The sequence below is a fragment of the Crinia signifera genome, chromosome 6, assembly GCF_055691185.1.
Source record: "Crinia signifera chromosome 6, ASM5569118v1, whole genome shotgun sequence".
NCBI lineage: Eukaryota > Metazoa > Chordata > Amphibia > Anura > Myobatrachidae > Crinia > Crinia signifera.
The window spans coordinates 98,083,371-98,145,213 of NC_139222.1; the positions used below are offsets into that span (position 1 = coordinate 98,083,371).

Consider the following 61,843-nt stretch of genomic DNA (forward strand, 5'->3'; position numbering starts at 1 on the left):
CATCAGTTCGTGCCAGATTTGATCCGTCTGTGGATCTGTCATGCCTCCGGTGCGGGAGATCGAGAGCTGATTTATATCACTGCTTTTGGGATTGCCCCAAGATAAGACGCTTCTGGAGCAAGGTATACCTCTTCATCAATTTAAATTTCTCCATGTCTCTAACCCCATCCCCTACTGCTAGTCTATGTCTCAATTACACTGAATGGTCAGAAAATCGTGCTACGATACCTTTATTCCAAATGTTCACAATGCTATTTACCATAGCTAAGAAATTGATTCTTAAACACTGGACAGTTAAAACCGCCCCCAATATGCTTCAATTGCACAACATGATGTTACAACACCTCTACTATGACCGTAAGACGTGGCTCACATCTAAGCCAACCACATCTCACAAATTTGAACATAAATGGTCCCCATATATATCGACCTTGTCTCAGGACCTCAAAGATAGGATATTGTTGTCTTTTGATATCTCAAAGTGGTCTACCCTATCATCAAATATTTAAATGTATCTATTTGTATGAAATATTCTCATCCCAAATATTTATATGTACCTCTCTTGGGCTATTTGAACCAGTGATGACATGTATTCTCGAAACAACTATGCAGGCATGTAAAGCATATAAAGCCGTAAACTCTGTACAATATTCTATAGTATGTTATTAGATCCTACTATACTGTTGTAAGATAGATACCAGGATAATGGCCACAATTACTGACTCCCCCCCCCCCCCTCCCCCCCCTCCTCTATCTCTACTCTCTTTCATATAATTCTCAAGCACCCCATGCATAGCTTGATAGTCCTGCCTTTTTGAGATACCCATGGACTCGAGTAATGTATAATTTGTAGAAAAGAAAACACACTCATTGTATGTTTTAATGTACATTGCTTTATTTACACAGTTTGTATCACAGCTATGCAAACATATGTTTGATTGTTGTATTGTTTAACTTTAAAACAATAAAAAATTGTTATTCAAAAAATTATCTGTGTATTATATGGCAGTCACTGATAATGTTATTATTTGGAGATCACTGCAATTAACAATGCCAATCCCAGGGCATTTTTTTCAATCCTGGGATTCAGGATCTAATAAAAGGCTCAACCCCATCTATCCCGGGATTGGCCACCCTAACTGCAATCTTCTCTGTATTACAGTATATAGTGGCAGTGGCAAACGCAGGATTTTCAGAAGGGGGTTTCCAGAGGGGCGGAGCAAAGCACGGAGATAGACATTTAGGTGTATGCCGGGTCAGTTAAAGCATACCTCCCAACATGACCCTCTCCAGGAGGGACACAATGCTATGCTCCTGCACTTCCCTCTGAATTAATAACTGACATCACCTGTGTTTAAAAACACCTTTCCTATCAATTACCCTGTTTGGCACAGGTGATGGCAATCATACATTCAGTGGAAAGTCCAGAAACAGAGCATTGTGTCCCTCCTGGAGAGGGTCATGTTAGGCGGTATGGTTAAAGTATTATAGATAGACCAAATGTAAAATAATAATAATAATAATAATAATAATAATAATAATAATATACATACATACATACATGTTAGGAGGTATGGTTAAAGTATTATAGATAGACCAAATGTAAAATAATAATAATAATAATAATAATAATAATAATAATATACATACATACAGGTGTCAACAGCAGTGTAGACCCCTGGGCATAGCAATGTATTGGGGCACCTACCGATCCTCCAGCTGTAGGGGTGGGGAAAGCTTTGGTGTCCCCCGGGTGGTAGGGGGTAGTGTATCAACCACTCAGCATGTAGGGCCTGGATCAGTAATTTCCACTAATTACCCCTTTACTGCACAGATGGTGGGAGATGGGGTGGGAGAAGGGGGCATTGGGCTGAATAAAGGGGCCCTGATACATAACTTCCAGGGTGGTAGAGGATGTTTAATATGCAGAGCAGGGGTGTATAGTGGAGTGGGCTTGTTATTCATAATTTTGGTGGGAGGACAGCTTGATGGACTGCAGATATCTCCAGTTCCCAGAAATAGATTTCTTAGATTTTAATGGAATTAAAAACTAGAGGATCCCACCTACCAAATGGTACTGGGGACAAGGGAACCAGAGTTCAGGAGGCAGAGCAATCTGCCAAGGAGTATATAAAACTACATACCAGGTGTGTGGAGCTGGAGCAGTAACCAGCTGCTTGAAGGCTGATATCTCTGGTTCTGGGAACAGTAGAGACAAGCTACTAGTGTCCATCAAAGGGGGAGAGTCCCAGCTTTTGGAATATAGCCTCAGAAAAACTATAACTCAGACAGAACCTGAAATCTCTGACTGGGAATTGCAATTAACAGGCTTGGATGGGGACCACTGCTTTGAAGTCCGATATCTCCGGTTCCCTAGGGCCTATTTTTAAAATTCTTGTACCCATGGAAAGAGGGGACCCTCAGCTTTCAGACTAAGGTCCTTAGACTCCTAGGGGGTTTCTGGGTACTCAGAAACCCCCCCTGCGTGCGCTACTGAGTGGTCATTGGTACCTTCTATAGCAGGCATGTCCAAACTATGGCCCTCCAGCTGTTGTGAAACTACAGTACAAGTCCCATCATGCCTTGCCACAATCTTGCTATTAGGGAATGCTAAAACTTTGGCAAAGCATGCTGGGATGTGTAGTTTCACAACAGCTGGAGGGCCACAGTTTGGACATGCCTATTCTACAGTATATGGAGATGACTGTAATGCTTTCTGTATTATATGGTTGCCATTGTGGTGCTCTGTGTATTATATGGCAGCTCCTGTTTAGCTTTATGTATTATATGATGGTCACTGATATCGGGAGGTAACTTGTGTGTTTCTTGATCGAATGCGTTAGGATGAGCACCTTTTTCCTGAGCGCTGTATTTTCCATTAAAAAAACACTAATTTGTAGCGTAAAGTTATTCAATCAGCCGCAGGCATTCATTTAATGCAGAATATGGTATTAACAAGTCTATTTGTTGGCAACTTAGGGTGCGGGTTCATTAGCAAAATCATTACATGGTCATTTTCAATCACAATTAACTAGTACCTGATAAATTTGAATGTGGAACACAGGGAAATATTAATTTAAGTGATTTAAAAATATATATATATATATATATATATATATATATATATATATATATATATATATTTTTTTTAGCTTTTTAAATATAAATGTTTGGTACAGTATTGCTGTGAGCCTACATTACATTCGTGGCATAACCCAAAGCACACTATAGTATTAGGCGCTAATTAATTCTACAGGGTGATTTAAAAGTCTCAGTAAACCCTGTGCAGGAAATGGGAAAACTGAATACTCCAATAAGGTATGTATATATAAAATATATTGTTTACATTTTCAATTTTAAATATCATAAAAAGCAGCAGGTTTCTGATGTGTCAGTGTGCACACATCTACTTTTGGCCCTGCTTCGCGCACATACTGTATGTGGGTCACAAGGTCAAAATGGAGAGAATACTTACATTAATGGAAACACTGCGCTAATAAATCTGGTTGCACCATGGACTGAACACACAATGAGAAATCAATTTAATCACTTATAAATTCATCAATACATGAAATAAAATAAATACATAAAACATTTTACACATAAAAAACAAACAAACATATATTCAATACATCGCTATTTAGCTATAAGCCTTTACTGGTCAGTTTTTGTGCATCATCTATAAATATATGTCTAGTGTCCATAAGTCTCTGAAAAACTGCCATCTGCTGGTAGAGAGTGAAACTACATCTCTTTCTCACACATGCACAAACACAGAATGTAGCAGACTCGCTTTATAAGCTTTTGCTTTGAGTGGGCTTACAAGTACAGTAATTCATGAATATTGATACTAATTTTAAGTCTCTTTTTTATTTTAAATTAAATACATACATTGTGTCCATTATTCAGCACTATGTTGCATTAGTAGTTGGTACTCCACAAATAAGGTAGTAGATCCCAATATCAGCTTTCCTCATGAGTCTCCAGGCAGGGGTGCCGAGAGAGGGGGGGAGCAGGTACAATTTACCCGGGCCCGGGCCTGTCAGGGGGGCCCTGGTCTGTACACACAGGGTTTTTTTTATTTGGTGGCAAGTACCCCCAACATGACCCATTCCATTAGGTACAAAATGCTCTGTTCCTGGACTTCCCTGCCAGTGGTAGTTACAGAGGTTGGACTCCAGCACAGTCCAAAATTCAAAGAGGGGCAGTCACATCAACTGCCAGTGAGTCCAGGACAGTGATGCTTGGGGTGGCATTATATATGACCCCCCCTTTTTGAATATTGGACTGTGCTGCAGGCTCACATCTGTAACTGCCACTGGCAGGGAAGTCCAGGAACAGAGCATTTTGTAACTAATGGAACGGGCCATGTTGGAGGGTATGTGTAAATCCTTTGCAAAGAGCATATAACCCCTGGCAGAGCATGTAAATCAGGGCAGACAGGTTAATCCCTGGCAGAGAATGCTAACCCCTTGCAGAGCATGTTAACCCCTTAATATGCAATGAGCATTACGATGTTTGGCATAACGTGTAATGAGCATTATGGCATGTGGTATAATATGTAATTGGTGTGTGACATGTGTAATAGGCATTACAGTATAAATTGTTGTACGTGTATCCACCTTGGAAGCAGTGGCGTAACAACGGGTCTGTAGAGTGTGCGGGAGCTCCGTCCATGGGGGCCCCAGGAAGTTGTTGTACCGGGGCCCAGGATTTCTCTTGGCGGCCCTGTCTCCAGGCAGGCATTGCATTCATCTGCAGGACCCCCACTGTAGGTGTTTCCTCCCGGCACCACAGTGGAAAAAAACAAGCCGCCAGATTGTGAATATCCCTGGGAACAGACTGCATTTAAAATGGAAAGTGAACAATGTTTTGTACACTATATGTTACCAGGGGCTAACTTTGAGCCTGGGGGGCAAGTCCAGAGCCCTGGCACATAAGTAACAGCACATCGTTAAATGCACAGGATGCTCCCACTGAATAATACAGGACACCAGAGGGTTATGCGTGTGGAACGTAAATATGATAGGCTTGCCTGAAGAGGTGAGTTTTCACGGATCGCTTGAAGGTTTGGAGACTAGTGGACAGTCTTAAGCTGTGTACACATGGTGTAATATCGCTGACAATATGGTCACTGAGCGACCATATTCCCAGTCATTTGTTTGTGCCGCAGCGATAAATTGCCGGGTGCACGTGTTCAGCCCCTAATGGTCTCTGGTCGCAGTAGCTTACTTCTGCAATCAGCTGTTTCCCTCTGCAGCTCCCCCAGAAGAGTCTCCTGTGTCTCCCCAGAGATGGTCGCTGATGAAAAGGAGACATTCAGCAGTATATTGCACCGTGTGTACACAGCTTCATTGTGCACATAAGTGCATTCCATAGGGTAGGAGCAGCCCGATGAAAGTCCTGTAATAGTGAATGGAAGATAGTGATCTGTACAGCAGAGAGATGCAGATATTGCACAGAGCGGAGTAGTCGAGTTGGGAGAACTTTTGAGATAAGTAAAGAGATATATGCTGGTGCAGTATGGTTAATAGCTTTATATGAGAGTAGAAGTATTTTATATTGAATACGGTAAAAATACAGGCAACCAATGGAGGGACTGGCAGAGCGGATCAGCTGACGATTAGCGCCTTGCTAGGATGATCAGCCTAGCAGCAGCATTTAAAATGGATTGCAGTGGCGAGTCTGTTCTTGGGAAGACCAATTAGAAGACTTTTGCAATAGTCAATGTGGAATATAATTAATGCAAGTATAAGAGATTTAGTAGTGTCTTGTGTACCATGGGTTCGTGTTTCGGATATGTTTCTTAGGTGCATGAAACATGATTTGGAGACAGATTGAATGTGGGGAACAAAGGACAGTTGAAAGCCAAGGATGACCCCTAGGCAACGAGCTTGTGGGGTAGGGTAGATTGTCAAGTTATCAACAGTTATGGTAAGTGCACTTCAGGATAGTGCAGTTGAAGTTTTTCCAAAAGATGCAGATGGCTGGTAGGCTGCTGGAGGAGTTCAATCCAATCAGATAGTATTGCAGCATATATCCTCAACTAGATGCGGTTTAAAGTGCAAACGGTGTGGAGCACTACTTGTAATCTAAGTGCATGATGAAAAGGCTGTCTGGTTCTGTACTACCATGATGTGCACTTCAGTTTACATCTTCATCATTCATGGCGGCAATCTCAGACCGGGGCTATATGGTGACTAATCACATCGATCTATGTCCACAGTTATTGATTTTCAGTTTTTAACTGTATTATTTACCAATTAATCCTTTTTTTTATTATTCTCTATTCTTTTATTGGTACTTGTGTAGTTTCACGGTGGCACTTCCCAGCGGATCGCATGCAAATTGTATGCAAATTGCATGCACTATTTGCATATGAATTGCACACGATTTGCATATGATTTGATCTGTGATGCAATTTAGTACACCCCCACTATCCACATCAACCCGAAGCGTGGCGAGCGCCGCACGCGCGCTCCTGACCTGTTCATACCCCCTCTATCCACGTCAGCGTGGAGCTGATTTTATAAAGTGTGGCGAGCGCAGCGAGCCACCGAGCCCGAAGCATGGCGAGGGGACGCGTAAAACGACCCCGAAGCATGGTGAGCGGATGCGGAATACACATCCAGTAAGCCGTGTCCGCTCGCCACACTTCGGGATTGTTTCCCATGTCCCCTTGCGGGGCTCGCTGCACTCGCCACTCTTTGGGCTCGGTGGCTCACTAAGCTTGCCTCACTTTATAAAATCAGCTCCATGCCAACGTGGATAGTGAGGGTATGAACAGGTCACGAGAACACGTACCGCGTCCCCTCGCGGGCCTCGCTGTGATCGCTACGCTTAGGGGTGACGTGGATAGTGGGGGTGTGCTAAATAGCATCACGTATCGAATCGTATGCAAATTGTATGCAAATCACATGTAATATTTGCATGCGATTTGCATACAATGCGATCTGCAGGGAAGTGCTGCCGTGAAACTGCACAAGTACCCTTTTATTTATATGTGTGTCCATAAATTGGTTATATCCTCCCTCAGCACCACTTATTATTTATCTTCTGTAAGTCTCTCGAGTAGCTTGGAAGACAAGGGAGCTGAGAGATAGGACAGTAGTTAGAGAGTTGGAGTTAGAATTGTGTTTTTTTCAGAATGGGAGTAATCTCTGCATGTTTGAACAGAGAAAGAAAAGTACCAGTAGCAAGAGAGAGATTGCAGATTTTACTTAAGGTTGGGATAAGCACAGGAGATAAGTTTTAATGAATTGTGCAGGTATAGAATTAAGAGAAAAGAGAGACCAGTAAAAACTGTAGAGAGCGCTTGCCAGGGCTGTTGAACCTCAAAGAGCTGCTGCACTGGGGATTAGTCAGATCCCACAGGTATATATAGAGAAAAGAGGTGAGTTGTGCAGCGCTCGTATTTCAATGAAGAGTGAAACATGTACAAAATAACATTATTTAATAAAGAACAAATAATATGACAAGAATAAAAATATAAATATATTCATGAATATAAATAATTATATATACGTATAATTCATGAATTATGGGATAAAAAATGATAAAAATATTCAGTAGGACCTGTCAATGAATGGTGATTCTGCTCCGGACGATAGCTGTCCAAGTCCAATTTATATCCAAGTCAGTGGAACCGAATGTGAGAACCAAGATACTTGCTGGAGGTGTCCATACCCCTTGGGGATTGTGTGAATCTTGGGGATCCTCTCTGGATGCAAATTACTTGGTGCAATATGATGGAATGAGTCAGACCGATTTTGAGAACCAAGGTGTTTGCTGGAGGTGTCCCTTTCCCTTAGGAATTGGATTAATCGTGGGGATCCTCTCTGGATGCAAAAGACTTGGTGCAATAAATGGAGGGTTCCTTGTAGCCGCTGGAGGTGTCCCAGTCCTTTTGGACTATTTTTGCATGGGGGTCCTCTCGATAAAGTGTGCTGTGCTTGGAGATTGGAAGGATAGGGTTAACAGTCCAGAATTGTAGAGCAGCTTGTAAAGTGGATATGGTGACAGGTCCTCTGAAATCACCAACACGTTTCGCTGTTGTAAGAAACAGCTTTTTCCTCGAAAAAGCTGTTTCTTACAACAGCGAAACGCGTTGTATAATTCATGAATTATACGTATATATAATTATTTATATTCATTAATATTTATATTTTTATTCTTGTCATATTATTTGTTCTTTATAAAATAATGTTATTTTGTACATGTTTCACTCTTCATTGAAATACAACTCACCTCTTTTCTCTATAGAATTAAGAGAAGAGGTAGTGGAGTAGGAGGATAAGAAGAGTGTGGATACTTTCTTTTCATGTATGGGCTCAAATGAAGAGAAAGAGTCAGATGATTTAGGTGGGGAAGAAAAGTAGGTTAGAGGCTGCAGAAGATCATACCATTTCATCTTGGATTTTGTCAATCTTGTCCTTAAAGTAGGAGGCAAATTTATTGTGCACTGATGGTAGCTGGTGGGGGAGAAGGGGGAGGGTACAGAAGAGACTTAAATGTGTTAAAAAGTCGCTTAGGGTTGGTGGAGAAGAGATTAGAGATTGTAGTATATTTGTTTGGCAGTGTCCTAAGCATTGCAGTAGAAGCAGTCTTATATGTGAGGATATCACTCAGATTGCGAGATTTATGCCTATGGCGTTCAACTTTACGTGACTGATTTCGTAGTTGTTGTGTTATTTTATCTAAGCCTGCATGGAGTGTAATGAGAAGCTGGAGCCACTTCATCAAGGGCTGTTTTAAGAGTCTGGTAGAGGTGAGAAATAGCAGAGTCAGGAGAGGTAAATGTATAAATAGGTGAGAACTGTTGTTGCAGAGAGGTGGAAAGTTTTGGAAAATTAATCGCATTAGTATTTCTGCGAGTTTGAGTAGGCTTGCATGATTTCTGTGACAGTGAGCTTGGGGTAATGGAGGAGAGTGAGAAGGTAATGAGATTGTGATCTGAGAGAGGGGAGGGAGTGTTAGTAAAATAAGAGACTGAGCACAGTCTGATGAAAACAAGGTCAAGGCAGTGGCCTTCCTCATGAGTAGAGGAGTTAAACCAATGGGAGTGGCCAAATAAGCACAAATGGAGATTAATACAGCAGTCATCATGTTAGTAAATAGAAGCTTGTTATTCTCTAATTAAGAACATGCAGAAGGACAGTAAATAAATCATAGTAGGTCTCAATAGTTTCCAAAGAGAATAGAGGGGAAAAAAGAATGCACAATATGTTCACCTCCTTTCACTTACACTGCTGGCCAGGCAGTGAAAATTTTGAAGCAGGTTGCAATAGTGGCTCTAAATCATTAACACATAATACCGGCAGCATACACCTATATTTTAACACCTGCCGGCTTCTGGTGTCTTCCAATGATGCAGACTTATCCAGTACCACAGATGTGCATATACTGTATAGTCCAGGGGCAAAGTAATTCTTCCAGCTGGTGTAGTATACCATGGTGGATCAATAAGTACCTGTGTTAATAAAGACGATTATTTTTCACAAAAAAATTATTTATTTTTCAGCATAATCTCCTTTCACGGCAATAAACTCTTCCCAACGTCCCTGACATTTATTTAAACCTTTTAACTCATGTAGGCTTCTGTCTTGACGTTGACCGCCTCGATTGAGCTGAATATTTTTCCAATGAGCCATGTTTTCAGGTTAGTGAACAGAAAGAAGTCGCAGGGAGCCAAGTCGGGTGAGTATGGTGGATGCGGCAACAATTCATAATTAATCATTTTGTATATTACTTAGCTGCAGCCCTCTTTATGTACAAGTGTCTGTACATAGACACGCCTTGCACCTAAGCGTAGGAAATCCCATGCCCAGGATAAAGGACGGATCACAAGATCACAAAACCAAAAAGAATGAGTTGCTGCACTGTTAATAAATCAATAATAAAGGCACCATAGATGAATGCACACACACCAATATTTTTTATATATAATATACCCATTATATATATATATATATATATATATATATATAATCATTTGTAGCGATCGGCACTCAGCTTGTTAGGTGTAGTATTGGCCTCGGTGCCATGCCTGTGTCAAGCGACACTGTATATATATATATATATATATATATATATATATATATATATATATATATATATATATATATATATATATACAGATACTACACCTAACAAGCTGAGTGCCGATCGCTACAAAGGATATATATATATATATATATATATATATATATATATGTATATGTATATATATATATATATATATATATATATATAAATTTGCAGTGAAATGGGGTCCCTTGGCGATGGGCTGCAAGCTTAAATGCATTGATCAATTCATGAACTAAAACCCCATTATTTATTTATTGATTATTTGAATGTTAAGGTGAGTTAGTTTGTTGTAGTGAGTGCTGGGCCCCCAGTGTTTGTATATATATATATATATATATATATATATATATATATATATAATGGGTATATTATATATAACAATTATTGGTGTGTGTGCATTTATCTATGGTGCCTTTATTATTGATTTATTAGCGCAGCAACTCATTCATTTTGGTTTTTAATTAATGCAATTTGGCTGCAACAATTCTGGATGAGGGAGCTGGTGCATTGTCGTGGTGGAATTTTTTTTACCTATAAATCAATCTGAAATTTCCCAATAAGCCCGGTGGAAAAGGGTTGTTAACCCTTCCTCAAGGGGGGGTACTGTTACAAGCCGCCGTCCGGGCTACAGTACACCCGGACGGACGGCGGATGTCAGGCAGAGAGAGGAGGTCGTGGACGCTGCCGGGCAGCGTTCCAGGCCTCGTTTTGGTACTAGGCATCGGGACGTTGCCAGGTAACGTCCCTGAGCGTCCGCCTGTCAGACGTAAGCGCGTGCGCCTGACGTCAGTCAGGCGGCGCGAGTTTTAAAAAAAATAGCTGGCGTCTGCTGGGCACAGACGCCGGTTATAGCCTTAGGTGTCCAGAGTCTAATACTCTGTGCCCCGTTTGCTCACCCGGTCCCCTAGGCTCCCTAGGTCTCGGATCTTTAGATCCTGTTCCCCAGTGTTCTTTGTCTTATCTCCAGTGCCCAGTTTTCATTGTCCTGTGTCCCAGTTTATTCCTTGTCAGCGTTCCAGTATCTGGCTCTTCAGTATCCAGTGCTCCGGTGTCCTTGTCCTTCCTGGATCCAGCCTCAGTGGGCGCTTACGGTCGGCCCTCATCTTCCATCTCTCGTGGGTCACGTAAGTGCTCCTGTGGAGCCTGGGTCTCTTCCTCTTGAAGTCGGTGGCCCGCAGTGGTCTAGTCCCTCTAGGGGCTCGCTATTTATTGTCCAGCTAATTCCCGTGGCCCACCGCGGCCGTGCCCCTCCTTGGGTTCTGTAGTATTTACCCCACCGGGGTCTCTACATCTGTACCTCCTATTAGGATTCTTCAGGCAGGAAACCTTCCGTTTGGTCTTCTGTGTTTTGAGGAGTCGGCCTCCCTGTTGTGTTTCTGCTGGGGACTCTTCCTCTGGCCCACTGGTGTCTGCGACTCAGTCCCTCCCCGGTTTGGCCAGGTGCCGGCAGCCAGGGGTTTATCTCCCAGCTAGGCCCAGTAGTTAGCAGTCCTTTTGAGTACCCTGTGGCGATCGTCTACCCTTTGTCCATAACAACCTAGCTGCATCGGGGTTGGAGCGGTCCTAACTCGCTCCTTCGGACGCAGCGGCCTCAGGTGAAGCCTAGCTCTGCAGGGGTTTACCATCTGCCTCAGGGTCTCAACAGAGTTAGAGTAGCATCCGCGGTGGCCGTCCTAACCAGCGGTACCGGCTACGGGCTCACGCCTGACCTCCTGCATTTATCACCAGCTGCAATACCCAAGGTTCCCGTGGGCATCATAACATTATAACCGGCCAGAATCTACAGACCATATTAGCCTTTTACTGTGTTTTGTGTCTTGTTGGTTGTTTTTCCTTATTATGAGTACTCCCCAGACCTTCTCGGATCAGCTCCAAGGGCTTACTCAGATGGTGCGGGAGTTGTCCTTGAAAGTTACAGCTCAGGAGCAAAGAATGCGCCCCCCAGAGACAGGGGGTTCAGATCCTAAGATGAACCTTCCAGATCGATTTTCGGGGGATCACAAAACCTTTTTTAATTTCCGTGAGAGCTGTAAGCTGTATTTTCATCTCAAGCCACGCTCATTCTCTTCCAAGGCCCAGCGCATTGGTCTTGTTATCTCTCTGCTTCAGGGTGACCCTCAGACCTGGGCCTTCGGTCTACCATCAGATAGCACAGCCTTGACCTCGCTGGACAATTTCTTCAGCTCCTTGGGGTTATTATATGATGATACAAGGGAAACAACAGAAAGTCTTTTTTGGCGGTGCACCAGGAGAAGAGAAAAAAAGGTTTTTAAAAAGTAACTTTTATTAATTAATCAATTAAATGCGAAATATAAAATCAAAACATACAACATAAATTGACACTGGACTTATTAAAAAGGGTGAGAGAAACTCCCCTTATCGTAGTGGGGGTAGATATGGATTTATTTATATATAATCACTAAATCTGCTGGTTGCTTGATGTGTACCCTAATACACTAGGGTTTACAATCTATAATCACTGGTGTTTATTGAGAAGTATACGTGGAACCATGTCCCTTTATTGTATGAACACCTATATAGAGTAACAAGAACCCTCGTTTGTATCAATACACGGTGTAGTGGTGTTGCTATTTGAATGAGCAATTTAACTGTAGCCGGATAAACACACAATGTTTCTAATGTGCGCCGTGCTGCAAGATCATCAGCTACGGTCACACTTAGAGGGGAGTCTGCAGGGACGGCGTCCCGTCTGCAGCTATCACCCCCTGAAGGCTGCGTGTGCTGCCGGTGAGGGCTGGTAGGCACACGGACAAGTCGCCAGGAGAGTCAAGCTCTCTATGGCGCTAACGGCTACACCGATAACCACCACGTATGAATAGCCGGCAGCGGTATATGCTGTCACCGGGATGTGACCCGCATATATCACCGGCTATCAATCGGGCACTTGAATCAAATGAATACACAATCAATAAACATTCCCCAGCTACCCCCACTAAACGATCCACGCCAACGCACGTTTCGCAGTTTTGCTTTTTCAAAGGCTAACCGAGCGGGCGCGCTCAGGTCACCTATATATCAACCCCTAATTAATATTCATGATTCTGGGCGTGTACACGCTCTCTCATTGGTTGCCGCAAAAGGGTCCAATTTCAAATCAAGTCTGGAGATGTACGCTGGTAAGTTTCATTATTCAAACATTCTTAAAGTGTCCTCCTAGGGTCTGTCCGCATAGCATGTGTCACTGACTCATTCTGGGTTACTATATACAGTTTCATACGTGCATATCTTCCCTTAGGTGCTAGTCCCAATTTCTTTTTACGTGGGACCTGGTATTGTGTGATTGGAATTTCACTGGTGTAGTCCCATCAAAGTGGGGCATTCTCTAGAGGATTCACCCTCCCTCCCCATTTTATTATATGATGACCCTGATCGAGAAGCCTCAGCGGAAACTCATCTTAGAGCCCTTAAGCAAGGGAGGGATCCAGCTGAGTCCTATTGTACTGAGTTCCACCGATGGGCAAACGATTGCGGCTGGAATGACCCAGCCTTACGCAGCCAATTTCACTGTGGTCTGGCTGACGAGATAAAGGATTGTCTTATTCAATATCCAGCTCCTAAAACGCTGGATAAATTAATGGAGCTAGCCATTAAAATCGACAGTCGCCTCTGTGAGCGAAGATCTGAACGGGGATCTCTCACTCAAATTGTCCCATACGTGCCGATGACCTCTGAGGAAAGTGAGGAGCCAATGCAGCTTGGGGCAACCCGCATTTCCCACGAGGAAAGGGCTCGCCGATTGAGCTCAGGCCTTTGCTTATGCTGCGGTGGTAAAGGTCACATTTTGAGAAATTGTCCCAATAGGCCAGTAAAAGGCCGGGCCAAGTGAACAGGGAGAGGGTTTATTTTGGCCTTCAGTTATTCTCCTCTCTAGATTCACTATTAGTACCGGGGTATTTATCTTTCCATGGGTGTAAGTTTTCAGGGTCTGTTTTTATTGACAGTGGTGCGGCAGGAAACTTCCTGGATGTAACCATCGCCCAGAGCTTGGGGATTCCCCAACTCCCGCTTCCGGTTCCTATCTCCCTACGGGGTTTAGATGGTGGAGTGCTTTCTCATTTCAGACTTCTCCCGTTCTATTGAAAATTGGTCTTTTTCACCAGGAAGAGATTACCTTTCTTTTAACATCATGTCCTTCTGTACCCATCGTATTGGGCTTCCCCTGGTTGAAGAAGCACAATCCCATCATTGATTGGCATCGGGGGGAGATTGCCCACTGGAGTTCCCGTTGTCAGCAACAGTGCTTCCATTCCTCACTCCCAGTAAATTCCATTTCCTTAGCAGGGGTTCCCGTTCCTTACCAGGATTTTAGTGATGTCTTTTCTAAAGGCAAGGCCGATAGTTTGCCTCCTCATCGGCCATATGACTGTGCCATTTAGTTGATCCCCAATGCCCCTTTTCCGAAATGCAGGCTGTACGCCTTGTCTGGTCCAGAAACTAAGGCAATGGATGAATACATCCAAGAAAGTCTGGCAAAGGGTTTTATTCGACCCTCAAAATCTCCTCTCAGCGCCGGTTTCTTTTTTGTGTCAAAAAAAGATGGGTCGTTGAGACCTTGCATAGATTTCCGGTCCCTCAACAAAATTACGGTAAAAAACACCTATCCCCTGCCTTTGATTACGGTTCTGTTTGACCAGCTACAATCCGCTACTATTTTTTCTAAAATAGATTTGAGAGGGGCCTATAACCTGATAAGAATCAGGGAGGGAGACGAATGGAAGACGGCGTTCAGTACTCAGACGGGGCACTACGAGTACCTAGTAATGCCATTCGGTCTCTCCAATGCCCCAGCCGTCTTTCAGGATTTTATAAACGACGTTCTTGAGAATTCCTGGGCAAGTTTGTAGTAGTCTATTTAGACGATATTTTAATTTTTTCCCGAGACTTGGACTCACATAGAGCACAAGTGCGCCAGGTATTACAGATACTGAGGGAGAACCAGTTGTTCGCTAAATTAGAAAAATGCGAATTCGAGGTGACCCAAGTATCTTTCCTTGGCTATATTATTTCTTCTCGAGGATTCCAAATGGATCCTAAGAAATTGCAGGCCATTCTTGATTGGGTTCGGCCCACTAATTTAAAGGCAGTCCAGCGGTTTCTTGGCTTCGCCAATTATTACAGACGCTTTATTCATTCTTTTTCATCTATTGTGGCACCCTTGGTGGCCCTAACCAAAAAAGGGGCGGATCCATCAGTGTGGAGTCCGCAGGTGGAGCAAGCCTTTAAGACTCTGAAACAAGCCTTTATTTCGGCGCCGATTCTTAAACATCCCAATCCCGAGCTGCCTTTTGTCGTGGAGGTCGACTCCTCTGAAGTAGGGGCCGGGGCAGTTCTCTCTCAGAGAGATCCTGAGTCTTTACAATTCCACCCCTGTGCCTACATGTCCCGAAAATTTTCTCAAGCAGAGTCCAATTATGATGTAGGCAACAGGGAATTACTTGCCATAAAATGGGCCTTTGACGAGTGGCGACAATGGCTAGAAGGTGCAGCTCATCAGATTCTGGTTTTAACGGATTATAAGAATCTACAGTACATCGAGTCAGCCAAAAGACTGAACACTCGCCAGGCTCGGTGGGCTCTTTTCTTCATGCGATTTAATTTTATTATTTCGTATAGGCCTGGATCAAAAAACATCAGAGCTGACGCCCTTTCTAGATGTTTTCTACCTCAACAGGAGAGTAGAGTCAAGTTGGGGCCCATCGTTCCCACGTCCTGTATTCATGCTGGAGTGAGTCAAACCTTGGAGGGTCTCCTCCGTCAAGCACAGGGACAAGCTCCAGCCCAAACACCAGAGAACAGATTATTCGTTCCTCCGTTACTAAGACACAGGGTTCTGGCAGAATTTCATGACTCCAAAATTGCTGGCCATCCAGGAGTATATAAAACGCTCGCTCTCCTCTCTCGTGTGGTCTGGTGGCCAGGGATGGCCAAGGATAATAAAGACTTTGTATTGTCTTGTCCGGACTGTGCCCGTCATAAAGTTCCACGCGCCCGACCATTAGGAGAATTGTTGCCTCTCTCTGTTCCCAGCAGTCCTTGGTCTCATTTGGCCATGGATTTTATTGTTGGTCTTCCGATATCGTCCCAGTGTCAGGTCATCTGGGTCGTGATCGATAGATTCTCCAAAATGGCACACTTTGTGGCCTTAAAACAGTTAAATTCGGCCAAGGAACTGTCCACTTTATTTCTTCAGCACATTTTTCGGTTGCATGGATTGCCCAGTGATATTGTGTCCGACCGGGGGCCACAATTCGTGGCACAGTTCTGGAGACTGTTTTGTGCAGCCCTGAAAGTTAAGACCAGTCTCACCTCTGCATTCCATCCACAGGCCAATGGGCAAATGGAACGTCTCAATCAGTCTCTTAAACAATATCTTAGAGTCTTTGTTTCCAAAATGCAAAATGATTGGGTCAGTTTCCTGCCGTTTGCTGAATTTGCGTATAATAACGCACATCATTCAGCATCCAAAGCCTCGCCATTTTTTACGGTCTATGGGTTTCATCCTCGGGCTAACTCTTTGGGACCTGATGCCCCCGGTCCATCCTCTTCAGCAGCCTCTCGACTCAGAGTTATTTGTAAAAAGGTCCATCTGGCCCTTAAAGAAGCCTCGTTTAGAGAAAAGGTATTTTCTGACAAATCCAGACGTCCTTGCCGTTTCAAAGTTGGTGACTGGGTGTGGTTATCCTCCCGTAACATTAAGCTTCACCAACCGTCGGCGAGACTGGGGCCTCGGTTTATTGGCCCTTACCAGATTGTCAGGAGGGTTAATCCGGTAGCGTTCCGTCTTGCTCTACCTAAGTCCCTCAGAATTTCTAGTACCTTCCACGCTTCGCTCCTCAAGCCAGTGGTTTTTTCACAAAGATTTCCGCGCAGGCTGAGGAAGGGCTCCGCCCCAGTAATGGTGCAAGGTTACCAAGAATTCTATGTTGAGAAAATCCTTGATTCCAGACTTGTGAGGGGTTCTTTGCAATTTCTTGTACATTGGAGGGGGTTCGGTCCCGAGGAGAGGTCTTGGGTTTCGGATAGAGAATTACATTCGCCCAACTTAAGAAGGTCTTTTTTCCGACAATTTCCCAATAAGCCCGGTGGAAAAGGGTTGTTAACCCTTCCTCAAGGGGGGGTACTGTTACAAGCCGCCGTCCGGGCTACAGTACACCCGGACGGCGGATGTCAGGCAGAGAGAGGAGGCCGTGGACGCTGCCGGGCAGCGTTCCAGGCCTCGCTCTGGTACACAGGCAACGTCCCCGAGCATCCGCCTGTCGGACGTAAGCGCGCGCGCCTGACGCCAGTCAGGCGGCGCGAGTTTTAAATAAATAGCCGTCGTCTGCTGGGCATAGACGCCGGTTATAGCCTTAGGTGTCCAGAGACTAATACTCTGTGCCCCGTTTTCTCACCCGGTCCCCTAGGCTCCCTAGGTCTCGGATCTTTAGATCCTGTTCCCCAGTGTTCTTTGTCTTATCTCCAGTGCCCAGTTTTCATTGTCCTGTGTCCCAGTTTATTCCTTGTCAGCGTTCCAGTATCTGGCTCTTCAGTATCCAGTGCTCCGGTGTCCTTGTCCTTCCTGGATCCAGCCTCAGTGGGCGCTTATGGTCGGCCCTCATCTTCCATCTCTCGTGGGTCACGTAAGTGCTCCTGTGGAGCCTGGGTCTCTTCCTCTTGAAGTCGGTGGCCCGCCGTGGTCTAGTCCCTCTAGGGGCTCACTATTTTATTGTCCAGCTAATTCCCGTGGCCCGCCGCGGCCGTGCCCCTCCGTGGGTTCTGTAGTATTTACCCCACCGGGGTCTCTACATCTGTACCTGCTATTAGGATTCTTCAGGCAGGGAACCTTCCGTTTGGTCTTCTGTGTTTTGAGGAGTCGGCCTCCCTGTTGTGCTTCTGCTGGGGACTCCTCCTCTGGCCCACTGGTGTCTGCGACTCGGTCGCTCCCCGGTTTGGCCAGGTGCCGGCAGCCAGGGGTTTATCTCCCAGCTAGGCCCAGTAGTTAGCAGTCCTTTTGAGTACCCTGTGGCTGCATCGGGGCTGGAGCGGGCCTAACTCACTCCTTCGGACGCGGGGGCCTCAGGTGAAGCCTAGCTCTGCAGGGGTTTACCATCTGCCTCAGGGTCTCAACAGAGTTAGAGTAGCATCCGCTGTGGCCGTCCTAACCGGTGGTCCCGGCTACGGGCTCACGCCTGACCTCCTTCTTTTATCACCAGCTGCAATACCCAAGGTTCCCGTGGGCATCATAACAGGCCAGAGAGGGACAGCAGGAGCACAGAGAGTTACAACAGGGGATGGGAGGAGATCCAGGCCAACCCACACAACATGGCTGTCCAGCAGGGACCACAGCAGTGGCAGTAGGAGGGCCAGACCACTTGGTGGGTATTCAGCTGCGGGCAGGAAGATGGAGGAGAGTCAGGCCTTCCCATATGCTCCTGGCGGGGACGTACAATTACAAACAGAACTTCTGTTCTATTTGTATGAATTTACTCCGATCAAGTATACAATAAATATTCTGGACAATTTCACTTGTACTTCATTAATATGGACTATTAACAATCATACAGGTTATCCGCCTATAAGGAATTATTTGGCACTCTTTCACTACTGTAGTAAGTGTTTGTACTTTTATGTTTCCCCATCTTCAGGGAATCTGAGGGGATCAGCTGCTGTATCATATCTTTTTACATGTTTTTATCACTAACTGAGCAGGATTAAGGGTATTGTTTCAATTATATATATATATATATATATATATATATATATACAAACATGTATATGAAGAGAGAGAGAGGGCAAAAGGAAGAAGCTTCATTCTGGTATTTGTGATATGCATAAAAGGTGCTTTAATGCAGTCATCTGCATTAAAGCACTTTTTTGCATATCACAAGTACCAGAGTGATACCCCAAATGTCTGATTTTCTAACCTTTAATAGCAGGAAGCAGGTGGGAGATGGGGCAGGCACCAGGTAGCAGGCACCAGGTGGGTGGAAGGCACCAGGTAGACAAGGAAGTGATAAATTCCCTCACTAAAAGCCACGACTGTGACCCTGTCTCATCCACCCAGCAGGGATCCAGTTACTGCTGCTGGCGGTAGGAGGAGTGGCTTTTAGTGAGTGAATACCTAACAAGAGGGGACAAGCACAGTGTGTATTCAATAAGCAAGTCCCTGTCCATGCACATCTAATGAGCGGGGATCCACTCAGTCAATATGCACTGCATTGTGTCCTCGCTCATTAGATATGCATGAGCTGGTGACCAGGTCACGGTTGCCTGAGTTGGTCACTGCTAGTGCATATATAAATAGCGGGGACCCGGCACAGCACAGAATTAGCCTTCCAGTTTGTGCTGGGGCCCGGGGCACTTCTCTCACCCACATGGGAGTCCAATTCCCAGCTTCAAAATCAGAACACCAGGAGCCAATGGATCCAGAGCCATTGCCTTCAGGAGTTCCACCACTGTACAATAGTGCCTTTTGTCCATTGGTTACTGATTACTGTAAAAGCACTTATTTTCGCGCGGCTTTAATTTTCGCGATTTTTGTGAGCCTTCCGTAATCGCGAAAATTAAAGCCGCGCGAAATATCCTCCCCCTACGGGGGTTCTATTTACATCAGGTACAGTAGCAGGTACAGTAGATAATCGCAAAATTTTCAGCTTGCGAAATTGCCGATTTTGTCAGTATCGCGAAAATTACTGCTCGCGAAATTAAGTGCTTATACAGTAAACATTAACAGCAACCATTTGACCAGGCAAATCTTCCAATAAAATGGAAAAACAGCCATGCTTGGTTGGACAAAACCTAAAATGGAGATTGTGCAAGCAGAGTTTACCAACACCAGGGGTCCAAATCCCAAACAGCTTCTCCGAGGGGACACGGATACCTGTGAAGCCCGCGAGGGGACATGGATACCTGTAAAGGTATCTGCGTCCCCTCGCGGGGCTTGCTGCGCTCGCCACGCTTCTATTCTCAACTCCACGCCGACGTGGATAGTGGGGCTATGAAAAGGTCGTAGGACGCGTACCGCCGCCCCGCGCGGGCTCGCTGCACTCGCCATGCTTCGGGTTGGCGTTGATAGTGGGGGTGGTAAAGTGTGAAAAATTACATTTGGGGTGCACATGATGTCAACTCATGTCCATTATTTCTGTAAAAAATTACATCGCATCGCATCAGATCACATGCGATCTTATGCGATGCGATCGCATGCGATTTTATCAAAAATGCCTAAAAACACAGGAAAATCGCATCGCATGCCATCGCATGCCACTACATATGGCATGCGATGGCATGCGATGGGAGCCGTGAAAGTACATAAGTACCGCAAAAACATTTTTTTTATTTAACTCTCATGAGAATCAACGGTTTGTATAGAAGACATTTCTTTTCAGTGACAAAAGTCGAGTGGAGCCCTAAACTAATATTATGTCAGGGATACATGGAGTCATAATCCAGATATTTTCATACAGATGAAGCAGCTCCCATCGGAGCTGTTCCTGGCGATCAAATCGCCAACCGCCGCCATCTGCCAGAAGGGGGCACGCGCATGAGACGCTCGCTTGTCCCATTCCAACTGAGCCCTGTGCCACCCTCTGCCATCTGCTGCAGCTCCCCCCAATGCCCCCAGCTCCCCACAATCCCCACAAGCGTTCCTCTCCGTGTTGACGGGGACGTGCATTGGATACGCTAGCACGTCCCCGCCAGATTGAGCGCCACTCTACCAGCGATCGCCAGCTAAGGGAATCTGGTGATTCCCAGCACTGGTTGAGAGGTGCTCCATATGTATGTCTGAAAAGTGGAGAGGTACATAGAAAATTCTTGCACTTGACAAGAAAAAACATATTTGTGCAACAGTGAGGAAAAACATATAGCTGGAACAACAGTGAATAGCGGGTTACTGTAGTAAACTGGTTCATTAACGGATAGTCATTTATATTAATATTATGATTTTGCAAAAACTGTAGAAAAATGTACATTTTTATGAAACTGACTGCTGATTAGCTTTTAGATCAATTGATTTCAAAATGTCTGAGAATATGACTTTGGTTATGAATTTGGTGTCCGCTGCCTACACTATACAAATACTGTTGCGGATTACTTCTTAAACAGCTATTTATAGAGTTAAGCAGTAGGACATTAGGAGAGGCCAGCAAGCATCCTATTGAAATCTGGAGGGTCTTTGAGCCAAAAGAATCTAACTAAAAAATAGGCATTGGGGATGTGTTAATAGCTACAATTTACTTAGTAGCAATGTATAATAGGATTATAACCCGCAACGAGATTTGCAAGTGTGAGAATTATGTTAAAATACACAGAGGATTAAGATGGTTTAATTACTCACCTACGTAATATGTTGCTTCCCTTTGGAATTTGCTAACATTTTAAAGGGTTGTAAATGAAAATATATAGACATTGGGGACCTATTCATCTTACTGTTTAAGTTAATGCAAGACATTCAATTGAATTAATACTACATTCCCTGAAGAATAGCATAATTTCTCTTCTCTTACTATTTAACTCACTTCAAGCAAATAACTTACTACAGAAATTGTTTTCCTACCAAACCGTTTTTGGTATTTAAATATCACATTTGCTTTTGACCATATTGTGTTTACCATGTTGCTCTCTTTATTTGTCAGCACCTAAGCAAAATACGTACAATAGACATTTGACCTTCCATAATTGACCAATTATCTAGTGTCATACATTATTCCTTTGTAAATTGAAACCCATGTTAAAGGAAAAAGTGAAAAGTGTCCCCTATTGGTGCCACAGATGGGAAAGGAAGAGGAATTGTGTGTCCCTTCATAATGGGCACCGTTCCTCTTCTCCACATTTACCAGTATGGATCTACCCAAGTGACCACTTTGCAAGGTTATCTCTGTTGAACTGCCAAGTTCCCCTCAATAAATGTCATATGGTGTTCATATATGGAATGTAAAAGCAAAGATGCATATAGTGCAATACGTCCTCTTTAATAACACACACAATAATAAAAACAATGTACAAAAATATGGCGGTAGTGAAAGAATAAACTGTGGAGTAATGAAAAATTGTAATTATCAGATATATATGAGAATTTCGTTTAGGAAGATTCTCATATAAAGTATGGATATAGGGGATAATCCTGGTTCTGTCTGGAATCAGTTGAAGAAAGGTCCTCCATTCTGGTAAGCAGTCCCCCTCCTCCTAAAGTTCCTTCACTCCCAGTAGCACAGACGCGTTTCAATCGCTAACTGCGATCTTATTCAAGGTGCTCAAACTTTGTCCTGATTGGGTTTAAATTCCCCAATCAATTTACTTCCAGCAAATGATGTCAGTCTCCAAGGCCAGGAGACCCGCCTCCCATGTTGCATTCTCTGTGCGCCATCACTGAGCACCTCCAGCCTCATTGGGTCATTGAGTGTCCCTGGTTGCTAATTTACACTTCCAGCCGGGATGCCAGGACGCCGCATCGTCCGTATCCTCACTTCCCTTGGAAGCGTGTCATGGGGTATTCTTAGCGACCATATTATACTTCCAGGTGAGGGAGCATGCTGTTCTATCTTATTACAGCAGCCTTCCATATATGACAGTTACTATGATAACACGTTTATTTTTCAATGCCTCTTTATAATTGGCATTACTGTCCCATTGTGGTGGGGGAATAAATAGATGGCTGTGTTATTTTAATAACTTACGGTTTTGCTCAAATATAAACACAAAGAATGGCATATCAAAATCGATTAAAAGATACATAAAATCAAGTGAAAAATATAAAAGCATGTGCTTGATAGGAAATATGTGTGTAGCAGCATGTCAGTATAGAAATTATGATTTTTATAGACTACATATTGTTAATCTCGTTTTCCTGTACCTAATCTAATACACGTATTCATAAAATATGTAAACATATATACAATTATAATATCCCCAATACATATAAAAGAGTGAAACACATTCTGTAGATATGCACATAAACAGGAGATACAACTTAAAATAATAAAATCTCACACTCTACTGCAGGAACCACTTCAATTCAGTCAGAGTTCAATCCTTCCTATATTCATAGATACACTGCATCTCTTCCTTTGCTATGGTACTTATAAGGTATCTTTAACGTGGATCTAAGGTTATGGACTTAATCCCCATGAACCTCTTTATGTGAGCTGTGGAACAATTGTGCTTTATCTTAAAATGTTGAGACAAAGAAAGTGTCTCCAAACTCTTGCGGATATTATTTATATGAGCACTCATTCTTATTTTAAAAGGTCTCATTGTACGACCTATATAAAATAAATTACATGAACCTTCTATAGCATTTACAGTATAATGTTCTTGGTGTTACATGTAATGAAATTTCTTATGTTACACATTTTACCCCCAATGTTAAACTCCTCCAATTTTCTCACCCCCCCCCCCACACTTTTGTCTATCTTGCACCCCCAAAAGTCCCCGCATCTATGGAAACCTTTAGTTGTAATAGTTCCCCCACATCTGGCAGATGGAAGAGTACTTCTCACAGCATTATTACTTACAGATGGAGCCGGCTTTAACTTTGCCCGGTGCCCTGCAGATCCCTATCACTGGCGAGTGCAGGTGATAGGGACTGGGACGCGCGTGTGTCTTACGTGCATGCACGTCCCAGTATCACGGTGGTTCGGCAGCATCTTCCTGCCCATCTCCACTTCAGGGAGATGCTGCCCAGTTCAGGGGGTGGGGCGGTGAGGGGGACCAGTATTGACAGGGGAGACGACGGGGACCCCCGGCAGGCTTCATAGCCATGGGGAGCACAAGTGTCTTGTGCACGTGCGCCCCTGCTGGTAGCCGGCCGCTGGTGGGGCTGGTGATAGAATCACCAGCCCATGCAAGGATGAAGAGGGCTACATCTTTAGGTTAGGGGCTCATCGATAGATGAAGCTGGGTTTTACAGGAACCAAATCGGCAATAGTGGTGTCATTTTTTATAGATTTTAATGTCCTTTAATGAATCATTCTACTAATTGATGTTGCGCTCTATATCCTGTGATGAATGCAAAGTTTTTCTCTGTGGGGTCCCTTGCTACTTTAATAACTAATTTCTATCTATTTTGTCTAGTTCCTCTAGTTCCTCCTTTGGTCTAAAGTTTTAGGGTCATACCCACTTCCCCTAAACCATTTTTAAGGCCTGTTTCCTATATATATATGATCTTCAATGTAGGTTCGCCTAACCCATTTCAACTGCCCACCAGGAATAGAATTCAACCATATATTATGGTGATAGCTATCTTTCCCAATATCAGTCTTTGAATCAGTGGGTTTTGTGTATGTTTTGGTTTTAAGTTCATTCTGCTCACTGTAAATACCTATATCTATAGTTTCTCCACTGATGTTAAAGGTGTGTTCAATGTTATAGGGATTGTTCAAGTAATTTCAGAATTCATTTAAGGTCTCCCTTCCAGAAGAAGAGGATATCATTGATGTACCTTGACCATGATACTAGATTTGCTCCGAAGGGGTTATTGTGCTAAATGTAATTGGATTTCCAAATCCCCATAAAGATATTGGCATAATTTGGAGCGAATCTGGTGCCCATGGCTGTCCCTATCTTTTGGATATAATGGTTACCCTAAAAGGTAAAGTAATTGTTGGACAAAATGAATCTCACTCACTCTATGAGGAGATCCTGTACATCTTCTTCAAATGTGCTTCCTTAAGGGAGTTTTCCACTGTGTTTTATCCATCCGTATGATTTATGAATGTATATAATGCTCTAACATAGGCAGACTTTTTGTACATTGTTTTTATTATTGTGTGTGTTATTAAAGAGGATGTATTGCACTATATGCACATTATCTTTTACATTCCCTATATGAACACTGTATGAAATATATCGGGAGGAACATGGCAGTTCAACAGAGATAACCTTGCAAGCGGTCACTTGGGTAACCCCATACCGACAAATTTGGAGAAGAGCAATGGTACCCCCAGGGCTTAAAGTGGTCCTGGAGAGGTGGTGGAACTCCTTTCCTTTTACAACACCCCCCCCCCCTTCCTCATTATGCAGAGCCATGGTTACAGAATAGTAACTCCAAAAGACAGTAGCACAATCATATACACATTACACCACATGTAGTGCCCTTGATTCATATTAAATCACACAGTAGTTCCCTTTATACACATAATGTTTACCTCTGAGTCCCTCCAACCCCCTCTTACCCTGTCTTCAGCAAGCACAGAGTGAAGAAATGGCTCTTCTTCACATCAGTGGTGTTGATGGCATGATATCACATGCACCGTACCAGAAGAAGAAGCCGCTGGTACAGGCTTTTCTGTTGGAATTACTGTTCAGGACTATGCTAGAGGTGGAACTCAGTTCCCCCTACCATTAGAGGTGGTGGAACTCAGTTCCACCCCTGTTCCTCCTCACTTTAACCCCTGGGGACCCCTTATTAAGGGATGCACAAATCCTCTTCCTTTCCCATCTGAGGTGCTGACAGGGTACACCTTTCACTTTTTCCTTTATGAACATTGTTTTTTATTATTGTATGTTATTAAAGAGGATGTATTGCACTATATGCATCTTCTATTTTACTTTCCCTATATGAACATCACATGAAATATATTGGGAGGAATGTGGCAGTTAAACAGAGATAATCTTACAAAGTGATCATTTGAGTATCCCCATACTGGCAAATTTGGAGAATAGGAACGGTATCCCTTATTAATGGACACATAATTCCTCTTCCTCTCCCATCTGTGGTGCCAACAGGGGACACCTTTCACTTTTTACTTTACCACAATTTATCTATAGGTATGAGGACACCTTAAGAGAGGCATCACCATTGGCAGCCTAGTGTGCACGGGAAGGGACTTACACACTTGTTTTCACTTTTTCAAATTGAAACCCAATTGTAAATTAAGATGAAATAAAATTGCACACTGAAAATGTTGGTCTTTGAACTGTAAGTATCAACATTGCAAGGCAATATTGAGTTTAATAAAGTAACAGAACAAAAACAAAAAAGACCCCATTTAAAAAAAAAAATCTCTTTGAACTTTTGCTTTTCATCACTTCTCTCTCCTACCCAATTCGATCTATTGGAAGTCCAATTATAACAGATGGCAGAATTGCTAGACTGTAAGTGAACTCTTATATATGTGCAGTTACAGTTCCAATCCAATATGTTCAAGACAGGTCTCTAAGGGAACATGCATTTTGAGTTTCAGGTTGAGCATTTATTGAAAAAAAAAATCTGTCGACCGAAGTAAAACTTTTTTTATGTCATTCACTAAAGGCACACTGCTACAGTAAGTGACAAGTAGATAGTAAAATCAACAACACATTTATTTGACCAAATCAAATCTCCAAACATATGTTCCATGAAAGTGACAATGTTGTTGTGTTAATGGTATCAACTAGGATTTATCTATAAGAAGTTAATTTCCCCTTCAAACTCTTTTTTCCCTCTAACATTATATATATATATATATATATATATATATATATATATATATATATATATATATATATAGATATAGATATATATAGATATAACATTTTAATTTTTTTTTTTCATTACATTTTTCTGTGGAGGATTAGGGTATTTAGCTTGCAGTAATTGGTATTTTTCCTGTCACCTATCAGACAGCTTTCTCTAAGCCCAAGGCCCTCACCAGTCCAAACGATAAATATATCAAATAAAGCAACAAACCGTATCATGTATGTTTTCAAAATCCAAAGGTCAAAGCTTCTATCACATATTAACCTTTATTATATATCATTTCAACACCGAGATGTGACAGTAAAATCTATATTTTCCACTCTACAAATATACTCAGTAATATTAACGCATCTCTATGGATTGAATTATTTTTACAGCTCTCTGATAATTAATGATATTTTAATCATTTTAAGGCATCAACTGATAAGATATGTGTAAAGATAAATAATAAGACAACATAGTATATACAAATAAGATCCTCTCTGGCTAATAAAGTGATTCTGTAGGTAGAAAAAACATCCCCAGGTTTCTAATAAAGTGCATATGATCAATCATGCTAATTAAACTTGAGAAGTGAGATTGAGATATCCTGCAGGGCAAAGCAGTTTCTGCCGGTCTCTGCGTGATGGATCACTTAAATGTCGGGTAAGCATTTTTTTGTCATTGTTATGATCTATTTGTTTTATTGTTGGAACATGCTGCTTAAGAACACCTTGCTGCAAAAACTTTTCAGACTTCCACAAATAAGACGCTGAAGTGGAAGGAAAGATCAAAGGAGAACTATCACCTTCTAATATTTTGACCAATGTACCAAACCCAACCTTGGAAACCCATGAAGGTGATCCAGACTGCTTTTCCAAGTCATGCAATATGGGAAATAAAACTGGTGGAGATCACGTTAAGATGATACACTTGACTTTTTGGCACCTACTCTATCCTATCATGTCAATTATTATGTAGAAACATACTCCACCCAGTACATTACTTTTCAGTCCTCGCACAATTTGTGCTTCATGTCTCATGACTACTAGAGGTGACACTTGTGGTACGTTGATATTCCTGCCAGTTGGTGACAGAGGTTTATTACCGGACCTCTTTCTAAAACAAATCAAAGGATTGTGATGCTTTCCTGTTAACTCTTAACCAATAACTTAGCATTGCACCATCATTAGACTATATCGATACTTCAATTATCTATGTAGTTAACGATTGTAGAAATTAAAAGCACCAGGATAATTACAACCAATATACTGTAGTGTCCTATTAATAGCTTTATTTTTACATTATAAATCTATTAAGGCTTTTACTATTTAGCAGCAAAAGACCAACGCTTGATTTAAGTCTGCAAGAAAACCTTAGCTAAATAGACCTTTGTCCTTATTGTAACATGTGATTCATGTTTTCCATTTGCAGGACAAATTAATACCTTTAAATGAAATCTGAATAAAACTTGCAGGCAGCATTAAACTGTAACATTAGGCATATATATTCATTGTCTGATGGATCCAGATATACTTCAAACACACAAAATATTTTCTTTGAAATGTCATTGGAATTTGGCGAGAGTGTAATCCGGGGTCCACCATGAGAAATTAGTAAAGAGACATCAATGACAAGAATGATCTTCAAATTACAAAGGTGAAGGTTTGTCAGTTGTCCCACACCAGGGTGATTGTCACAAACTTCACAGAGGAAACACCAGAAAGCCAGAAAATGTAGAGTACTGCCATCCACCAACTAGATTGCCTTTTTCTAGTTTTAAGTAAACTTTGTCCTCTTTATCCAAATACAGAAGAACTCCATTGGTTGCTGCCTCACGAGTGACATCTTTGTCCCCAGCAAAAGCTGAAATGACTGGTTTGCCATTTAGCATCAAATTAACCTAAGGAATAAGAGACACTGAGTAATTACTGCGGAAAACATAAGAAATACATAGAATTCAGAACACACTGATACTGTATATGAAAATATAATGATGTTCCTCCTGACTTAAAAAAAAAATTGTTTATTTAATTAAGAAACTTTTACAGCAATGTTTGAGAGTCTTTCCTACAACATTTATTAAACTCTCTTGAATAGACAGAGCATAATTATTTTGGACAATTGAAATTAAATAAAAATGAGGAATTGGTGTTATTATATTATGATCCAATATATATATGCTCACATATCTATGGTGGGTGCCAGGAGTACAGCAGAGTGCCCACATATCACACACCCTGCACTCATATAATTATATTTACTGCTCTGATGGTCTGTGAGATATATATATATATATATATATATATATATATATATATTTCCAAATAGTGTCACTCACGTTCCTTAGATGAAAAAGACAACGACTACTGTAAAGTCTTCAACGTTTCGGTTATTTTAATAACCGTCATCAGGATACAGTACAAGAAAAACAGTTACCTTAAATAGCAAAATACCCTGTGGTCTCCATCTGACGGACCCGCCACACTGAGACCGCCGTGTTTAGAGCTGAAGTCATTATACGGTGTCTCACTCTAGACACAATAGTACAATTAGCGCATCATGTGGACTAGCCCAGGCACTGAATCCCGGCATGAAACAGCGCCAGCAGCGTCTGTGCATACATTAGTATCAATTGAATCAAATACTCATTATAGCATGGATTCAGTCTGTCAGAAATGGAGTGAACAAACAAATGAGTCTGTTTATTTCATTATCTGAGAGTCCTGGAGTCCCTATTATTCTGGTGGTGATCTGTATTTGCAATAGCACACCTGAACATGCTGCTGGTCTCTTGGAGAAAGTGTCGGATCCACACAATACTATTATATTATATAGACTACCCTGCTCCCCTTGAAGAAGTCCACAGCCGGACAAAATGCGTCAGGACCCTCCACAAACGTTTTTTGGCTATTGAGCCACTGGACTAACACTTTGCTCCTGTTGGGCCAGGATATAAACTACAAAGAGAGCTAAGTACTTTTTTCAACAAATCCAAGACTTTTTAGTTCATGAAATCATAGTTTTTTTTTAATTTTTTTATTCTTGATTCTTCTCGTTGTTTTAAAAGAATATTTTCTAAAAAAATCTTTTTAAATTATTGTCGCCATTGATTCCCATTGTCGCCCTAATTTTCCCATTTTTTCCTGTGTCACTTTTCAATGCATTGTATAGACATCCCTTTTTTATGTATAAATAAAACTCTTATATATATATATATATGCTTTTCTTATTCTAACCACTTTACATTTTTATAAGAGGTACGTTCCTAGGCGCCTGTTTTCTCTCCTCCACTTCCCTCACAAAAACACCCACCCGATAGACGAAGTTGGCCTTCAGAGAATTGGGCTGCCATCTTACAGACTAATATAAGTCATGTAGATATTATACAATTGTAGGACAAAACAAGAAGCAAAATAGAATATTTTTCTAGAGAGCGCAAGAAACACTATGGAATTTAATCATATAAAAATATACAAATTTATTTACTCATAAAAAATCATAACATCTCATAAAACACATAATTTAAACAATGATCCTTTAGAGAGGATAATAATAATAATTTCCTTTGGGAAAGAACCGTGTCCTTATGCCAATAGATCTCAGAACACTGGCAATTTTGTATTCAGATGGCAATTTTGTTAATCAAGATATTTGTATCCACTTGCTTTGTTTGTAACCAACTGTAGTATGATAAACGATTGGAATATAAACAGTCCAGCACTTGCCAATATTGTAAATATTTGTAGTTATTCCGAGGCTTGGACTTATTTGTATAGAGAGTCAGTGGTACACATGCAAAGTTCACTTAGCCACCCGTAGACTACTCACTCGCTCTGTTAGCATGAGGTGCACATATAATGATGTTTTTACGTAATAACAGCTGCCTTCAGGTACTAGCCGCATGAAGGATTTTCCACGACCTGACCACAGCAACGAGACCTGCTCGCTGTGTCAGGGAGCCGACCGCCTACTGACGGACGCTGCGGGGGAACAGATGTAATCGCTGTCTGATAGCTACCTCAGCTCCCGACGGGTCCTTTAACAGCTTGCGCTGCCCTCTGTTTGCAGCGAGGGTGTGTAGACCTCTATGACGCTTGGAGACGGTGCTTCCAATGAGCGCAGTGAGGTACTGGTGGACACAGGACACGGATCAATAGACGGACATCAAAGGCATCAATGGCAGGGGGGAGTCTTGACGCGTTTCTCCGTCGTATAGACTTGACGGTTTCCTCAGAGGAAGCATCCTCATTGGAAGCACCGTCTCCAAGCGTCATAGAGGTCTACACACCCTCGCTGCAAACAGAGGGCAGCGCAAGCTGTTAAAGGACCCGTCGGGAGCTGAGGTAGCTATCAGACAGCGATTACATCTGTTCCCCCGCAGCGTCCGTCAGTAGGCGGTCGGCTCCCTGACACAGCGAGCAGGTCTCGTTGCTGTGGTCAGGTCGTGGAAAATCCTTCATGCGGCTAGTACCTGAAGGCAGCTGTTATTACGTAAAAACATCATTATATGTGCACCTCATGCTAACAGAGCGAGTGAGTAGTCTACGGGTGGCTAAGTGAACTTTGCATGTGTACCACTGACTCTCTATACAAATAAGTCCAAGCCTCGGAATAACTACAAATATTTACAATATTGGCAAGTGCTGGACTGTTTATATTCCAATCGTTTATCATACTACAGTTGGTTACAAACAAAGCAAGTGGATACAAATATCTTGATTAACAAAATTGCCATCTGAATACAAAATTGCCAGTGTTCTGAGATCTATTGGCATAAGGACACGGTTCTTTCCCAAAGGAAATTATTATTATTATCCTCTCTAAAGGATCATTGTTTAAATTATGTGTTTTATGAGATGTTATGATTTTTTATGAGTAAATAAATTTGTATATTTTTATATGATTAAATTCCATAGTGTTTCTTGCGCTCTCTAGAAAAATATTCTATTTTGCTTCTTGTATTTAACTCTACTAAGGACTGCAGAGAGCCTTAATTGAGAGCAGCAAGTCACACTCGGTTCCTATTTTAAAACATTAATTTGAGTTGGTTAATTGATATAATCAATTGCTGTGCGCCCGATTGGGTGGTCCTTCTCACCTGCTCTGGTTGATCTCCTTGGGACCGTGTGTCTAAATATATCACACGGGCCCCTTGGTTCACCGAAGTAGGTGCTTGGAGGTACACACCTGTGTTTTCTTTGTGTAGGACAAAACAATTTGTCCAAGAAATTGATTTTCACCTTACACACACAATGGTGGATCTGTGCTCCCGTGTCCTATAGCTATTGTTCTAACTATATATATATACAGCCTCTACACCTGCATCCCCCAAGAACAGGGGTTAGATGCAATGAGAGACTTCCTAATTAACAACAACATGACCTCATTAGACCTTTCCCTCTTCATGCAACTTCTTAGGTTGACTTTGACCAAGAATTATTTTCTTTTTAATGGTAGCTTCTTTCGTCAAGTATCTGGGTGCGCAATGGGGAGCTGTGTCTCCCCCTCATTCGCCAACATTTTCATGTTCGCGGCAGAAAGAGATCTCTTTCATGAGAATCCGCTAGCCTCCAGTAAAATCGTCCTATTAACAAGATATATAGACGATCTGTTTATGTTATGGGGGGGCGACGAACATGAACTCAAAATCTTAGTTGACGATATCAACAGCAAACCCTCTCCTATTAAGCTTACCATGCAATGTTCCAATCAGTCTGTAAACTACCTCGATGTACTCATTACCCTGGAAGAAGGAAGACTGAAAACATCGTTGTTTGTCAAGCCAACTGACAAAAATACCTTATTGAAGGCAAACAGCTTCCATCCCATCCCCTTAAAAAAAGCCCTACCAAAATCCCAAATGCTCAGGGCAGCAAGAATAGTGAGCAAATCGGAGGAACTTCCAGAGGTTCTTGATACATTCATTACAAAATTTGCTGAGAGGGGTTATGACAGGACATTGCTTAAACAACAAAAAGAAGAAGTCCTACAGTTGGATAGGACCTCTTTACTCTCCTTCAAGAATAAAAAACAAAGAGGAGAGACGATCCCCTTGGTCACAAAACTCAACATCAGCAGCGCGGTTGTGCCCAGAGCATCTAGAGCTCTATGGCCCATCATAAAAACTGACAAGAGTCTGCCTGGTCTTTTCAACAAAAGACCTATGCTCTGCTACAAGAGAGGAAGAAGCATCAAGGACCACATTGTCCACAGTGACATCACTGGTTTTGCAGATAGTAGACCTAAAGCACACTTCCTATCCAAGGCACCCGGGTGCTACAAATGCCCGAAGTGCACCACATGTGAATACATGTTGACGGGAAGGTCTTATACACACCCTGTCAACAATAAAGTCTACTACATCAACCATGTATTATCCTGCAGGTCAACACACATAGTGTATGTCATCCAGTGCCCCTGCCGGAAGATATACGTGGGCAAGACAGTGAGGCCCATGAGGGATAGGATGGCCTTACACAGGTCTGCTATAAAGGCAGCATTGGAGGGCAAGGATCAAGAACAACCTGTAGCCAAGCACTTCGCTGCCTGTCACCACAAACTGAGCGACCTGAGGCATATGGCCTTAGATCATGTTCCGGAGTCCATTCGAGGAGGGGACAGAGGAGGTACTCTCCTGAGGCTGGAAACAAGGTGGATCTTCAGACTGCATGCTACCAGCCCCAACGGCCTGAATGAAAGACTTCCATTGGGAACTTTGTTATAACCGTCTATGACAAGTCGACTAAAATGAGTCGACATGTAAACGTACTCCCAGTGAATCTGAGTCCTTCCTCCTGTAACGTCAAGAAGCCAGCCTTATCAGACTGACTCAACTGCTATACAGCAACTTTGATAGTGCAATTTAATCAAAAGTAGTTATGTTTATAACCAATGTTTCTAGAGTAGTTCCTATGAATTAATATAATTAATTGCCAGCTGAACGCCCACCCTTGTTTCGTTCTGCTTTTTAACATTTTCTATAATACATTATTTCACAGCTATTTCCAGCATCAATCCCATACAGTTTATTACACTGTGGTTTTTTGTGTTCACGTTTTTTTTTTTTTTTCACTTCCCCTTTCTATTACTCGTCACTAACATGCTGGATTGCTTTACATTAGATGCACTCGATTTAATAATCATTTTAAATGCTAATATTTATTATATATTAACTTTATCAAGCATCTTCATTATATGATTGTTCACAATATGCACTATGTACAGTGTGCCTTAATTCTGCTTCGCTACTTGCAGGTCCCCTGCCAGCCGAGACGCCGTCAGTTACAAGAGGGATATCACCATGGTGACCAGGAGCTTGCGGTTCAAGCAAGCCCATCGGAACGCTCCTCTTGCGTCATTTCCGGGTAAGTCAGTTCTGACTTCCGTCATACAGCGTGCACGGCAGGCGGGGACCGGAGTGCGGCGCGGGAAGAAGGACACCCTATTTAAGGTAAGATGTACCTGTACACCTTGTCTCACCTGCTTCACTTTGATAACGGGGCCACGAGCTCCGAAACGTCAGTTTTGCTCACTTAAATATATCTTTTGAAAAAAGACCCGTCTGAGTGCCGCTACTTTGTACTACACGCTATATATATATATATATATATATATATATATATATATATATATATAGGTTGGTACAGTAATTGGACTTCCACACACACTGTGCAATCTCACTCTAAGCAATTTAACTCCTTATGGCTACTGGCGAGGAAGCAAACGAGGCATTTAATCCTCGTATCATCCCACTATGTGACCTCTTCAGCTACTTGGAATCGGATGCTGATGGTATTATACACAAGCAACATTTCTTCGATTCATCGGAGGCCAACACAGCCGATATTGCTTATCGAGATCTTCTAAGACTTAAGAAGAAATTGATTATACCTATCATGCCATATCACTAAGTGATTACTTTCGCCAGAAAAAGATACCGCGGGGCTTCCGCGTCAAGAATTGCCCCACTATCGGATGCTATGATTCTAATTTTTGCGCAAAATGGATCGCTATCACTAACAAATGTGCGATGGACCTAATATTGCTTGTGATCTCGCACTCCAACAAGGAGACTCTACAATATCAAGAAAAGATAAAGCAATTTGAGTCCGTCCACATGCGAATTCTCACGTCTGATCAAGACACTGATTGGATGACCAAATTGTCTACCCAATTAGCGACCTATAAGAAAGATTTGATTGCTTTTAAAAAAGAAAAATTCACTAAAGTCGAACGGGACTATGAAACCCATCAGGTTTACAACTGGCTCTCTGGGACCTCCAATCAGGGCCGCAGCGAGCACAGGCGGAAACCATTTTTCAGACAACATAAATATCCTAAAACCAATGTCGACACTGATACCTCGGCTGAGGTAGGGAGTTCGGCTAGTGATACTGAAACAGCTCAAGCCAAAGGAAAGAAGCTAGTCCCTTTAGGGCTGAAAACACGCACAAAGGGCGGCCCGCTCGTAGAACCACTCGACGTGGGTGGCAGAACCAACGCCAGAGGTCGTGGAAACAAGCCACCCGCAGGCACAAAGAAGAAATAATCTTCAATTTATCTACACATACCCTGACTATGGCTGAGAAATCTGTCCTTAGTAAAGGATTGTCCTATGTGCCATCTGTACACTTCAATCCCCTGAATTGGCATGCCGAAAAGCGTCAATTACATCGCAAGCATAAACTCAAAGAGTACTTTCACAAAAATCAGTATCCCCCTGTGGAGAATGCTGTTCCTCTGCCCAATAAATTGAAGCAATTTAAATATTTTGACCCTTTGTCTAGTAATCCTAGCATTAAGACGTTTATGCGTCTGTTGGGCGTTGAGGTTTCTGCAGCCACCAATGAGTTTGAAGCTCCACGGTACAATCTTTCCCCCCTTGAACGCGAGGCATTACATAATTTGTCTAAAAATGACCGTATTGTCATTCGGCCCGCGGACAAGGGGGGTGCGATTGTACTACAGGATCACGATATATATTGTGAAGAAATCTTTAGACAATTGTCTGACTCTGAGGTCTATCTAAAATTGGTGTCTGATCCTTTTATTGTAATTACTGCACAATTGAAATGCATTTTGGATAGGGCACGTACCAATTCACTTATCAATGATGAGCTACACCATGTGTTATTACCTAGGTTTCCCATTATGCCCATTTTATACACGTTGCCTAAGATCCACAAGGGGCTAGACCCCCCGCCGGGGTGACCAATCATCTCGGTGAGGGAGTCCCTCTTTCAGCCTGTGGCTATCTACCTTGACACCATCTTGCAACCCTTTATACAGGGACATGAGCATTTTCTATTAGATACCACCACTCTCCACATAAAAACTTGAGGCTTTTGGTAATCTTCCAAGTGATTGTTGGCTAGTCACGGCTGATGTGACTAGTCTCTACACGGTAATACCACATGTGGAAGGACTGGCATCGGTCCGGAGAGTATTATTGTCTTATAACACACATGGTGCTGATCTCATTGATTTCTGGATGGAACTACTGGAAATGATACTAACTAAGAATTTTTTCAGGTTTAATGGTCAGCACTACCTACAAACCAAAGGATGTGCTATGGGGTCCTCTGTGTCCCCTACGTATGCCACATCTATATGTTCGATGTTGAACACAATTTCTTTTTTTCCAGTGATGAGATTGCTACGCGAATCCCCTTTTTCACTCGCTATATATACGATTTACTGTTTGTATGGCGAGGGGACTTGGGTGATTTAACTAACATCTTTGATCGCATTAACGGTACTGCACACCCTGTGAAATTTACGTATAAGGCCAGCCAATGTGAGATTGAGTTCCTCGATGTCCTCATCAAGGTTAAAAATTCTGTGATTAATACTTCAGTATTTATTAAGAGTACTGATAGAAATACCTTTTTGCACTGGGACAGTTGCCATCCTCATAGTAGCAAAGCCGGACTACCTTATTCACAAATGCTTAGGATGTTTAGAATCAACAATGATGTGACCAGTGCTTGTCATCAAATTGATGAGCTCATTGAGAGATTTGTGATTTGTGGTTATCCACGTGAATCCTTGGTTGCGACCAAGAATAAGGTATTGGATAGGAGACATCTTCTAGACAGCAGGATGGACAGACAAAATCAAGACCGCCTGCCCTGGGTAACTCAATATAACACCTCAGCCCCCCAGATTAAGGGTATCTCCAAATGGTTGTGGGGTATTGTTAAGTCTGATGATGATCTTAACCTAACTAACACTACCCTCATGCCTTGTTATTCCAATCCCCGAAATCTCCGCAGTTGGTTGGTTAAAACTGATGTATTACAACCAGGTCTATCGTCGGTTGGCCATTTCCTTTCCCAGAAGAAACATGGATGTTTTAAATGTCCATGTACTACTTGCAAATTTATGGTTCCTGGGCATGTGTTCTGTCACCCCCCACTCAGGGATTAAATTCCAGATCCGCCATCATCTCACGTGCGAGAGCTCATTCGTGGTATACCATACGTGGGAAAGACCAGCCGCAAGTTCAAGGAGAGAATGACAGCTCACCGGTCGGCCATCAGAGTCGCCATTAATTCTGGCTCTAGTGAGCAGCCTGTAGCCAGGCATTTCCTGGAGCTCCGGCATGGTCTCTCCTCCTTAAAATACTGCACGATTGATTGTATCCCTCCTCTATCATGCCGGGTAGATAGGAATCTAATCTTAATGCGCAGAGAAGCGTTTTGGATCAATAAATTGGATACGATTCATCCCAGGGGGTTAAATTATACTATTCCCATTTCCTGTTTATTGTGATACGCTGATATGATCATATGTGTTGTCTTTCATTCTATATGGGCACATTATATTATTCTGTCTGTTTTTTGGTGATTAATCCTTTCTGTTTGATGATGGGTTAATATGTGTTCTTATGATCATGATTGTTTGTTGTATTAACATGTTTGTACTGTTTATGTATTCAGCTTCCTTATCCCCTTTTTCACTCTGTTTGTTGATAGTGAGGCGTCCCTGTGGCAACTGACCAGGAAGAGGACGTGGAGCAGTGTCACCGCGTCTGTAGGCCGGGCTGCAGACGTCGTGACGTCATCTGAAAGCGCCGCTTCCGGGTTCCAGTGCCAAGGGGACGGGACAATCCAGCATGTGGTGGGGATATAAGGTAAGCATGATTCAATGTTTGTTTGTAATCCTGACGAAATTCTGAGTTAGAGAATGAAACATTGATTGGTAACACACCGTCTGAAGAGTTTTCTTTTTGCAAGTCGCTGCATCCATTGCCACATCCATTGCCACATATATTGAGCCTGCAGACTTCGTGCGCCTAATATCGCATTGCGTCACTACATACTTTTCATGCAGTTTTATTCTAGTTCACTAATTTATGCAATGATTAAAATGTGATCTAAGTTCTTTTAGTAGTTTTTGCTTGATGCCAAAACAGACAGACAAAAATTCCAGAATAAATTATTTTGTCTCCACAATTCATAAATGCAAAACATTGTTCTCTGCACAAATTCCATTCAAATTCTTATTTGCCAAATGTCTTTTCGAGTAACCCAAGGAAGGTTCCACAACAATTGCTGTTCTCAATTTTTGCCCTCCCTCAAAGATAGCAAAGAAAGGGGGCACAGCTAGTACCGTATTCTTTAAAAATAAAACTCTTTACTTAAGAATACATGTACATATATGTTTAAAATCAAGGCATAACACGCTGATGCTCAGGATGTGCTGATTCTTAATCACTTTTCAAGGCTTAGTACATCTGGCCCACTAAGATGCTTTGTATGCAAACTTGCTGCCCATTGACAATCAGGACCAAAGAAGTGAGAAAGTACCCTTAATATTTGGTTATTTTCTGCACATGTTCTGGATTGATGCTAGTAAAGCTTCATAATTTATCTTATTCACAAGAAAAGCACTTAGAGATTGCATCAATACACTCCTCTACTCAGCTAAGCTGGTAAGCACAGCACAATTTTGGGGTATATCCAGAGCGCTGTCTGTAAGTGATTCTCCTTCTTCTCTCGTCCTCCCAGATGTTTTATATGGAAAAAGAGAGAAGAAATCAATGAGTAGGACTGTATGGATTATTTTCTTTTTGATACTTTAAAATACAGCAGAATTCTCAATGAGACATACCACACTCACAAGTAGTGTGTGTGTTAAACATTCATAAAGGTTTATTTTGCGGTGGTGTTTGAAGCCTTCACCACATTACACCATGTGTTCACGAAGTGTTTAACGTACATTTTGACTCACTTGGAGACAAATGGGACACACATATAAAGGTTTCTCTAGTATGGGCGTACCGATAACTCACAATTCACAATGGCATTTTCAAACTCATCTGGGTTTCTTTTACTTGAAAGATGGAGGTTTAATCCAAAATAACTTTTTAATGTGATAAAATATTTAAAATGTTGGGGGTCACAAAAACAATAAGGCAGGTGAAAGATGTATAGGGGGCTCACTTGACAAAAAAGATGACCTTCCGGATCAGTCAAAAAAGTTGTCGTGGAGTGTACCACACAATACCTTACTGTAAATGTCCAAAAGTGTCCAACAAAAGAAATAGTGGGGAAAAGTCCCAAGGAAAGAGTCCACAAGAATAATGTAGGTCCAGATAGCCAGCCAACGCATTTCAATTCTTAAATCTTTTTCAAGGCCTCTGCTGTACTGGGAATGACATGGGGTAATGTCATTCCCAGGGAAGCACTGCGCGAGCACCGGTTCACATCATACTGTCACAGAGACCAGTTCTGCATTCTCAGAGTTTCACTGTCTGCAGTGCGTTGAAGGGTCTGCTGCTGAATCCGGCACAGCAGCTGCCACTACCAGCACTACCAGTAATATACATCATGATTCATTTACAACTTATTAGTACATTAATTCAGGATGATGGTTAATTTACCAATTATTCTCTTTGTTAATGTGGCACTGGTAATATTAGGCAGTCCTGTACACACCCCATCTACCACAGAAATAAAATACCCTTTAAGAAAAAAAAGGGGGTGAGGCCCAAACTGGTATCTTGCCTTGGGCCCCAAGAGGTATAAATCCATCTCTGATACTGCATTATTTTTAGAAATAATTGTTTCCCTAATTCTGCATACTGTACTTTGGTAACATACTCACTTTATTTAAAATAACTGTTTTCTCTGACAGAACAATGGATGGTACTGTAGATTGTAAATGAGTTATAGTTGAGTTCATTGCAGCATATATTCCTTTGGGGCAAAACATAATAGATTGTGAAATGACTATTACAATATGGAAATGTGTGAACAGAAATTCTTGGAAATGGTTTTGGAAGTAAAATTTGGGGAGTTCTGCAATTCCTATTATGATCAATGATTCTAGCTAGCACTAATAGTGCAATAGAGCTCTCTGAGATTTCCAGCAGCAGGCCAGCCTTCCTGTTCCGCCCACTTTCTCAGCCAATCACCTCATCAAAGTTCTGATCCATCAGCAACCCAGGAGTTTCTACACTGAAGCCATCCACTCCCTTCCCACGCTCTGCAATCAGTGCATCAATGTCAATGGCAAATATGTGTACTTTTAATGTTGCACATGAACTGTAATTAAATATTCTTTAATTAAAATATTCTGTATATACAAACGTTCCATCCCCCACTCTGGAATACTGACACTTGTAACTTAGGGTAGCAGGTGGCAAATTGCGTATCTCAACAAAAGCTTCTTCTTAAATTATCCATGTTGTTTCAACAAAAAGAAATGACACTTATTGTGGCCGAATTGTTGGGATACTTGCAAAAAACACCGGGAATGACACTCACTGATTAACAAATCATTAACACAGAGTTAAATGTTCCTTTGAGTTTTTTATATTTAGTGAAGTTAAATTTCTACCACTAGCGTGCCAGTGGCCGTAATGCAAAGTTTACCATAGGCCTCTTGACAGGAAATAGAGCATCTTTTCAGTGTAAATGATTGCTGCTTTAAGAAAATGGGAAAACTCTACCAAAATATCTCACTTTCTGATTACATTTGGACCACAATCTTATTGTTACCATGCTGTAGCCACAGGTAATTTTGCAATTAATACAAAAAAAAAAATAGAGTGAACTGGTGATTCTCCTTTTTAGACCCTAGAGCTGTTTGAACAAATAATGGGGACATTCAGGGGCAGATTTAAGCATGGTGCAGTGATAAAGTTGAAAGTGATAATGCACCAGCCAATTAAGTTATACACCGGGGGGCAGATTTATTAAGCTCGGTGAAGTTATAAAGTGTCTGTTTTTTATCACCGGCCAATCAGCTTCTAACTGTGAAGTTACAGGCTTGGTTTGAAAAATTATAGGTAGGATCTGATTGGCCGGTGATAAAAACCAGAGACTTTATCACTTCATCAAGCTTTAATAAATCTACCCTTTTCACACCACACCTTGGACCCGGGTTATTGCCAGGTTGCTGACATGTTGAACCAGGTTGAGATGCAGTGTAAAAAAAAGCACCAAAGTTTATAACCCGGGTCTACAAACCTGGCAATTTGACCCCGATTATAAGAAGGGCTAAATTCGGGTCGACCAGGGTTTAATGTGAAAGTGCCGAACCAGTGTGGAGCCAGCTTGGACCAAGAATTGAGAACCCAGTTCCCACCCGGTTAAGGGATGTGAAAGGGATATAACAATACAAATATGGCCTCTGTCAACCAAAATCATTGGCTTGAAAAACAGACAGTGATAAAACACAAAGACAATATTTTACAAAGATTATTTATGCTTGTGCGTAAAAGAACAATTTTGACCTTTAAACAATCACACACAAAACAAATTGAAAAAAAAAATGCTTTTGTAGGGATGATAAAGCAACTGAACATGTAATTCACTTTTATTAATGCTTACAAGCAATTTGATGCTTTAATCCCAATAATAGATACAAAAGAGCTCTCTGGAAAAAAAAATCAAAGCATAGAGCTAATTAGACTTTTATTTTAAGAAGTGAAATTACAAACAGAAAATAAGATTTTTAAATTAGAAGTAACAGCAGAAATGTGTTTTCAAGTATTTTTTTCTTAATTGGTTCCTCCATACCTGAACACTGTACAGTATATGCAAACCAAATTTGAGAAGCAGATTGGTGCCAGCGGTCAGTCAGGTTTGCATCTGGGATGGGGTTAACCTACAGTTAACCCCAGTGGCGTAAGTTTGTTCCAGTTGCCCGGAGGCAAGATATATACTGGTGCCCCCTCCCCCCCCCCCCCACACACACACACACACACATACACCCCTATATAACCAGATAGATAGATAGAGAACACATATATATATATATATATATATATATATATATATCAGAACTCAGCCACAGAAGCAATATTGTTGGCTTTTAAATAACTGATTTAAACTTCCAGTGGGAGGAGAGGTGCCCCCTTGGGAGCAGGAGCCCGGCGGCAGATGACTCCATTGCCTCCCAGAGTTCTGCCTCTGGTTAACCCTCTCAAGGTCTTCGCTTTGCAGAAATACAGTAAACTGCACTGACTCTAGACGGGATGCTCTAAAACCCGCATGCAAGGATACTGCCGTAGGGGTATCACCAGCAAAAGCTACCCCGCACCGACCCACGCCACCCAGGGCCGCGATGAGAAATCCTGGGCCCTGGTACAACAACTTCCTAGTGCCCCTTTTCCTGCACACTACACCACTGCTTCCCTGCACCCCCCTTTACTGCACACTACACCACCGCCACCCTGCACCCACCTTCCTGCGAACAAGACTGCTGCTGCCCTGCACCCCTTTAACTGCACACTACATCATTATTACCCTGCACTCACCATACTGCACACTACATTGCTGCTACCTGGCACCCCCCTTCCTGCAAACTAGGCTGCTGCCCTTCACCCCTCCCCCTTCTGGCACACTAAACCACAGCTACCTAGAACCCCAATCCCTACCTAGAATACCAGCTGGTTTGATCAGAGGATGCAGCCACCAGAAACAGATGGAGTATCGCAGCAGTTAAGTATTTACTCCTCACCCCATCCCAGCATACGTTGCTATGACAATTCCACCATTAAATATTAATACACCCCTCTCCAGCACCAATTAATACAGTGCATTGACGTCACCGGCGCACCTGTGAACTTGCGCAATGCACTCCTGGGACCACTAGAGCCACCAGATACAATGCTGAAGGCCTGCTGTGGACACCAGGGGACACTGTGGGCACCGAGGGACCATCGGGGCACCACCAGGGGACATGTAAGCATGTTTTAAAAAAAAATTATTCTAAAAACCAGAAAAATCCCTTATCCGGAATGGCTTGTGCTTTGACAATCGATCCAAATTTAATGTGTATTGATAGATGAACATCGATCATTCAGATATAACCGTGATTGGTACCAATCCTAGGGGGTTATTCTGGTTCACTTCATGTGCACTGCAGGTGGTACAGATGTAACACGTGCAGAGTGAATTAGATTTGGGTGTGTCAATTTGTTTCTGTGCAGGGTAAATACTGGCTGCTTTATTTTTACACTGCAATATAGATCTCACTTTGAAGTAAAACCCCACCCAAATCTAACTCTCTCTGCACAAGTAATATCTGCCCCACCTGCGGTGTACATGGTTTTGTCCATTTGAGAAGGAATTTTCCAGAAGAAGTGAACCAGAATACCCCTCCTAGAGAGGAACAGGTTCAGCAGATATATCCCCCATAACCTAATAGATAAATTAGGGCATGGGGGTTGGGTATAATTTAAATAGTTTATGGTTGATAATAGTAAGAAAATTAAGGGACAAAGCGTTCATGATTTAATGCCAATAATTAGGATTAAGAGCATTTAATAAAACACACAAATGGAATTAAGAATTGAATGTACAGACATTTATTTTTTATTTTATTCGGACTAATTAATAATGAAGACTATAATGGTAATTATTGTAGGTTAAGAAGTTAATGATACTGAATGGAATTGTTACTACTGTATGAAGCTAAAGTGGTTATCTTTGGAAAGGGTTAATTATTGATGAGGTAATGTGATATTGTAAGGTCAAGAATACTCTCTGTATTATATGGCAGCAGGCCAGTGATGGGGGTACAAGGAATACAAACACCCTAGACGCATCTAGGAGTGGCTAGGCGCATCTGGGAGCCTTGAAAAAGACCAGAACTTGGTTGAAACGCTTTGGAATTCCCTGATGGAAAGATAGGCTGCATACTACTACACCAGGGGGATTGTTCCAGCCACTGTATAAACGAAGGGGACACGGGCCTCTAAACGTTGAGCCAATTAAACACTTCCACGTTGTTTCTATATTGATACTGAGGGGGAAATTTACTAAAGGAAATTTGTAAAAAATAGGTGTAAAAATAGGTGTATTTGTATCCAGAAATACACTTATTTTTGAAATTTACTATCCCGAAAATACGGCAATTCGTATTCGTATTGATGTGCTATCAATACGAATATGAATTGCCGTATTTTTGGGATAGAAAATGTTAAAAATAAGTGTATTTCTGGATACAAATACACCTATTTTTACACCTATTTTTTACAAATTTCCTTTAGTAAATTTCCCCCTGAGTCTCCAAGTGCCGCTTGTATATCGAAGTTATATTCCTGGGGTGAAACCCATCTTGAGGGCACTGGAGCAGGCTATCCCTCAGGGGACTCCATAGTGCCGGAGCACACTGTGGCAGGCTGTATGTATATATATATATATATATATATATATATATATATATATATATATATATATATATATATTATTGATAAGAGCTGCATATAAAGGGTGATCAATGGTAATTTAATATTTTACTGCTCCTGAATTTGTTGGATTAATATTTAGTTATGTATTTTTTCCTGCCCTTGACCACCGACAAAAAGGATATCTTTCGAAAGTGTCTGTGGGTGCTTTAAAATTCATTCCCATATGTTTTCACCTGCGTGTACACAGCAATAACGGCAGTCAACCTACATTAGATTTTTCCTTCCCTCACTTGTCCTACTTTTTCAGATGTAAGTACTGTAGGTGTAAATATCATATTCAAGAAAATTTGCATGAGTGAGAAAGCCATACTTGTATGATCTTCTGGGTTCGTCTGGAGGCTGCTAAAATCACTTGGCTGTCCAGGCCCCTGGAAGAAGGACAAGTCTCCCAAATCTGGCTCTACCCACCACTCAGCCAACAGTGAAGTGATTGGACTGGGATTCTGGATGACTCAATTGTAACCACGCCCACTGCTGTACAATGCAGGTAATCAGCATTGTATCATGGGGGAGGGGACATGGACATGATGATGCAATCATGCAGCACAGCCTCTATGACTGAATCACTTGCTGCACCATGCCACGTCCTGCACCTATATTAAGCCATACCCATGATATTACTGTCTAAGTGTTTGCAATTATGGCCTAAAACATTTTATCCAATTTATACTACACAAACTAGTAACTAGTATAGTTCTCTTCAGCATTTCTTACTCTTAGTCTTCTACATGGTAATGTGAGTTTGAGAGTCACTCCATAAGATGACTTTTCCTGTGCATAGGTAGTATGGAGTCAAAAAGTTGACATTCAGAATGTCAACAGCATAATGGTGAAATGTACTAAATGATAACATGTTCAGTTCAAAATGCTGACATACCACATGCCCACATTCTCAATGTCAACACTGACATAATATCCACAATGGGGGGGGGAGGATGAGGGGTAGTGCTAGGTCTGTTTCCCCCTCTATAGTAACACACCATGGGTAAATCAGGTTATCTCATTTGATATTTCAGACAAACTGGCCCAATATTGAAAGAACAGAAAAGGACATGCAACTGAACTGGCATGTACTTTCAAGGGGCGCAGCTGTGCTCAGGACCAGGGACGTGCAGTCAGGGGAGGCAGGGGAGGCAGAGCCTCCCCTGTCATAAATCATAAAAAAAAATATGCACATATGATATTTATAACACATACTGTGTTATAAATATCTAATTAGTATTTTTTTTTATAATCTATGGGGTGAGTTGCTGTGTGGGATTACTGGGAGGCATCAAGAGCCGTGCCTCCTGCTGGCAATTGAAAACCGTCAGCAGCAGGGGCGGGGCTAAATGGCGGGGACAAAAATAAGCTGAAAAGCCCATTTAAAAATGACAGGGAAGCGGCACCTACTCCTCTGCCTCAGTGACAGGAACGTGCCTTCAGCCAACATACAAAGCACGCCCCTGTCACTGAGACAGATGTGATAGGACAGCGGATCAGGCTGTCACACAGTGACAGCCTGTATCCGCTGTCACTGAGTCTGCAGTGCAGGGACATGTGGTGCTGGCAGCTGCCGCGCTGTGACAGACAGCGGCACCGGGGAACCCTGCAGCAGGGTCGGATTGGGGCACCGGGATACCAGGCCAGTTCCCGGTGGTCCGGACCCATCCCCCCTCTTCTGAAGGGCCTGCCTAACCTACCTAAAGTCGCCGTTGACAAACTTCTGCCAGTGGACTGAAGCCGCGATGTCAGCTTGTACAGAGCATCAGGAGCGGCTCCACGTGTATGAGGAAGGCCGCCGCCCCCACAGTCAGTGATTTGGCTGCGGTCCGCAGTGCTTACACTGACACTGACAGCCTCCATAGGAGCAGGTAAAGTGCCGCTCTGACGGAGGTTCTTTAGCTTATGCGGTTTCTCTGTAGCCAGTGCGACTTTGATGCAGCCCGGCCCCAGGATGTAGAGATAGCAGTCTGGAACAATTCCATCTGATCAGCGGCAGTGGGGGAGTCTCCTCACTGCCGCTGATCAGATGGCTGCTATCTCTACATCCTGGGGCCGGGCTGCATGAAAGTACAGAGAAGGAGGGGGCAGCAGGATGCCAGAACTTCACCAGTGGTGGACTGGGCTGAGGGGCAGGGTGCTACATGCCCCCCAGGCCGTTTAAGTTTCATACATGCAGAGCCTGCTCCAGACATATGATTTGCCACTAGACTTTTAGCCCTGAAGGGGCGTCTGCTCCATTGTCTCTCCTAGGTCCTGCTGTAATAGCTCTGCTCCTGGCTGAGCCTGTGACCGTGGCTGAGAGGTCAGGGAGATAGTAGTGTGTGCAAGGCAGCGTGCAGGGAGGTGGCAGAGCGGCTGTCACTGTGTGTACTGAGTGACAGCTTCCGACCTCCGATAGCCAGCAGTAGTGAGTAGCAGTGCCAGATATCCAGTATTTGCACTCCGTGGGGTGGGGCAGCTGGGCTGAGCTGCTGGGCTGCTGAGAACCAACAGTGACTGGAAATCACTTATGAAATGTGCAGAGAACTCCTCTGCGGTTGTTGCTCAGCTGCCCCTTAGAGGACCCCTTGCTGGCTGGTCTTCCACAGCCACGTGTGTGAGTACAGAGCCTGCCAACTCCTAGTAGCAGCATCATGCACCCCAATCCCAGCAAAGGTTGAAGACAGCCAGTTGGAGGAGCCCCCCTGCCCCTGCTCCCTGCAAGTGGTCGGCACCCTGCACAGGTAATAGCACTTACTATTGTAAAACTTTGCTTTGCTGCTGCAGCGCTGATTCAATGTATACTATAGTATATAGGGCATGGCCTGCTCTTAATACTGTGATTCAGTGCTGCAGCATACAAGTTCCCACTTTGCAAAAGCACCTGCCTCACCTGCCACTGCTCAGGACAATAATAAGTATACAGTTTCTCTAATAAGTTTTAGCAAGGCATACTTTTATATTCACCGAGTCATCGCACACTCATTGAAATACCGCTAGAAATATATACATAAGACCGGTCTCACTATTGACCCATCACTGGCTGCGGACTTCTCACTCTCCAAGTATCCGCAGCCCACCTCTGGTAACAGAGGGAGGATTCTCATCTGGACCCTGTATATGGTGGATTAACATCCCAGGGAAATGACAATTACAGCTGATAGAGAAGTGTACCCTACTATAAATGCAGGACTGGTAAATATAAAAGTATGTCTTGCTAAAACTTGACATCTGATGCCTATGAATTTGAGCCACTTTCCAGCCTCTAATTAGAATTCATACAGTACAGTATATACCAAGCCTTATATGTTACATTTTGTATGTCTTGTTATGTCTATATTTTTGAATTGCAAATGAAGTGCACTTCTTATGTTATGCTTATGAAAATTAATTTGAAATACATATTTTTATTAGAGAAACTGTATATACTTATTATTGTACTGAGCACAGCTGCACCCCTTGAAAGTACAGGCGAGTTCAGTTGCATGTCCTTTTCAGTTCTTTTGGCTTTGGATTGAGGCACACATCCTCTGACAAGGGGCATCGACAGTGCCCAGATATTGGGTATCTTTTATAACTATTCAGAACCAGTGCTCTTAGTAACCTTGGGTTACAAATCTCCAGTTGGCCCAATGTTGGTCTATATGTGAGCCACAATGTTCTACATAGTATACAGAGATGTAATCTATGTTATATTTGACACACTATTTAAGGATATCAGTGATCCTGTTACTTAGTTTACTGTATGTTCCAAATACCTGAAAGGCTGTAATTTTAACCCAAGCCTATATTGACAGAGCCAGCCTATATTAACTATATTGTTACCTCTAACCCTATTTGATCCTTATTTCTCTGAAAGGATATCCTTATGTCTATCGCAAGCATGTTTAAGTTGTCATGTTTGCTGTCTTATCCTCTACCACCTCTGATGAGAGGATCTTCCACTTGTCCACTAACTTTCTGTGAAGTCATTTTTAATTAAACTTCCCAAAAAATGTACACACCATGACAGCGGCGTCTTGCACCCTTCTCTGGTATATGGATCGACCCCCTGGTGTTCAGAAGGTATTCTACACTATAGGCCACATTCTCAGCTCACAGCACCCATCACTACTCACACAACACAGCATCCCTCTCCCAGTATTGCGGACAGGTGCAGGACCTGCAGTAGGTCTACTAGCACCCTGTTTGATAACCGCACCCCCCCCCCCCAAACCCAACAATATCCTCAATTAATATAATGCAAGATAGGAGACCATGTGGAGCCATTTTCTGCTTCTATGCATGCGTCTAAGGCAGACCAGCACTGCATCCTGATTATGTGCATAAAGAGTTGCAGTTGTATTTCAGACGCATGCAGAAAGAAGTGGACTGGAAATGGCAAGAAGACGTCTTTGCACATAAACAGAGTAAGTCAGTTTTGTGAGCATGATCGGTGACAGTGGTTGTGTACAAAGACGCCTGGCTGCTTATTCGGGGGGCCATACTCAGAAGAAGACACTGCATTTGCCATAGGACTCACATAGGAGCCATACTCAGACAGAGACACTGCAGCTGCCATAGGGTCACATAGGAGCCATACTCAGACAGATGCTGCACCTGCCATAGGACTCACATAGGAGCCATACTCAGACAGAGACACTGCACCGGCCATAGGACTTGCATAGGAGCCATACTCAGACAGAGACACTGCAGCTGCCATAGGATTCACATAGATGGCCAGGCTCAGATGGAGACACTGCACATGCCATAGGGTCACATATGAGCCATACTCAGACAGATGCTGCACCTGCCATAGGATCACACAAGAGGCTGTACTCAGATGGAGACACTGCAGCTGCCATAGGGTCACATAGGATGCCAGGCTCAGATGCAGACACTGCACCTGCCATAAGGTCACATAGGAGCCATACTCAGACAGATGCTGCACCTGCCATAGGATCACACAAGAGGCTGTACTCAGATGGAGACACTGCAGCTGCCATAAGGTCACATAGGAGGCCAGGCTCAGATGGAGATACTGCATCTGCCACAGGGTCACATAGGAGCCATACTCAGACAGATGCTGCACCTGCCATAGGATCACACTAAGGCTGTACCCAGATGGAGACACTGCACCTGCCAAATGTCTCACATAGGAGGCCAGGCTCAGATGGAGATACTGCATCTGCCACAGGGTCACATAGGAGCCATACTCAGACAGATGCTGCACCTGCCATAGGATCACACAAGAGGCTGTACTCAGATGGAGACACTACAGCTGCCATAGGGTCACATAGGAGGCCAGGCTCAGATGGAGACACTGCACCTGCCATAGGATCACATAGGAGCCATACTCAGACAGATGCTGCACCTGCCATAGGATCACACAAGAGGCTGTACTCAGATGGAGACACTGCAGCTGCCATAGGGTCACATAGGAGGCCAGGCTCAGATGGAGATACTGCATCTGCCACAGGGTCACATAGGAGCCATACTCAGACAGATGCTGCACCTGCCATAGGATCACACTAAGGCTGTACCCAGATGGAGACACTGCACCTGCCAAATGTCTCACATAGGAGGCCATACTCAGATATATTGCACCTGCCATAGGGTCACATACGAGCCATAGTCAGACAGAGTCGGCCCCAAAGACATCCCATGTAGGGGTAGCATTCCAGGGAGAGGTGACCTAACAGCCCCCTGTGGGACCCCATATTGCCTGACACACAATGACCCCCTTTCCTTCTGTTGTCATGGTTTTCTCCATCACCACAACTATGCCATAAAATAGTGCAATTTGGTAATTTGTTTTTACCAGATTCCAACTGATCGGGCTGAGAAATCAACTGAAGAGTGGCCAAATCACAAGTTTGACATCCAATGCGATGTGCGTTCCCATAAGCATCAGGTCAGAGTCGGAGATCAGACCTGCCGCACCAAGGGTAAATCTGAATCTCTGCATCAGAGCACATCACGTCTGCTTTTTATCACCTGCGATGTATCGCATCCGATTTCCCCGGAAGTCCTCCATGCTATTTTTACATGTGATAAATCGCATGTAAAAAGGGCACATCAAGTACCAAATCAGATGTTAGGATTCCCGAGAACTGACGGGGGAGTTCACGGAAAACCGGATGCCTCAGACAAGTCACAGTAATGTGATGGGGGCCTGAGTGTGACAGATAAGCACAATTTACTTAATATGATATTATTTTTTAATTTACCAATAAGAAACTTTGGGACTAGGGGTGCTTTGAGAAAAATGCTGAAACTCTAGGGCGCTGTGATTCAAGAAAGTTTGGGAACCACTGCCTTAGAGTTTAACTGACTGCTCAACACCTGAAATGAGTCTCAATAGAACTCTACAGATATATTCATAGAATATTATTTCAATAGTATTTCCTTCTTTTGCACAAAACATTGCGTTGATGTCAAGGGCACTGATTTTCAGTGGGTTCTGCTTGAAAAGACACTAAGGATTTCATTCAGCAGAATGATTTATTTTTATCTAATGTACAGTATGCATATCTTTTGTTTTATTTTTTACTTTTATGGTCATTCTTTTTGAGCATCAGATGTGCCAATCATTCTTGACAGTTCTGCTTTGCATGAGTATTATCCATACTAATGCTTATTATATGCAACCATGTTTTATATATTGTACTACAGGATCATTTTTATTATTTTATTAACGTCAATTTCATTGGAATTTCTAAGTAATACACAAGACATACTGTATATGGCCGAAACATACAAATTACATATTTTTCCATTAAGCTTGTTTCACACAATTAATTTGAACCCACATGTTTAAACGTGTTCATTTTAAATGGATACCACATAAAATATGGTTTATATAATCTGTTGTTCATATGGGGCCTACAGTAATGCATAATAGTAAACGAGAATCTGCTTTTTAAAAGGCAATCATTTAAAAGGCAAATCCATGTTGGTTTTGCTTTTTCAATTATTACATCTTTAAAACATCAGTCACACTTGCTGGAAAGTCTTGGATGCTTGTACTGTATATGGTATTATATTTACTCCTTAGTGTATGTTGCATGTCCAATCACTACCAGAATGTTGGTCTGTTTTCACCTATCTCATTGATTTGCTTAACTGTTGCTGAGAACAAAAACCCACTGCTGGCTCCCGTTATATTATAAAAGGTAAATTCCTCTTATGTGTGGACTGGGCAGATGTGATTTCCTTTCATGGTGGCAGTGAAAGTGTAAACATGGATTATTCATCACATTAAATGCACGCTGCATTCATAAATGGGGCATTTTTCTCAAAACTTTTGATTATTAACAATTATTTATACAGCATTTTATAGAAAATATTTTGCAAGTCACATAAGTCAAAGGAACTTACAGTCTATGTTCCCTACCACATGTGCACGCACATTCACGCTAAGGTTACTTTTGTTGGGAGCCAATATACTATTGGATTGTGGGAGGAAATCGGCATACTCGGAGGAAACCCACACAAGCATTGGGAGAATATACAAACTCCACATATTGGGAGCTGAACCTGTGATATTAGTGCTGCGAGGCAGTAATACTATTCATTACACCATCCATGCTGCCCAAAAAATTAATTCTTAATGTCTCTATTCTTGTTTAAATTAAGATATTATCTCTATTGGTTTTATGGTACAGAGGCCCCCAAAATATTTATCTGTAGTCTATCTATAACATGTAATGAATTCTAAACAGTAGGCAAACAGGGTGAAATGTAATATGGTGAGAGAATCAGAAAGCAAGAGATTTGGTAAGAAATTTCCAGGTTTTTTTTTAAAGTGGCAATCATTCACACTGCAAAATCAAACTGATTTTGCAGTGTAAATGATTGCCGCTTTAAAATAAAATGCAGACTTCTTACCAAATCTCTCACTTTCTGGTTCTCTCACCCTATTACATTTCACCCACAGTGCTTTTAAAATGCTCATTAAAAAAGATTAGGTAATTACTAGGAAATTTTTCCAAGAATGTCCCTGTTTCCAAATAAATTGATAGGCCAGATTCTATCAAACAGTGATTCACTTCATAAAATGAAACACTTGTAAGACACACACTAAAACTACAACCAATTGTAAAAAGTTTTGATGCAGGATCGTCAGTTTGCATATAGCACACATGAGAATATTTATCAAAACTTGGAACTAGATAAAGGGAAGAGAGATTTTGGGATACAGATTCCTAGCCCTGGCAGAGAAGTTCCAGCAGTCACTCTGATGACTGAGGGCTGCTGTGACCATCACCAAATATGGTCCCAATGGTGATCTCCTCTAGAAGCAGCATTTGGATTGGTATTGCATGCAAGAGGCGGCTTTTGTCCTTAGACAACTCCAGCTGCATGGTAATATTTTGACATTGCTTCTTTTAGTCCAAAGGTAAGCAGCAATGCCAAATTGTGTCAATCTCTAGACCAGGTCCAAAGTACCCACCAAGCAGCTCCTAACAGTCATTTTTCAAACAAACTCTGTGAAATGATAGTGAAAAGCTGATTGGTTGGTACATCTCTCTCCACCTCATAGCTTATTGAATACATCCAGTTAAAACAGGATTGATACTCATGGCCAAATAACAATATATATATATATATATATATATATATATATATATATATATATATATATATATATATATATATATATATATAATTCCAGAGGCTTGGCTTCAATGAGCATACCAAGGTGAAAAGGGGGACCCAATGACTTGTGCGAGCTGATTATGTAATGGACGGGTGCTTAACATGTGGCCCTCAGCTTTTGTATAATGCTTATAATAATCTACTCCTGAAGTGCCCAATTCTGTTAAATTCACCCCACTGCAGTTGCTTAGCCTCTTTGCTTTTCCTGACATATGGTGCTACATATATTTGCACTATATAAAGTAATCTTAGAAGTAAATGTAATTGATTAAGATATTTGTACACACTAGAAATGGAGAAGGTGATGATGAGGATAAAGAAGTTGAGCAAGAGGAGGATTTGTGCCACATATCTCTGCTTTATTGTCATACTTTGCACATGGATTTGGAAAGTGTCAAAACATTATTTTTGAATTCCTGATAAAAACATATTTAAGACCAAATTAGCAATCAACCTGCTTAGTTGTGATACGATAGCTGCGATGTTCTCATTAATATGAATAAAAGGCCTCTGTATGAGTTGTGCATTGCAGCATAGACATCACAATTAAAAAATAAATATCGAATGCTCATCGCAAATAGCCACTGGTATGACTGCAGTACCCATACTTTAACCATTTTACATACTGTATCATGAACAAATGAGGTTGATTTTCAAGAGATTGCTTAAAAGTTAACAGTAGGATCTGATATTATTTGCAGGAATACATACCTGTATTGTTTGGCTTTGATAAACTTTTATAACGTGAAAGTTGAAGCTGTAAATTCCTTTTCTTGGGGCCACAAAGACTGATTCCAGTGTAAAAAAGTTTCCCACATTTACTAAGATCTAGAACACAAAGGCATAAAAGATTATGAGCTGTTTTACTGCCTCCAGCCCAATCTGTATAATCTAATTTCATTCTGCAGAGCTAGTAACATATCAGCTGGCAACACGTTGCTTATACCTGTCAATGAAAAGGTTAACATGCAGATGCCATCAGCTTCTGCCTCCTACCTTCAACATCTGTTCAGATGTTTGGTATGCTACTGTATGTCACATGTGTTTATGCCACAGTTTTTAAGAACACAATCCCAACCTCTAACCAGATAAAGGATTATTGAGTTTATTTTCCATAGTGTTTATGGTAATATTTTGGTATAGGTATTGAAAGTAATTTACTGTGTAAGCCTTTCATTCAAAACATGCAGTACATTGCCTTTTACGTATTATATGAATAACTTGCACATTATCAACTTCAAAACCTCTGAAGACATTTCCAACACAATATGTTAATTCGGCAAGACATGAATTTTAACCCTTTGAGTGCCAAGGGAATTTGTCAAAATTGTTGTGAAAATTGGCAAGCAGACATTGATATTCATCATAATGACCTGTAATGTTTACCTTACATAGGAAATATACATCTTAATATAAACATTTATTATTTGAATGTATATACCAAATGTGAGTGACGCTGGCACTTTTAGCAGAAATTTTGAGCATCTCGAAAGAGATGGTGGCACACAAAGGGTTAAGAGCTTTCTAGATACCAAAAAGTCTACACTACAACATGTTCCCACCGACAACAGGTTCAAATATAGCAGCCAGTCACACTAGTGCAGAGTGATCCAGAAGAATGTGCTCCCAGAAGACTAGCTAATAAAATCTAATAATAAAGGAGCTCTTTTTACTAGTTCAGGGTTTATTGCAAAAAGCAATTTAATATTACTAATAACTGATTATTCATAAGATTTTTATTTTCTGAATTCTCACTATATATTTTTTTTGGTTAAACGCTGTCCGTGAAAATACTTTGCTATAGGTGTAACTTTGTTTCAAATAACATCTTATTTGCACTACTGAATTTCCAGCGCATCCACTTATATTAAGACAGGGACCTACAGTAAAAGTATTAGAATGTATACATGGAAGAATCCCAAACACATGAAAAAGCCATTCTGTTTTGGTTGCCATGCAAGTCTTCATTACTACACCAAAGAGTGCATTTTAATAAGGCACATACTTAGCTTTAATCCTTTGAATATTAAAGCACAGCAAAGGACAAATTAGAAAAAAAGTACCAAAAATAAAATAATATATATATATATATATATATGTATATATAATGAGAAAAGTGTGTATACTCTATTGTGTTACCCACAACATGGCATTTTGTCAGACACGAAGAAGCACTAGAATAAGACAGTGTGAAGGAAGAGTAATAACTTCTACATGTACAGTACAGTATGTCTACCATATAAAAGCAATACACGCTTATAGCCAAACTTATTCCTAACTTATAGTCCAATATCTCCCAGATCATTATCCCTGAAAGTAATTTCTAAGCAGCACATCTTGTTGTAATTAGAGTACATGACTCAATATAGCCTCATACTCATTTAGGTATAACAATAGCTGCATCTGTAGATCTATAATTGATTGTACTGATTGAATGCCACACACCTCCTTCATACTTCTGTACTATATTGCTGAGTGCAAATATCAAATTACAGCCTTAATATAGTCTGTAAGGAAGTCAAATATAAACCTTTTAAAATATACATACAGTATCCCCACTATATGTCCAGTACTATAGAGTACATATGCTTTACTACATGTTCAACTAAACACTTTAGGACAAAATACTGTATTATTGTCTCTTTGCAGTACTTTGCAGTAAGTAATATAGTTCAAGCACATATCTGGTGTACATGTAAGGGTGTTTCATATGTATGGCTGTTATATATTGTCCAGGTCATAATCAGACAGAAATACTGTATGACGTCATTTGAATTAATTTAAATAAATCATGAAAAACTTCAAGAACAACAGAGCGTCTAAATATACACAATACCCTTAGCTTTTAAAAAGTTGTTTTATTAGTAATGATCAATACATGCCAAGTAAACCTAGAGACATCCTTATTAAAACGTCCCAAGGGGTTCGTTGGGTGTCACCCTTTGAGTGCCAAGTGAATTTGTCAAAATTGGTGTGAAAATTGGAAAGCAAACATCTTTAGTCATCATAATGACCTGTCATTTTTTTTTTACACATTTTTTATTTGAATTTATATAACAAATGTGAGCGACGTTGGCATTTATATCGGATATTTTGCATATCCCTCTCAGAGGTGTTGACGCTCATATTTTGCACATCACTGACAGAGATGTTGGCATTGTTAGCAGATATTTTGCGCATCTCTTGAGATGCTGGCCCTGAAAGGGTTAAACATGTCTAGACATGGGGGTTAATGTAAAAGAGGCTCATACTGTATTCTAATGTGGACATGAAGAAATTAAAAGCAGGATATTTGAAGAAAGTACTTTCTCAGGGACATTAGACACCCAGATAGCGGACTAACATGAATATATATTAAAGCCCACAGACAGTTCAAGACTTCATACAGAGTTTTGGTAAAATAACATTAGATATTTTATATGTGTTCCATTCAAAGACTTCAATAAATATGGAGCCTGTAGTGAATAAAATAAGCACTTTTTTTTTTTTTGTTTAGTGAAATCACACATATTGAGATACCAAAGGATTAGCTAATGTGCTGGGTTTCCTCATGCAGAGGCAATTTATGGATGAATTACCTACTGCTGTGTATCTGTAATAAACGTTTGCCAGCTCTACCACACTTTAAAAAATAAATAACACTGCCAGTGTGGGACTCATTCATTTATGTTAAAAAACCTTCCATGAAAATGTCTTGCTCATTTTCTGCTCTAACTGAAACTAAAGTCAGAAATGTCTACCCAAACTTACAAATCCTATTATAATAATGTATTGATGTGAACTCCAATATGTAATACATCAGCGTCCATTGTTTCTACCTAGATAGATAGGTAAGTACCAGCAGAAACTATAATCTCCGAAAATCTATTGTAAAACATACAATCTTTTTGCAGTTCTGGTACAAACAGCCAGTAAAGAGAAACTACTGTGTATCAACCAAATTGGTAAATACACCATAAATGTATTTCCATGTTTGCTTATGCTTAATTACAGCAAGCAGGAATAAAATGTATGAAATATTTATCAGATCTTAGGCTGTATTTGGAACTAGTGGGTGTGCTGAGGTGCAGTGGGGTGGGGAGATAGTGCTCCGAGTTAATGTCTTGCTGGCTGTACTTGCTGCAGTGCACTAAAGAGTTAGCATTTATCTTCACAATATATGCAGTTAAAAAAAGCAAAGCAGTCAACCTGTTGAATCAACAGTCCAGTACAATGTATCCCTTTCTGACTCAAAGCTGATAATAATAATAATAATAATAATAATAATAATAATAATAATAATAATAATCAATCAATAATCTGTTTGACTAAAATAAATGGGTTTCCAAAGTTAAAAAGCACTAATTAGCTAAAACCTATTATCAGTAACAGATATTACCTGGTCAAAGTAGATAATCCTTGTTTTGTTGCTCATCTCTGACGGTTCATGGTTGGTACTCCTAACGGCTGAGAATGCCACCTTGGAGTTTGCTGCCCTTACTGAGATCCCAAGAGGTGAAGAGGAAGAGCCCTTGGAGTCAGTAGCCGGGTTAGAATCACACACCACCAGACATTTGCCCTCCAGGACTATAGGCTCGGTGTCGTTCTGCGCCAGGGCAGGTAATGCTTGGAGTAACAGAGCGCAGGTTACTGCTGTCAGCACCACAGACAGCTCCTTAAAGGAGCGCAGTACGTTCAGCACCATCATCCCGAGGTTACAGTATCTCTTCTCTCTTCCTCTCTCTCTCTCTCCCACTCTCAGCTGTGCAGGGAAATAGAGAGGGGGTAGAAAGAGACAGCAGTTTCACACTTCCCAAAATGTGACCCCTCTTCCCAAGAAAAAAAAGTCTTCTTTGCTTCTTTTTGTCCTGTCCACTTTCAGAATATTCAGTTCTCCCTGACCCTGTCTTTCCCCCAAACTCTGCATCCAAAGGTACTAAAGTGAATTATTGATGAGGAGGCTCGTGAAGGAGAGGCAGAAGACTTGACGTGGCCATGATTTCCCCCCTCTATCAGACCATCCTGTGTGTGCGCTGGAGTCTGGCTGTGCAGCTGGATTGATTACAGAGGTAGATCCTTTCTACTGCCAGCAGCCTAGATCCTGTGTCTGATTTCATGGCCAGTGTGCGCGCAGGTCCTACTCCTTCCTTCTTTTCCACAATTCCCCAAAGCGTTATGTCATTATAACGTAGCTCAGCCCTCAGCCTGCTGCTCAGCTATCGCAGGCGTTATAGCCCTAGCCGCGTGTGATTAGATGGGAGGCGGGTGCTGCTGCTGCTGCTGCCTTATTATTTATCAATTAAGATCGGCTTTGAATCAGCCTCAGGAACAGTTCCTTGTGCAAAAGTTCAGTCATACAATCAATTTTGAAAGAGATCACGCTATATCCTAATGTACAGTCTACTCCCAATGCCACTGCGTGCTCTCAGACCGAGAGTTAACACTACTGTGTGATAACTTGCAACGAAGTATAATGTACAGTATACGACGACTGTGTGTGTGTCTAATGTATACAGTATCTATCTAGAACACACGTCACACATTACACACACACACACACACACACACACACACACACACACTCATACTGTATATAATGCTAATATATATATATATATATATATATATATATATATATATATATATATACATACTGTATGTAGAGAGAGAGATATTTCTATAGCTATCTATCATTATATATAAATATATATCTACTGTATATCTATCTATTTATACTAGTGTACTGTATGTATCTCTCTCTCGCTGTATATACAGTATATACTGTATATATACACACACACATAAATAGTTTAGACAGATAGATAGATAGATAGATAGAAAAAAAGTTTGAGAATCTTTATTTAAGTACCAGTTTTCGAACTCATCTGTGTGCAATTCTTTTTCCTTATATTTATAATATACTGTATGGTTTCATAGTTTTTGTATAGTAAACTGTGGATGTAACTTGATATGGAATCTGTGCTTTATCAATAAGACCGATTATCTTAATGAAATCTGAAATGAACCTGCACAGATTAGATATATGTAAAACAATTATCATCCCTCTCACCAGAACACCATTGACAAACTATCTACTGTATAAGGATTAACGATATTCTAACTTGTTTCTGCCGCCGCCTAGTGGTTAGCAGAGAGAACAACAGTACGTGTACTTAATCTGCATGAGAGATTGCAGTAGTCGGAAATACTGTATGTAGTTTACCTTGTTCAACATTGCATGGATTTTCACAAAGGTTAACACAATGCATCTGCGCTGTGATTTTATTAGAGATTGACATAAATATCATGTATTTTTGCTCTAGGATAATGAGACAACATACAGTATATAGGAAATGTTATAACTTACAGTACTTGGCCACCTCTTTAGTGCTTAAACCAGGCATAACCAAACTGTGGCCCTCCAGCTGTTGTGAAACTACACATCCCAGCATGCCTTGCCATAGTTTTAGCATTCCCTAATAGCAAAATTGTGGCAAGGTATGATGGGACTTGTAGTTTCCCAACAGCTGGAGGGCCATAGTTTCGACATGCCTGGCTTAAACACTACACTAAACCTAATTTCATATCCCTAACTCCCTAACCCTTAAACTAACCCTAAGTACAATAAATGCAAAAGGCCCTCATCCAGTTACAGAGATGAATATCACCCAACTGTCCCGACTTTGGCGGGATATGGGATGTCCTGTGTCCCCCCATGCACAACGCTGCTTTGCTGAGTAGAGCAGCAGTGAATAGTCACTGCGCACGCAGCATTTATTCCTGGAGACAGTGGAGCTGGGGGCATGGCCAGTAGCTCACAGAGTCGCTGATCATGCCTCCACAGTGGCAGAAACAGGTTGTGGTCACATCCCTTTGCCGCTAAGCCATGCCCCCAAATGTTGGGTGCCCGCGGGGTCCCAATTTAACTTTGTGACAAGTTAGGAGGTATGCAGATATGGCTACTTTCAGCTTTTTCTGCAATGCATATACTGTACATGGGCATACACATTGCAGCAGTAATACCAATGCATTCCCTATGTCTGTGCATATGGGAACCTAGGCAGTTGCTTGGTTTACTTTCCTGGAAAATCTGTTACAGTATGTCTGTGCCCTGGTATAAACACTTGTGTGGGAGCACACTTGACAGGAGAACAATGGCTTCCAAATAGCAGAATAAAAAACAATATTTATTAGATATACATTCATATTATAATTATAAGAAAAATCTATTTGGGGTTATTATTTAAAATAGCTTCAGTGAATATTGTCCAGGGTTAGGTCAAGTAACCCCTTCAGTGGTAATCCCAAGAATTTTCCGGGATATGCTTCAGTGCCCAGACTGGCAAGCCTGGAAAATTCTTGGGATTGCCGCTGCTTAGCGCCAGGCTCCAGCTGCTCGGCCATGCCGCCTCCTCCCCCCCCCCCCCCATGGGTTGCGACACACCAGATTGCCGGGGGCAGGGCCAGGCAGTGGCTGACATTGTCTCCCGGGGCGAGCAGCGCCCCTGAGCACTGAGTGGTGATGTTTCTTAGGGAATGCTCCCCCCTAAATAAGTACACTCCATTTATATCATTACCACGCACGAGAAAATCGAAAGCTGGAAGGACCAACATACATTTTTCCACATCCCCATATTTTTGAACGAAAATGTGCAGACAGTGGAATCATTGGTCCATCATGGGAATACTTTAGTATCTCTTTTGTGTTCCTCTGAGTGCTTTTTTTGAATATTGTTTGGCAGACAGAAATATGGGTTGAGAATAATACGGTACCTAAGTCTTACCTGGTGGTCTCCCAGGTGAGTGCTAGATGCGGGGCTGTGACATAACAAGTGAGTGAAAAGGGGAAAACCAGCGCAGATAGACCACGTGCTGCTTCATCACAGTCCTGCCGTACAAGGAATATACAGTATACATATAGCAGCACCATCTCCCAGCCTGGTAGGCACCACACCTGACTAGGCACACTCCTCCTTTATAGTCTAATTCTAAGTATAATAGGCATTCTGGTGTTGTCCTTATTTAAAAAAAAAAAATTAGTTGAGCCCTGGCATAACGCGTAATGAGCATTATGGCATGTGGTATAATATGGGTGCGTGACATGTAATAGGCATTATGGTATACATTTTTGGCGCACACTGTCTCAGTTGTCCATGTTTTAAAAAAAAGTTGTTGAGCCCTGGCATATCGTGTAATAGGCATTATGGCATGTGGTATGATATGGGTGTGTGACATGTAATATGCATTATGGTGTAAATTTTTGGTGCGCACCTTCGGCGTGTCCAGTAATGGCATAACATGTAATGGGCATCACGGTGTGTGGCATAATGTATAATGGGCATCAGTGTGTGGCATAATGTGTAATGGGCATTATGGTGTGTGACGTAACGTGTATATGGCATTACCGTGTGCAAAATCAAGAATAGATAAAAAAAAAAACAACAACCCAGAAGTCGGGTCAAGGGGCGGGGCTAGGGCGGGTCAATGGGGCGGGGCTGGGGAGGGTCAAGGGGTGGGTCACTGTCCGGGAATCTCTCAATACAAGGTGGTAACCCTAGGGATAGCCAGCAAATATGATCTGATAAATAGATCTATAAGGTATATCTTATCACCAAATTCATAAAAAAAAATTGCTTTGCTTTATATTACATTTTTAATCAAAAATATATTTTTTTATTATTTGAATTCCTTTTCCTTAGCTATAGTATGACATAGAAATTGTACAGTGAGAAATGTGTATCTCAGTCTCTGTCTAATGCTCTGTCTAATGCTAATTGCATCTCAGGCCCTTATCAACTTTCCTTTTACAGCAGTTAATCCATAAACTGCAGTATACATGTTACGTACTCTGGTGTCATGTGTGATATCATACTAGAATACAGTAAGCCTGTGTCATTAACACCGTTATGTTGTAAAATCGAAAACCAACCTATAAATCATGGTAATGCAGAATTCTAATTCAAAGCAAGAGAAACCAAGTCACAGCAAAAGCAAAACTTTTTTTAAAATTTTCATTTTTATTCTGGCGT

The 61,843-nt window shown here is 41.7% G+C and overlaps 1 protein-coding gene across 1 annotated transcript; it reads right to left on the reverse strand.

The window, feature by feature from the left end:
* Positions 1–26,367: 26,367 nt before the first annotated feature.
* CBLN4 (cerebellin 4 precursor) lies at positions 26,368–58,204 on the reverse strand. The gene is made up of 3 exons (XM_083146528.1): positions 57,214–58,204; positions 53,547–53,663; positions 26,368–28,424 (listed from the first exon to the last, which is right to left on the reverse strand). The coding sequence occupies exons 1-3, from the start codon at positions 57,520–57,522 to the stop codon at positions 28,227–28,229; spliced, it is 624 nt and encodes a 207-aa protein (XP_083002654.1). The 5' UTR covers positions 57,523–58,204; the 3' UTR covers positions 26,368–28,226.
* Positions 58,205–61,843: the final 3,639 nt, after the last annotated feature.

Excerpts from the sequence above, each read along its gene's own strand:
- CBLN4 (XM_083146528.1), bottom strand. The coding sequence starts at position 57,522 with ATGATGGTGCTGAACGTACTGCGCTCCTTTAAGGAGCTGTCTGTGGTG. Across the intron at positions 53,664-57,213 it reads GGATTATCTACTTTGACCAG|ATCTTAGTAAATGTGGGAAA; the intron begins GTAATATCTGTT and ends TTTGTGTTCTAG. Across the intron at positions 28,425-53,546 it reads ATCAAAGCCAAACAATACAG|GTTAATTTGATGCTAAATGG; the intron begins GTATGTATTCCT and ends CTTATTCCTTAG.